Genomic DNA, 72,089 nt, shown 5'->3' with positions numbered 1-72,089 from the left:
TTTTAGGCCTACGGAAAGCCATAGAGGAGTTAAAGCACTCTATCGAGTCAGGATTCATGGAGATGGCTGCACACAAAACTTTGCTGATAGGAAACACTCGTCCTTACCTTGAGGCTAGGGGTCATATTTAGTTCGCACTTTATGTAGGGCGTGCTGAGGGATGAGCTCCTAGCAAGTAATGGAGACAACCTGCCTTCTTATGAAAAAATTCACTTTTCTTCAGAGAGGGCATTCCTATAAGTGAGTAAAATATGGGCAACTTCAGGGTTTTTCAGGCACCCTTGAGGCCGCCACCATCTAGCTTTGAATTGGGGAAAATTCTGCCTTTTCCAGGGTGCCAAATTTCAAACTGGATCACACAGCACATTTACCTATCTTTTCTGATGAATTAAAAGAGACCCTTGGAAAAAAAAAAAAAAAAGAGAGAGACCCTTGGAACACACTTCGCCCTTCCATGATGAAACTTTTGGACACAGCATCTTCTGCCTGTGGTGAATTGCATAATCATCTGAACACCCTCCGTAGGCCTAGGTGACTTTGGATGCTCCAAATGTCTAGCAATGCTCAGGGTAAATCTTTACTGTATTTCGGGCTGGACCTAAAGTCTAGTTTCTGCTTCAATTAGAGAGACTTCAGGCATGAGTCCCCAAAGTAAATTGGAGGCCCTGTGGTTTTTTTCAGTGCAGCTCAGGTTTCCTCACTTTGGCAGACCTGCATTGAAAGAAACCCTTTCTAGAACCATCTTCCTGAGGCTGTTTGAAAGCTGCGGATCACTAGCCATCCAAAGAAGCAAGCAGTTCCTGGCCCTTCAAACTGCATAGAAAGGGTTGTTCCTAGAGCTGTGTTTCCCTTGATGGTGCTCAGAAGGCTTTTGGTACACAGTGTACTTGAACCAAACGAAGTACACACACGAATGTCCTGAGCGCTGTGAGGGATACCAGAGCTAAAGCCGTCCATTGACTAAGGTTTCCTGGAGACTGCTGCACCCTTATCTTTGGTGATGGGTTAACGTGCACCTTACCTCGAGACTAGAGGTCATATTTAGTTAGCATTTTAGCTACACAATGCTGTGGGGTGAGCTCCCAGAAAGGAATTGCATGCATCTTTTTTCTTTTGTGAAAAATCACTGTTCCTCACAGTGGCATTTGTGGAGTGAAGAGTAGATGGGCAGTGTGTTTCTCAGGCAGCTTGGAGGCAGCAACAATGAAGCTTTCAAATGGGGAAAATGCCGGATTTTCCCACCAGTCCTCAATTTCAAACATGATCACACAACATAGTTGGCTGCAGTTTCTGACTAGCTAAATAGATACATGGACTTACTGGGCCTTTCAATGAAGAAACATTTGGATGCAGGGATTTCTGGATGTGGTGAATTGCATTACCCAGATAATACCCTAGTTAGGCCTAAGTGACTTTGAATCTTCTAGTTGAAATGTAATATTAACAGTATTACTGTAGGTTTTTTTAGCCTGGACCTCAAGTCTTGTTTTCACTTGCAGTAGATAGACGTCAGGTATGAGTACACAGATTACATTTTGGCATAGTGATTTTCTTCAATGTAGCTCAGATTCTGCACAGAGGGTGAGCTGCAGTGAAGGTAAGACTGGCTTGAACTGTGTTCCTGAGGCTGTTTTAAATATGAGGAAAGAGAGCTATCCAAAGAAGAGAGCAAATCCTTGTCCTTCAGTCTGCATATAAAGAGTTGACCACAACTTTCTAATGTGCTTGATGTGGCTCAGAGGCCACAAAAAAGACTCACAGTACACAGTCTTCTTCCAGGGAAATTATTGCATATGCAAGTGATTTTTTGAGTCCTAAAAGACATACTAGAGTTAAAGCACTGCACTGACTAAGGTTTCGTGGAAACAGCCACACAGCAAACTTTGCTGATGGGAAAAACTGGACCTTACTTTGAGTTAGAGGTCACATTTAGTTTGCCCATTAGCTAAAGAGTGCAGTGAGAAGGGCTACTAACAAGGAATTGAGACTACCTGGTTTCTTACGAGTATAGTCACTGTCTTCATAAAGGAATTCCTGCAGAGATCAGAGGTTGGATAACATCAGTGTTTTTAGGCAGCTTGGAAGCTACAACTATCTAGATGTCAAATGGGGAAAATACTGGTTTTCCCAGCATACCCCACTTTTAAATAGAATCACAGAGCATAGTTAACTATAGTTTTGGACTAGCTAAAGAGAAACGTGGGACACATTGAGCCCTCACATGAAGAAAAATTTGATGCAGGGATTTCTGCATGTGGTGAATTGCATTACCAATGTAATGCCCTATTTAGGCCGAGGTTACGTTGATCTTCCAAATACCCAGTAATTTTAACAGTAAACTCTACATTTTTGGGGGCTGGGCCTCAAGTCTAGTTTTCACTTGAGGTGATAGATGCCAAGAATGAGTTCCTAGATTGCTTTTTAGGCACACTGAATTTTTTCTGTGCAGCTCAGATTTCCGCTCAGACCATGACCTGCAGTGAATGTAACACTGGTCTGAAGTGTTTTCCTGAGGCTGTTTTATGGCTGTAGAAAGCGAGCTGTCCAATCAAGAAAACAGTTCTTTGTCCTTTGCTCTGCATATAAAGAGTTGACCCTAACTTTCTACTTCACTTGATGTTGCTCAGAAGCCACAGAAGTGACTTCTGGTACACAGTGATGTTCCACGGAAATTAGTGCATAGAAGAGTGTCTTATATGTCCTGAAAGGCATACTAGAGTTAAAGCACTCCATTGACTAAGGCTTCATGGAAACAGCTGCACACCAAACTTTGCTGATGGGAAAAACTGGACCTTACCTTGAGGCTAGATCATGTTTAGTTTGCCCATTAGCTAAAGTGTGCAATGGGAGGGCTTCCCTAGTGGTGCGGTGGTTGAGAGTCTGCCTGCCAATGCAGGGGACACGGGTTTGAGCCCTGGTCTGGGAAGATCTCACATGCCGTGGAACAACTAGGCCCGTGAGCCACAACTACTGAGCCTGCGCGTCTGAAGCCTGTGCTCTGCAACAAGAGAGGCCACGATAGTGAGAGGGCCGCACACCACAATGAAGAGTGTCCCCCACTTGCCGCAACTAGTGAAAGCCCTTGCACAGAAACGAAGACCCAACACAGCCGTAAATGGATAAATAAATAAATAAATAAAATTAAAAAAAAAAAAAGTGCAATGGGAGAATCTACTAGCAAAGAATTGAGGCCACCCAATTTCTTATGAGAGAACTCACTTTTCCTCACAGAGGCTTTCTTTCAGTGTATAGAAGATGGGCAACTTCAGTGTTTTTCAGATTACTTGGAGGCCACAACTATCTAGCTTTCAAATGGGGAAAATTCGATTTCCTGTAGGCGCCAATTTCAAACTGGATCACCCAGAATATTTACCTGTAGCTTTTGACTATTTAAAAGGGACACAAGAGTCACACTGTGCCCTTCCAAGAAGAAACTTTTGGATGCATGGTGTTTTGCATGGGGTGGATTGGATTACTGTCTCCATGCCCTTCATAGGTGTAGGTGACTTGTATCCTCAAAATGACTAGTAGTGCTAAGGGTAAATCTGTACATTAGTTAAGGCTGGACCTGAAGTCTACTTTCCAATTGAGTTAGAGATACATCAGGTATGAGGTCCCTGAATGAATTGTAAGCACAATGTTTTGTTCAGTGCTGCTCAGGTGTCCTCACTGTGGCACACCCGCTTTGTAGGAAAGAATGGCGAGAACTGTGTTCCTGAGGCTGTTGTAAAGCTGTAGAATGCTAGGTATTCAACAAAGAAAACAGTTCATGGCCCTTCAATCTACATAAGTATTGTTCCCAACAATCTATTTTGCTTGATGTTGCTCCGAAGCCACAGAAGAGACTTCGGTTCTCAATGTTCTTCCATGGAAATTAGTGAATACACGAGAGTCTTGAGTCCTGAGAGCCATACTAGAGCTAAAGTACTCCATTGACTCAGGCTTAATGGAAATTTCTGCCCACCTACCTTTGTGGATGTAAAAACTGCACCTTACCTGGAGGCTAGAGATCATGTTCAATTTGCACCTTAGCTAAAGAGTGCAGCGGGATGAGCTCCCAGCACGGAATTGCAAGCAACTTGTTTCTTTCGAGAAAACTCACTTTTCCTCTCAGAGCCATTCTTGCAGTGTATAGAAGATGGGCAACTTCAGTGTTTTTCAGGCAACTTTGAAGCTGCAACAATATAGTTTTCAAATGGGGAAAATGCCAGGTTTTCCCAATTGTCCCCAGTTTCAAACTTGATCACACAGCATAGTTGGCTGCAGTTCCTGGCTAGTTAAATAGACACATGGGACACACTGGACTTTTCCATGAAAAAACTTTTGGAGCCAGGGATTTCTGCATGTGGTGAATTGCATTACCCAGGTAATGCCCTAGTTAGTCCTAGGTGACTTTGGATCTTCTAGTTAACCAGCAACATTGACCATATAACTGTACTTTTTTTCGGGCTGGACCTGAAGTCTAGTTTTCTCTTGCGGTAGGGAGACGTTAGGTATGAGTACACAGATTGCATTTTAGGCATAGTGTTGTTTTCAATGCAGCTCAGATTCTGCACAGAGCGTGACCTGCCGTATAGGTAAGACTGACTTGAACTGAGTTCCTGAGGCTGCTTTAAATCTGTAGAAAGCGAGCTATCCAACCAAGATAGCAAGTACTTTCCCTTTGGTCTGCAAATAAAGAGTTGACCACTACTTTCTACTGGGCTTGAGGTTGCTCAGAAGGCACAGAAAAGACTCATGGTACACAGTCTTCTTCCAGGGAAGTTAGTGCACACGCAAGTGTTTTTTTGAGTACTAAGGGGCAGACTAGAATTAAAGCACTCCATTGCCTAATGCTTCATGGAAACAGCTGCACACCAAACTTTGCTGATGGGAAAAACTTTACCTTATCTTGAGCTAGAGGTCATGTATTTTTTGCCCATTATCTGAAGAATGTGGTGGGAGGAGCTACTAGCAAGGAATTGAGACTACTAGTTTCTTAAGAGAACCACTTTTCATCGCAGAGGCATTCCTGCAGAGATTAGAAGATGGGCAACATCAGTATTTTTCAGACAGCTTGGAGGCTACAACTATCTAGCTGTCAAATGGGGAAAATACTGGTTTTCCCAGCATTCCCCATTTTAAACTGGATCACACAACATAGTTAACTGTAGTTTTGGACTAGCTAAAAGAGACACATGGGACACACTGCACTCTTCCATGAGGAAACATTCGATGCAGGGACTTCTGAATGTGATGAATTGCATTACCCACGTAATGCCCTAGTTAGTCAGAGGTTACTTTGGATCTTCCAAATGCTCAGCAATGTTAACGGTAAACTGTACTTTTTTGGGGCTGGACCTCAAGTCTAGTTTTCACTTGCAGTGATAGATGTCAGGTATGAGTTCCTAGATTGGTTTTTAGGTACACTGAATTTTTTCGGTGCAGCTCAGATTTCCACTCATATGGTGACCTGCAGTGAATAAGATTGGCTTGAAGTGTTTTCCTTAGGCTGTTTTATGGCTGTAGAAATCCAGCTATCCACTGAAGAAAATAGTTTATTGCCATTCTCTCTGCATATAAAGAGTTGACCCCAACTTTCTACTTTGCTTGATGATGCTCAGAAGCCACCGAAGTGACTCTTGGTACACAGTGAACTTCCATGGAAATTAGTGCATAAGAGAGTGTCTTATATGTCCTGAAAGGCATACTAGAGTTAAAGCACTCCATTGACTAAGGCGTCATGGAAACAGCTGCACACTAAACTTTGCTGATGGGAAAAACTGGACCTTACCTTGAGGGTAGATCACGTTTAGTTTGCCCATTAGCTAAAGAGTGCAGAGGGAGGAGCTACTGGCAAGGAATTGAAGCCACCCAGTTTCTTATAAGAAAACTCACTTTTCCTCATAGAGGCATTCTTACACTGAATAGAAGATGGGCAACTTCAGCATTTTTCAGGTAGCTTGGAGGTCGCAACTATCTAGCTTTCAAATGGGGAAAATTCTGGTTTTCCCAGCAGGTGCCAATTTCGAACTGGATCACCCAGCATATTTATCTGTAGTTTTTGACTAGCTAAAAGAGACACATGGGACACACTGTTTCCTTCCAAGAAGAAACTTTTGGACGCAGGGTATTCTGCATGGGGTGAATTTGGTAACTGTCTCTATGTCGTAGGAAGGCATAGGTGACTTGGCTCCTCAAAATGCTTAGCAATGTTAAGGGTAAATCTGTACATTAATTCAGGCTGAACTTCAAGACTAGTTTCCAACTGACTTAGAGATACGCCAGGTATGAGTTTCCAGAATGAACTGTATGCACAGTGTTTTGTTCAGTGCTGCTCAGGTTTCCTCACTGTGGCAGACCCACATTGGAGGAAGGAATGGCGAGAACTGTGTTCTTGAGGCTGTTATAAAGCTGTGGAACACTGGGTTCCAACGAAGAAAGCAGTTCATGGCCCTTCAGTCTGCATATCGGTGTTCCCAACAATCTATTTTACTTGATGTTGCTGCAAAGCCACAGAAGAGACCTCTAGTCCACAATGTTCTTCCATGGTAATTAGTGAATACGTGAGAGTCCTTAGTCCTGAGAGGCATACTAGAACTAAAGCACTCCATTGACTCAGGCTTCATGGAAACAGCTGCACACCAAACTTTGCTGATTGGAAAACCTGGACCTTACCTTGAGGCTAGAGGTCACGTTTAGTTTGCCCATTAGCTAAAGTGTGCTTTGGGAGGAGCTACTAGCAAGGAATTGAGACCACCCTGTTTCTTATGAGAAAACACACTTTTCTTCACAGAGGCATTCCTGCAGTGAATAGAAGACGGGCAACATCAGTGTTTTGTGGGCAGCTTTTTTTTTTAAAACATCTTTATTGGAGTATAATTGTTTTACAATTGTGTGTTAGTTTCTGCTTTATAACAAAGTGAATGAGCTATACATATACATATATCCCCATATCTCCTCCCTCTTGCATCTCTCTCCCATCTTCCCTATCCCACCCCTCTAGGTGGTCACAAAGCACCGACCTTATCTCCCTGTGCTATGCAGCTGCTTCCCACTAGCTATCTATTTTACATTTGGTAGTGCATATATATGTCCATGACATTCTCTCACTTTGTCCCAGATTACCCTTCCCTCTCCCCGTGTCCTCAAGTCCATTCTCTACATCTGTGTCTTTATTCCTGTCTTGCAGGCAGCTTTGAAGCTGCAACAAAGTAGCCTTCAAATGGGGAAAATGTGGGGTTTCCCATCAGTCCCCAATTTCAAACTTGATCCCACAGCTTATTTACCTGTAGTGTTTGACTATCTAAATAGACACACGGGACACACCAGACCCTTCCATGAAGAAACTTTACATTTAGTTGTTTCTCCAACATGTCTCAAACAGCTTATGCCAGCACTCGTTGTTCTAGTCTGTGAAATGGTTATTGAGCCGTTTTGACCGCTCCAGTTGAAGACAGGGAGATGTTCCAGACAGGGAAATAACCCCTTGCCTAAGAGTTCTCCTATCCTAGCTTGCGGGAAACACATCCACTTCCTAAATGGGAGCCCAGCATTTCGTTTTGCTCTGACCAGCGACTGTCCCTCCAATCTTGCCTCCAAGCCTGAGAGAGCTCCATGCAGCAAGCCAGTAACTTTTGCTGTGGTAGGTGTGCCTGTCTCTCCCCCATTTCACTAGCTCTTTTATTAGACAAGTTCCATATGCTGAAAGCCCAGTCTTTAAGAAACTTTGTTCCTCTGGTGTGTAGGACTCATATTCACTTTCTGTATGGGAAAGAAAACTTCACCTGGATTTGAAAGGCCTTCACAACAGATATGCCGTTGGAACACAGAGCTTTGCTTAGCTTTCAAAATACCTCCCCAAAGAGCAGTCTCACAGGTCTCTTACACACACAGTGATACTCCCTGCTTCGCACCTCAAGGACACCTTCCACTGAGTGAAATGACTCAGCGTGGAGTCGTTCTTTCTTAAGTATGGCAAGAAATAATGGGCCACATTCCTCACGTGAGAAACATGCTTAACGATGCAATCCTCATGTCTTTGCCTTCCAATGGATTTGGGCGCACCCGGTTTAGCTCCACAGAACATGGGAAATACAAAGGCTAGATTAACATGTCTTGGGAGCCAATCACTACATATGGCACACAAAAGGGATAAATTCCCTTCCCAGAAGGAACACTGTTAGAGAAAATTTGTGCTGGTGGCATGGCGACCGCTGACTAAGGGGATACTTTTCCTTGTATACGTTTAGAGAGGACTTTGCTACTGTTACAGAGTCCAAGCTCGCTTTGCTCTCCGCACGACAGGCCAATAAATTGGAAATGAGGCATTGAGGCAAGGAATAGACTTTATTCAGAAAGCCGGCAGAGTGAGAAACTTGCAGATTAATGTCTCAAAGTAACCATCTTATCAGGGTTTGGATTCCAGTTTCTTTTATAGCACAGAGAGGGGGAGGAAATGAGGAAGTAAAGTAAAAAGGCCTTAAGTTTTGCAAATATCCCCTGGAATGGCCAGCCTCGGGGAGGGGATGTGTTAATTTCTTTCTTGTAGCCATCCACAGGTGGACAGCGTCCGGATGTTTCCCTGAACATAGGCACTTTGGTTCAACATTCAGGCAGAGGGGCAGGGTTCCCCAAGGCAGGCCATTATGTATAAACAGTGTCTTTTTAGTGAACAACAGCAGTGGGAAGCAAAGCTTAAAGTAAAATAAACAGATCCTACATGTAGTCAGATTTGGCTCTTCCCTGTTACACTACTATTCTCCATGAGGGATGCATTCTTGAAAAAAGACTCAACATCACCTACCCCAACTCTAGTGGTTCTAGTCTGTGAAGAAAACCCTGGCCTGCTTCAGACACTTCGGTTAAGTTCCAGGCATGGAAACCACCCTGTGCTCTCACCTAGCTTGTGAGCAAAACAACCATTTCCTAAACGGGAGCCCAGCCTTTCCATGCAGTTGGACAGGCCATTCCCTCCTACTTGGCTGTGGAACACAGAGCCTCCATCCATCATTCCACTCGATGTGAGAACTCTTATTTGTTCATGGCTCTCTCACACTGCATGAGGTACTCTAAATCCTCTGTCAATATCCCATTCCCTGAGAGCATCAGGGAGGTGACTCGTCCAGCATGGAAGGAACATGTACTTTTTCCTTATGGGAAAGGAGCCTTAGCCTGTACCTGAAATGCTTTCAATCTGCTTCACCTTTACAACTCAGAGCTTAACGTCCCTGGAAAGTACATCTAGAAATAGCAGTATGACAGAGCTCTAAAACAAGATACCACAAGCTTCACCCTTCATGTACCTAAGTCTTCCCCTCAGTGAAAGAACAGATTTCGTTGTTGTCCTGTCTTATGTGAATAAACAACCGGCTAAATTTCGTAGGTGAGAAACATGTTTCAATGGGCCTTCTCAAAGGCTTCGCCACCCAATTCCATGGAGTACCTTCGGCGTAAGGTCACCATCACATAAGAGCGGCCAAAGCTAGGTTTAAAATTTTGCTGTACACATTGCTACTGACTATGGTTCACACACCAGCCCTCCTTTCCCTTCACAGATAGAACCCTGTTAGAAACCTCATGTGCCAGTTACTTCGTGGCAAAGAGATCTGGTGACAAACTCATCATTTTGTACGGGTTACTGAGTACGTTGCTTGGATTCACTCGTGTGTACCTGTTTGGAAGGGCGACGCAGAGGCACCTGTACAAACACTCGTGTTACTAGCCTAAGAAATAAAACCCTAGGGGTTTCAGACAAAGGGTGAAGTCCAGGGCGTTACAACTTTGCTGTAGAGAAAAGTGCTCCCATGTAGCTTGTGAGATACGTGTGTTTCCTAAATGGGAAACAAGCCTTCCCATACACTCTGAGAGGCTTTACTAATCTTGAGCCTTGGCACACAGTGCTATAGGAGTAGCTTTCCATGAACTGTCAGAAAGATTCCTTTTGCAGGTCCCTCCCCAATTACCCTAGATACTCCTAACCCCTCGGGACAAGTTCCCCAGCTGCACGAACAATCAGTCCCTAGAAACCCACATCCCTCTACCTTGCAAGAAGCACATACATTTGCTCTCGGGGAAGGAAGTCTCATCGTTAGCTGAAAGACCAGGAATCCCTTTCACCTTTAGAAGACAGGGGCTAACCTACCATCAGGACCCTCTGGAAAGAGCACTATGTCAGAGCTCCTCAACAATATACCCCATGTTGTCACTTCCAGCACATTTTCCCCTGAGTGAAATCAGGCCATAAGAGTCGTTTCCTGAGGTAAGCAACAACGGTGTCCATTATCTATCTTGAAACACGTTTAACCATGCCATTGCAAAGGCTTTCCCTTCGAGTTGAAGGGAGAGCACCTCGTTTAGCTCAGCACCACATGGGATGGTTCATGCTTGATTTACAAGTTAATGGACAGGTCACACTACCTCTATATAGATAACACTCAAGTGAGAACTTACTGTCACACAAAGAACACTGTTCGAAAGGCTGTGTGCTGGTGACTTGTTAAAAAGATCTTCTGGTGCATGTGGACAATCTTCATGGTATACAGGTGACAGAGGCCTGATTGCTTCCATTCTCATGTGGTTGTTTCTCCAACAGGTTTCAAAGCAGCCTATGCCAGAACTAGTGGTACTAGTCTGTGAAATGGTTATTGGGCCGCTTAGAGTGCTCGGGTTGAAGACAGGGAAACAACCCCATGCCTAAAAGTTGTCTCATCCCAGCTTGTGAGAAACATAACCATTTTCTAAACGCGATACCAGACTTTCCATGTCCTCTGATAAGGCTTTCACTTCTCTCCATCCTCCAACCCAGAGAGAGCTCCACAGAGCTACTGGTAATGTATACAATGGTAAGGGTGTGGTTCTCTCCCCCATTTAATGAGCTCCTTCACCTCTTTGGTATGTGACAAGTTCCATGCCCTGAAAGCCCAATCTCTTTGAAACTTTGTTCCTCTGGCTTGTAGGACACACATATATGTTCTCTATGTGAAAAAAGCCTTAACCTGTATTTGAAAGGCTTTCATATCCAATTCACCTTTTAAACACAGAGCTTCACCTAGCTTTCAAATACCTCTACAAAATGCAGTATGAGAGATCTCTTAAAGATACTGTAATACTTCCTGCTTCACATTTCATGGACACCTTCCACTTAGTGAATGGACATACTGTGGAATAGTTTTTTCTTATGTACCATAAGAAACAAAGGGCCACATTCCTTACAGGAGATGCATGCTTAGCAATACCATCTACAAATCTTTAACTTCCAGTGGTTGTTGGCTCATGTTATTTAGCTCAACAGCACACTGGTATTACAAGTGTTAGATTTACAGCTTTGGGGATCAAGTCACTTCATACATCATAGAAAATGTTTAAATTCCCTTCACAAAAGGAACACTATTAGAGAAACTCTGTGTTGGTGGTATGTTGAAAGATCTTCTGCTGACTAAGGGGAAACTGTTGTATACATTTTTTTTTTTTTTTTTGATGTGGACCATTTTTAAAGTCTTTATTCAATTTGTTACAATATTGCTTCTGTTTTTTATGTTTTGGGTTTTTGGCTGTGAGGCATGTGAGATCTTAGCTCCCCATCCAGGGATTGAATCTGTACCCCCTGCATTGTAAGACAAAGTCTTAACCACTGAACTGCCAGGGAAGTCCCTCGTTGTATACATTTTAATGAGGACTTTGCTACTACTCTCCGTTAGCGACTCATTCTTGAAAAAAGACTCAACGTAGCCTACCCCAACTCTAGTGGTTCTAGTCTGTGAAGTAAACCACGACCTGCTTCAGGTCCTTGTGTTAAGTTCCAGACATGGAAACAACCCTGTGCTCTCATCCATCTTGTGATAGACACTTTCATTTCCTAAAAGGGAAACCAGCCTTTCCATGCACTCTGACAGGCCATTCCCTCCTATTTGGCCATTGAACACAGAGCAACCGTCCATCATTCCACTTGACGTGGGAAAGCTTTTTTTCCCAAAGCCTTCTCAATTGGAAGGTGAGCTCTTCTTGCCTGGAAGTCTGTTTCTTTTGTATTTCTTGATAACATTTTCACATAAGAGACCCTTAAAAGATCATTGGATTTAATTACAAATACTATGATTTACTATATTAGAGGACCATATTAGAAGTCAATATTCTAAAAACTTACTGCCTCCACCTAAACTAATTTTAGGAATGCTTTTTTAGCTCTTCAAAAGTAACAACCCCAACTTCCTATACATAAACAGAGAGACTATACAACTATAATCAAGATGATTCCTAGGCAGGTAATGGCAGAGGAACTTTTATCATATTAACTGTTCCACAGATTGTTTAACTTAAAAAGAAAAAAAATCTATTTAAAGGCACTGAAGAACAAACAAAAGGAGTCAAGAACTGGACAGGATTTGATCACTGAAAGAGCTCACTGGGTGCGATCCACATTTATAATGACTTTTCCCCTGAGGACACACCTTAGTCAAAAAACTGCAATATCATTGATTTGAGGTGTGAGAGAATGGAGTTTAGGGCTGTTAGAGTAGTTATAAATTAAGAAGGGAAATCCCAAGAAGGAGGGAGTCAAAGAGGAGAAACTCCCAAATCTGTGTGTAAGTCCTCGGCTGATCTCTGAGATGCACATAAGCAGCGAAAACTCCAAGAAGCCCAGTGGAAAGCAAGAGCTGGAAGTCTGAAAACAGAGCAGGGATCTCTTCTCCTTAATAGAAGGGATCAAAATTTGGGATTTCAGTCCTGCCAAGTTAAAAGTGTTTGGAAAACACTTTGAGCTTTCTATAGACCTGGACTAGAAGAAACACAAGCCTCCACATGTTCAAGATGATCAGCCAGTAATTTAACTGCCTTCCACTATTATTAGAATAAAATGAAGATAGTCATCCAGGTTAATGATGGGCACTTATTGTAGATACTTAAAAATATTATTCAGTTTTATTATTTCAAGAAGACTTATAAAGTGTGAAAAGAATCTAAAAAAGAATGAATATATGTATAACTGAATCATTTTGCTGTACACCTGAAACTAACACAACATGGTAAATCAAGTATACACCAATACAATTAAAAAAAAGAAAAGAAGACTTATAAAGCTTAGAACTGGTAGGTGGTAGACAGGGTAAAATGGCTACTAGCACAGAGCGAATGAAAGAAAAAAGCCACTGGCACCCAGTCTAGAATAAGAGAATGTGTTAAACAGACATAATAAGTTATAAAATATTATAAAACATGAATTTATTTACAAACAAAATGAAACTATAATATTTGAACAAACTTTTTAAAAAGGTCTTTCATTCTTATAAAGAACAGGCTTACTTAAAAATCAGTTTTAAATGACATGAACCACAACATAATTTTAGAAGTAAAAAACATTTTACAGAATGGTATCTGACAAAAACAAAACTTAAAAGCATCTAGAATATATATTTATAGATTTTTTTAAAAGATCAAACTTTTCCAGTCAAATTATTTTGAAAAATTCCAAAGTATGCCATGTTTAACCAACAGTTTGCTTCCAAATAGGAGTCTCCTTGAAGAAACTAAGTATCAATTTTCAAACAACTATGCTCCCCCATTTGGTTGCTGGAATCATTCCGATTAAAACAAAGATCTTTACTTCAATGTAAATTAATATGGCTAAAGACGCCAATCCTGAGTTGTTTTCTTTTTTCTCCATTAAATTCACTAGTACACATACATATCACTTTGAAGCACCATCAAAAACAGAAATGGAAGACACAATAGCAGATGGAAGATTATCTGCCTCTGGAAGAGCCAAAATTAACGTAGACTTCATTTTCCTGATCTATAAAGGAGTATAACCACATTCTCCATGATTATTTCTTTCCAAAATGCTACATATTTGAAGGCAGACTTTGTGCCCTTCCTTCCGTCCCCTACATTCCCCCACCAATTGATAGTAATTAACATGGATTCTGGAGTCGGCTTGCCTAGGTTTGAATCCCAGCTCAGCCAGTTATTTTGTGATCAAAATACTTAAACTCTACTCAGTTTCCTAATGTGTAGAGTAGGGATATGAACAACAGTACTGATCCACAGAGTTGTTATGAGGCATAAATAAGATAATGTGGGTAAAGCACTTAAAACAGTGACTGATACAACGTATATGAGTTTTCAAATTTGTCATCACCATCATTCACTGCTTATGGGAAGAGATCTCGACTATGCCATATGAAGAAAAGAATGTCATATGGGAAGATATATTAGGTTAAATCAGCAAATATATGAGTACAAAACACAAAAATGTCTTTTTAAACATTTACCTTAGCTCCATACAATTCAGGAAACATTTTAAAAAATATTTTAATAAACAGACATGGATGCTATAAAATACTTTGTGGACCAAAACTTAAAACTATAGAGAAAAGTTAACTCAGACAATAAGTTTAAGTACAAAAACACCTGGAAATGTAGCACAGTATCACCACCTAGTGGATACTGCCTTAAAAAATCTTACAGATGGTGCTTGCCCTACTTATTTGCAAGGCGAAAAGCCTTTTCAAATAAAAGCACATTCTCTTCACGAATGTAACGGGGATTACAAAATAGAAAATAAATTATTTTAATAGCAGTACTGTCCAGCACTATAGCTAAAATACCTCTTACTAAGTCTGTATCTCGAATTTGTTTCTAAAACAAGGGAACAGAGTTAAAAGTAGTTTTTTTCCAGAAATTTAAAACGTCAAAGTCACCGTACAAGCCACCAGATATACTTCACCATGACTTAGCAATTAATGCAGAAAATATTAGCCATAAAAAACTTAGGAATTTCAAATCACAGTGTTGTAAGGTATCTTTAAAAGCCATTTTATTCTACCTACTTGCTATCTGAATCTCTTCTGAAGCATCCTTGATAAATAGAATCTTGGCTCCAGAGAGTATAGGTAAACTTACTTTTTTTCTGGGTCCGTTCCCCTGCAGAGACTAAACAATTAGAAAATGTATGTTTTTCATGAGTTGAAATCTGTTGGCCTTTGATTTACAGGTGTGAATAGTCCAATCCTTCCAAAGAATTATTCCTCAACTATGAGATCTTATGAAGTTATGGGATCTCTGCTCTTCCAAGTTAAACATCCTATATATTCTTTTAGCTATCTCTCTTCAACAGAACTATAAACACTCATCATCTGTTCATGCTCCTTTAAACAGTTCTATCATTTCTAAAAATGACTGCATCCAATATAAAAAATAATATGTCATGAATGGTCTGGCTAATGCAGAGCAAGGATAGATTACCTCCTCTCTCTCCATATTCAACTTCTCTTAAGGAAAAACTTTCATGGTGAGGCAGAGTAGCAGCCAAAAACTCACAGGCTCGGAAGTCAGACCAATCTATGTTCTTAAGTAGTTGACTGATGCAAGTTACCTGATGTACTTGACTTTTAGTTTCTCCAGCAGTCAAACAGAAATCAACATCTGCCTCATATAAATAAGATCAAATAAGACAGTATTTGTAAATCAGCCAGTATAATGCCTAGCACACTATAGGTGCTCAATAAATAATAGCAATTATTACTATTACTTTTCCTCCTTCTTCTTCCTTTTGCATATGCCATACACACACATATATAGTTCAACTGAAATGACTTGTTTCAGTGAAAAATCAATGCAATGTGTAATATTTTTCTCATCAGAAAAATACAGTATCTCTATTGGTCTGATGGTGCAGAGTTCAAATTAAATTAACATTAAATTCATCAAATGCTCATTTTTTTAAAAGCACAATATAAGGATATTTTGGATTACTTCACGGTGACAAAATTTCTTATCCTAGAAATAATTTCCAAATAGTAAAGAATTTAGTGTTGGATTTAGGAATACGTGTTAACAAATATATCCTCCATTTATCCATTTTTAATAATTTTCTCAGCTATACAGGTTTTAGTATATTGGAAATGCTGTCTTGCTATCAACATTTAAATACATTAAAAAGTACCCTAAATAACAGTTATCCTTAAAGTAGCAAAATGCAGCGTAAGTAAAACAACATGAACTATTCATAATTGGTTGAAATCTCTTTGCCCTTAAAAGTTTGATAATGATCAAGAATTCTGCTGCTATTATAATGGTCGATAGTAACTTATTTTTCTTATTTTAAATAAACAGCAATAGTTTTGAAATCACATCCTATTATAAAAACAACACATATTTTCAAGTAAATACGTGTGTAAGTACTAAACACTACAGTAAATTAAAAAATTTAAAACTAGGTCAGGAAACTTAGGCACAAAAGGGTTAGAATGTCTCATTATCAAATATGTGATTTATTTCCTGAAAGTAGTTTATGGTTATATATCATACTTCTTCTAGGATGTTCACTTCATTCCATACTAAAAAAACTTCATTCAGCATACATTTACTCAATATTTATTATATGACATATTTATGAACTTTATGGATATACAGCAGGGGTTGAATTCTTTTTGAAATAAGGCTAGACGGCACTGACTTAAGACAAATACTATTCTCATTTGAAGGGAGGACCAAAGATTAAACCACTTGCCTTATTGATTCCAAAACCACAATCAAATACAGAACTCCTATGCTTTTTCTAGTCCATGGTTCCTAAGTCATATTTAAATTTCTATTAAAAAAACTTATTCATATTATTTGCATGATGCTTCTTTCTTGTTTTACTTTTTAATGAAATTCTAATTATTTTTAAAATAATAAATGCTCTCTAACCTAATGAACTTGAATTGATTTCTTTATAGAAATATTTTACTTGAAAGTGAGCCTAAAATAATAGTCCACTATTTAGAGGGTACAGATAAAATTTGAGTATCTCTTTTCTTCTCCTTTCCTGGTCGTCAGACAATTATAAAGAAAAAAAATGTCAAGCCCAGTGGCGGCTGAATTCAAACTAGAAATACACTACATTATTTATTTATTAGAAATAAACTGAATTAAGCCATTTTTATTAAGGTACGTTGTGACAGGCTAATCACATTCCTGAAATAACTTTAAGAAGAAGGAGGAAGAGACCAGAAAGCTAACATAATTTCTCTTGCCAAAATGACATGCTATGCTTAAACTGAGGAATGACTATATCATTATTTCCAAATAATTTACACACATAGATGCATTAGAAAAGATTTCTACGTATCCACTAAAAGAAAATATAAATAATATGTGAGGAAACACAACACATTGGAACCTTCCTAATGCTATATAAAGATAATACTCTGTATCTACAGAATTTCATATAAGGTAGAAAAAGTTCAAAAAGATGTATTACTGGGCCTAAAAAACTTATGGACCAAATCTTTTTGTGATATTCTTTAAAATAACCCCATTTACAGACTTCAATAACAATAACTGCAAGGCCCCACAGGGTCTCTAGCTTATCAATACCTGTTTTTTTTTTTTTTTTTTTTTTTTAAGAATTACCTTCTAATCAAGAAATTCAGTTAAGTCTAATTTAAAAAAAAAATGTCAAACGTATCTATTTGGTAACTCTTGAAAAATATTCAAAACACTTATAACTTCAGGATGTTTCTAAAAGCAGCTCTGTAGAGCATCTTTTAATTCACAGCATTCCAAAAGATCTCTTAAAAGGGCAGGGACTCAACACTTAAAAATGAATTAGAACAATGGTTCCTTTAATCCATGGAGTAGAATAGTTTCCTCCTTCTTGCCAGACTAGAGAGAAAAAGTTTTTTTTTTTGTCTCAGAAATATGCCTAAAAAACAAAAGCCTTGCACCAATGGTATCAGATAAGAAGTTTGTTTTTCCTAAATTGCACATTTTGGGGAGAATTTTGACTTCATATCTCCATTATAAAATAATTATTTGAGTGTGCTTTCTTGTCTAATTAAAAAAAAGTTTTGGTAAAAACATTTGTCCTATAGTCACTGTTATAACTAAAGAGTCAATCTGCTTCCTAAGCACTAAACAGAGTACAGCTTGGCTCCAAAGAGTGTGTACAACCAAAGACTTTGCATTTATTACTCAAGACTACACTTGTATTTTTACCTGTGCATAATTTTATATTTGCAAATGAACAGTACCTTCCAAATCCACTCATTATTTAAAACCCAGAGAAAGCATAATCCAACACTTAAGACAGTTCATACAGTTACTGAAAAGTTTACAAATGTAAAACTGGATTAAAAAATGAATTCTAGTCACAGTTCTAAGTTTACATGTCAACGTTAGCATATCCAAATAATACTTCTCTGTAAGGTAATGACAACCCAATGAATGTACTCCAAATAGCAGACACAGAATCCAAAATTAATCCCCCCAAATCCTACCCAAGCATTTGTTCCCTAATCTACAAAATAAGACTAGATCAAATAATTTCTAAACTTCCTTTAAATTCTAATGTTTTTTGGATAATGGAATCAAATACCAGTTACTTTTAGTTTTATAATTATGTGACCCTGCAAATCACTTGTTTTTAACCTCTCTGAAAATATGCAATTTTATTTAAACTATCTCAGCAAAAAATTATTTCCTACAAATTTTATGAAATTTATTGTAAAATCTCCTTTGGTAACTTTGGTGGGTTGAAAAGTGCCCCACAAAAGGATAGGTCAACTTGGAACCTGTAAATATGACCTTATATGGAAAAAGAGTCTTTGTAGACATAATTAAGTTAAAGATCTGGATACGCAATTATCCTGGATTAGGATGGGCCCTAAATCCAAAGACCTTGTCCTTGTAAGAGAAAGAGGATGAGAGGAAGGTCATGTGAAGACAAAGGCAGATACTGGAGTGATACATCTATAAACCAAGGAACACCACGGACTGCAGAAGGTAGGAGAGAAGCATGGAATGGATTCTCTTTTACAGCCTCCAAAAGCAACTAACATTGCTGACATCTTAATTTTAGGCTTCTAGCCCCCAGAATTCTGAAATTTTTTTTAAGCCACCAAATTTGTGGTAATTTGTTATGGCAGCCAAAGGAAACTGATAGAGTAGCGTATTTCAGAAAGAAAATCCCTTTTAAAAGGTATTATCATCAACACAATTTATCTTTGCCCATGATCTATTTCATATTAGGAACAGTGAAAGGACTTCATCATTTCTAGATTTTTAACAAAAATCAACAACTTGATTCCTAGATAAACACAGAAGAGCCTCTATTTTATAACATTTGCTATCTATGTGAGTCTATTTTACCCTATGATTGAAATTATATTTACTAAAATGTTAAACAAATTTTCAATCAATAATATTACCTAATCATTTGTAAATATTTTTCAAAGACTTTGCTACTTTTTCTGAAGAGAATTAATAAATAAACTTGTATACAAAAAAGTTTCCAAGCTTTCTGAGTGGCCAACAGTATCAAAGAAATATCATGAGATAGCTATGAATAATTTTACTTTCCCATCATTATTCAGGCTTATGGAGCAAGTCTTAAACTTTTCTCACTTCTTTATCATTTAACTTCCTTGGGTCATAAATATATATATATACATATATATACACATATATATATGTATATATATATATATATATATACATATTTCACATATATATATATTTAAAATACATATTTCTGATATTTAAAGCACAAAAAATCTGATGTGATCTGCGGAACACCATGGTGCCTAAAAGAAATTTCAAAATTTCTACTTAGTTTTCATTATGGAAATAGTCTAAATAATAAGTCTATTTTTAGAGTTCAAGATATTTCTGATATTACCACATAAACCTCTGAATGTCCTGACTATTTGGCCACTGAAAAGTCTTATTCAGAAAGATATAAAAAGTTAGGAAATTCACAACTGCATAGCAACCCAGCTCACAAACAAGTCTGGATGTAGGTGGCAGAGGTATGTTAAGCCTATAAATAACATAGGGTAAAATGAAGTAACGAAATTCTAGCAGTTTCTGAGGTACTATAATGGTGAATAAGCATATGAAAAACATTAAATTCCAGAATATCGACTTTGATTTCAATGAGTCAGCGATACTCCAACCAGCAAATATATAAACTGGAACTAACAAATATTTCACAATTTCATATCTTTGAAAAACTCTTTTCCACACATAGAATGTATAATGCCTATTATCTGCTAGCAAGTATTTATGAGCGTAAGTAAATTTCCAAACTAAAAATATGGAGACTAAAGTAATCACAAAAAACTGAATTCTCCGTTTCCAAACTAAGCAAAGAAAAGACCTGATTTTCTTAAGAGACAGTAGGTGAGGAAAGGAAAAAAAGAGAGTAAAAGAGAAAAAGTAGAATAGCTGAGGAAAGTGTAGGCAGGCTTCATGACTACTCCGGTCACCAATAACAATTCCACCATTAACTACCACAAAAGCACAAAACAGAAACATTAGAAGGATGTAGGGCCAAGTCAAAAGGAAAAGCATACTCAAGTTCTTAAAGGACATGGAATAAGCCAAAAGGAACTGAAGAATTTTCCTGAATTCTGAAAATGGTCCTTTAATAGAGGGAAGCCTCTCTTCTTTCTTCTTTTGTAGTTCAGTTTTCCAAGCTTCAGTCAACTTTTGTGCAATGACGTTTCCTGCACAGAAGATAGCCCAGACGATATTTGTTTGACGAAACATGAAGCCACAAAATCCAAGCAAGGCTGAAGTTTTATGATTTCCATATAGACACATCAAGTAGGCAAAAAGAGTAAAAAACATGGATCCTGCTTCTGTATAATAAAGGAAGTTAAAAAAATAGAGTGTGGGAAATACTGCTAATGTTAATGTTGACAAGATTCTCTGGATACTTGAGGCAGCCTACAAGAAGAGAAAACACAGTTCACAATAAAACAAATAGGCTGTTTCTGCTGAGCTAATGAACTAAAAAACAAAAAACTGCCTGAGTCTTATTTAAAAAAATTATTCAACATTAATGTTATTTTTGGCTTTGCAAAAACACAGTATGTATTTATAAGGGCACTTTCTGATACTTTTTAGTTACACTTAGCAGTTTGGAAACCAGTAAGACAATACATGTGTGTGTCAAAGCCTAAAATACTTTGAATCATTCAACAAATAGTTAAGGAGTTATTGCGTGCAAGACAATGACCTCAGTTCTATGGGGAACATGGAGACAAATGGGACACAGTGCAGGTGGTTCCATTTCAGTGAGCTTATCTTCGTGCCTTCCATAAGCATTCACTTAGCCATCATCACCAATTTCTTTTAAAGATATCCCTTCAAAACTGTGCACTAAAGAGAATATAAATATGTATATAACATTTATACCACCATACACAATGATCTTATTATTTTATGATGAAATTACAGGGATCTTCCTGAAAATAGTGGGCCTAGTCTAAAGTTTTAAACATCTTCTTTTGGGCTGATAGTCTCAGGCAGAATTTGAAAGTATTCTTATCTCCTTGAATTCTATCATCCAGTTAATCTAAATCATCAAGCCAGACCATGCCATTACCTTGATTAAAATTAAGGGCTGTCCATCACCTATTAGATAAAGTTTAAAATGCTTTCCATGACATAAAAAGATATTCGTGACTTCTCCCCTACCTTCTTCTACAGTCTTCTGCAGCCTCACGTCCCTGTACTTTATAACCTTATAATTCCAAATAGCAATTCCCTGCATCTTGTTGTTCAGTGCCTTTCTACTTTTGCTTATGCTGTTAATCCTGTCAGGATTCATTCCCATCCTACAGTCCTATCTGTCATCAAGATTCAGCTCAGGTACCATCTTCTCTGTGAAGCCTTACCCAATGCCACCCACACCTCTCCCTCCCAGTCAGGGTGCAACAAGTGCTCCTCTGCTCCTTCTCTGTATCCTCATAGCGTTTTATAGCTATTGCTCTCTCATAATTTACACTATTGAAATCATCCCTTTAAGTTAAAAGTAACTATTATAATTAATATTTATTGATTCCTTACTATACACCTGGCAATATTCTAAGCACCTTCCATTTATTAAGCTCTTCTACTCTTCAGAACAGTCCTATGAGGTAGAGTCTATATTTTTCTCATTTAACAGATGAAAACAAGGAGTCACTAAGGGGTAACTTGCAAAGTAACACAATTAGTAAGTGGATAGAATTCAAACCCAGGTAATCCACCTCCAAGGTCTGCATTCTTAAATCATAAAAAATTGCTTGGTAATGTCTGTTTCCCCTAATGAAGATATAAGTTTTATAAGAAAAAGATTGTGTCATTTACCTCTGTAATCTCAGTGCTTAGCATACTGAGATATTTACTGAACTGGTTTAATTCATGAAAATTTATAGATTTTATAAATAAATAAGAGTAATTCAAGTATTTAAACACAAATATCTTCTAAAATGGGGGTAGGGGACTTGCTTTATCTTTACAAAAGATACACAAATATTAAATGTTAAATACATTTTTCACCAAATTTCATAAAACAAATTCACCATAATTGTGGAATTGACTGTACATAAACTTAAATATAATAAATTATTTTGAAAACAAACCTTGTGCCTGGGTTGCACCTTGCGGAGAAGCAAATATAGTAAATAGAAGTTGCCAACACTGAAGAGAAGATTAACAAATCTGAGCATTCCAATGGAGCAGACAACGTGTTCCGACCATCCAAAGATCCAACTGGCAGGTTTGACCACTCCAACTGACAGCAGGTATAAGCCAGGTAATGTAGTAATCATGGGGTCCCACTTAAAAAAAAAAGGTCAACAATAAAGCAAAAGCAAGAGGTAATACTGATAGGACTGACACAGAGATGTCATCTTTACCAATAATCAGGCATTTTGGGAAGTTATCCTAAGTCACAGTTAAATGAGCAAATCAGATGCCTCCTCTAAAGAAAAGTTTATCTTATGTTTTGTCCCTGTACCTGCTTTGTGATTGTTAAGGTACAAGCAACCAGTAGACAACAACTTAAACTCAGTTTCTATTTTCCAAGATATACTCTTTGGAGGGCCTGTAATTTGCTGATTGAATTGCAAATGCTCCAGTTTTAAAAAGCCTGGAATCATCCGCTGGAACTCTGATGGATTTGGAGAAAAAAATGTTTAAAGAGATTAAAGCACAGGATCCATAATGACAACTACAATGTAGAGAGCCATGAATTGTGCTAAATCCTCTGTATATAATCCTGCAACAAGCCCTACAGTAGATACTATTTTACTGTCATTTTCAGATGAGTAACCTGAAACTCAGAAAATTTCCAAGCGGCATGACTAGTAAATAACAGTGCCAAGATTTAAAATCAGGTCTTTAACTATAGACTTTATATTTCTAACCACTACTCTACAATGACTTCACCAGAAGAGAAGGATAATGTGTCTGTTTTTGTATCCATATCTACACATCTATGTAGCCAAATATATACTCAAACATGCTGGCACTTCACTGGTTGCCAGTTTATCCAGTTAACAAAGGTTGCTAAAAACACCAAGGATGGGGTTAATGTAACTTGTCACTTCTTAGTAGCTGAAGATTCCCCCCTCCCCCTCCTATCCGACTCCCAAAATACACAGTGAGATGCTTGACAGGTGAGCTAAAGTGAAATTTTCTAACATTTCCTAGGAGCAGTCCAATGCCTCTCATCCCGGGATTGGCAAAGAAAAACTAGGATAGCTTTCATCATTAGCCAAAAAGAGGGGCAGTAACTCAGTTCCCCATTAGTTAATCTCCCAGAGCTTTTCTTGCTAGGAGACAGATCTGCTCTTTATTCATTCATTTAGCAAATATTTTACAGATCTCAGAGACAGGAACGAAAGATTACCCAGTTCCTTTCCTGTTTGGAGTGGAGGGAGCTAAGGATAAAGGTAGGAGAAATTAGAACTGGGGCCAGCTCTTCCCTTTCTAGCCTGTTCGAGGGTGCAGACAGGTTGGGGACCCCACCTGCGAGAGGGAGAAATGGCCCTCACAGTAGCGCTGTGCCTGCGGCAGGTGGAAGATCTCGTCCATGTAGGGCTCTCGCAGCGCCCGGCTGAAAGCAGAGAAAAGGAGGCAGGACACTAAAAAGGTACAGCTCAGGGCTGCCGAGAAATAGTAACCCTCCAGCTGCGCCATTCCTGCCGGCATAGCCAAGAATCTAGTCCTGGAAAATATGTGCGGGATTCTCAAGTCCCCAAAGTCGAGCTTGACATTCGGGCTCGAAATGGGCGCGCAAGAAGGGACTGGCCGGAGGGAACTGAGCATAGCCGGAAGGCAAAGGATGCTGGGAAGAGCGGACCCTGAGCTTCCGGAAGGGTCGGGTCACTGTTTTCCAAGAGAGGAGTTTAGGTAACGCACCGGACCGCTGCCCTGTCAATCACGTTGCGCAGGGCGCACTGAGTGGTCAGAGCAGCCGGAAGGGGCAGACCTCGGGGGATCTGAGGGCGCTAGAGTTCCGCAGCTTGTTGCTTTGAAATGAAAGCAGCTGCTTATCCTGAAGGTCTTTGTTGGCTTTTTTCCTGCTGTTCCCATTTCTTACCAGAAGGTGGCAGCATTTTCCCACGTTTGCAATCCCCAAGCTCTAAAAATTTACACATTCCCCCGCCCAGGTTATTTTTTTCTCTCAAGTGATCTGAATTACTAAACAGTCAGTTCCAAGGCATTTGATTTCATCAACTTTGGAGGGTGGGAGGGGGAGCGTTGGTTGCGGAAGTTTCAGATTAAAACTTGAAGGTCCAGAGAGACCCTTTACTGCTGAATGAACTTCACTAAGTCATTTTTAGATTAAAAGAGAGCTCTTTCAAAATGTTGGTACTCTGAACGAGGATTTATTTACATCATCACTCATAGTGCATTCGAATAGGCAGATCACAGTACTCTACGGGAGTTGGGGAAAGCAGTACTTTAGAAATTGGGGTGTTTTAGTTAAGGAAGGCGTCTCTGTGCCTGTAAGTTTGATTGTTCTTAACGTCTCTATTGCAGCGTTCTGTTTTTCCTACTGAATAATAAGCACGAGCATCTTAATGGGTGGCACTATGTATCATTTATATTTGTAGTCCCCAGAATGGCTTTCACATATTAGACATTTAAATTCGAAGACTTTTATAGTTTGCGTTGACTTCACACAATTCCCGTATTGGGGGTTGGAGGCTGGAGGTGAGAGAAAGTATTTGAAGAATGCTGGAGATAAATTATGTTTTGTAATTTTACCTTGTGCTAGCAGGCAATGTTTTGTAGAAAAATGATCTCTTGGATAACCTCAATCGCTGTTGTCTTTGGTGGGAATAAATAAAAAATGAGTCAGGATATTTTTAGAGTTGCAAACCTCAGGGTTTTCAGTTCAACTCTTTCTCTGGGTCAAAGCTAATTCACACTCTCCAATTTAAGCAACTTTCTCAAATTAAACTGACTGCCTCTCTATCCAGTCTCTGCAATTTCCTTATTAATAAGAGGGGTATGAAGTGAATATGTGGTGGGATAAGAACATGTAAAAACCACTGGAATAAAATCATGTCAAGATCCTACTGTGATACATAGTTTTGTTTTCCCTATTCTCTCCCATTTTATTATTTAGTCCATGCTGTACTTAATCTATTTGAAATCATGTTCAGATGATCTAGGCTTCAAGAGGTTGATATGATCTACAAGTAACTGACTCCAGAACCCATGACTTTCTCAATTATGATATACATACTGTAGGGGTAGAAAAATATCTTTTTCCTGTACTGTTGTTACTGAACTCAGGTCCGGCTGCTTGCAGCCCCCAAATCAATACTTGAGAGAGAGAGAAATGCTGCTAGAAAGGAAAGCTGTTTTTAATCAGAATGGTGGCAGTCTGGGGAGATGGTGGCCTCAGTGTCCCCCCAAAAGAATCTCCAAAGATTCTGCTTGGCCATTAAAGTTTTTAGAGGGAAAAAAGGAAGTAATCTCTTTTATCATTGAGATAGGGGGTCAGAGTCATCGCCATCCCCCACTGTGTGCAGGTTAAGGTGCAGGCTTGTCGACTTCTTGTGATTTTTCTTTAAATGCTATCTTGTTCACACAGTTTGTTCATGAGTTTACTAAAAGGGAAGCTAGGGAAGAGAGCTGGTCATCTGTTAATTACTTATTCTTCATTTCCACTTCTTTGATCTACGGAAAGAACCAACATCTTAGCAAGGTACTGCGTGATCAAAAGATTTGAAAGGTGTGCTAGGGCCAGAGATGAGTAAAACATGGGGGTGCCTGCTTTACAGTTAGTGTCAAGACAAAAAGGGCCTCCTGCAGAGAGCTCCTTGCTGCCAAAAGCTGCTTACACTTTTCTAAGTTCTCAACTGGGACATCTGTAACAAAAGACAGATTGAGAAGAAAAAAGCATACAAATTTATTTAATATAAGTTTTATGTGATATGGGAGCCTTCATAAGGAAGTGAAGATCTCAAAGAATGGTTTAAACCTGAACATTTTTGTGCCAGACTTGATGGAGAGCAGAAAATCATGGAAGGATATGATAGGGCAAAGAATATGAGGTAAGTGTATTAAACTGAAGGAAACAGCAATGCCAGCTCATTCAGATTCCTCTGTGTCCCTTTGATAGGGACAGAGTAAAGGGACAAAGTGGGTGATTAAATAGTTAATCCCACTAGGGGATCACAAGTAGAGAAAAAAGTATTGGATACCCCTGTAAGTTAATGATCACTTGAGAAAGCAGGTTTGCTTAGCAACAAAACCATGCAACAGAAATATGAGACATGCCCCCCAAATAATAAAACAACGGTGGCATTAGACTTATATTCTGCCCAGTGAGTTCAATAAGTTAATGATTCCTAGTACATGCTCCTCCGGGCAAACTAAAAACAAAAATATAAGGAAAGGGTGACGTTATACTGAAACCTGAGATGATTTACCGTTTTTAGTGTATGTTACTGCCTTTTTGTTCATTTCCATTGTGCCAGGACAGTCCTGGCTTGACCATGTAGGGACAAGAAAACTCCCCCATCTGACGTGGAGAAGGAACTGATGATGGAAGCGTGATGCCTACTCAAGAATGAGAAAGGAGGTGGTCTTTTCCCCCACCTCACTTTTCCTTTGATTACAAAACTAGTTCACTAAGTTCTTGGGTCGTGGCACCCTCTCCCCTGCCCACTTGTAAGCCTCACAAGTGTCCTATTCTAATAAATCACTTCTTATTTATCACTTTACCTCTTGCTGAATTCTTTCTCTGCTGAGACATAAAGAACTGGAGTTCCTCAGAGTCCCCCGAGGTGCATTTCTGCAGTTTCACCTTCGTCTTCAGAAATAACGATGCTTCTTTCTTCTGGGTATAGGAAGGTCACCTCTCATGTGAGGGTTTTATGACCTACTTCAGGGGAAGGTAAGAATGTCCTTCCTAGGTTTTATCATCTGCTTCATTGGAAGGTCAGATAGTCCTTCCTGCGCATCTATTTCTCAAATTCCTTACACTTGAAATATTCAATATGCCAAAGTGCCACATTTTGGACTAGTGTGTCCTGGTCCCCTGTCAATACCTGAAAGACTACTGACCTTCCCTCGAAATAGTGGACATTTTTTGAAGGTAGTAGAACAAGGCCAGCCATTCATGCCATGCGTTTCTCTCTGTAATGATTGCCACCAAGATCTTACATTAAATATCTGATCCCTATACATATCTCACACATCCCTTTAAGATAACTGGAAAGTTTTAAGGAAATAAGGGGTTTAGAAGTGTTAGTTTCATTAATAATTTACTTGCCTTCATTTTACAGAAGCTGAAGTTAAAATAAGTGGTTTACCTGAAATCATGTAGGAAGTTAGTGGCAGAGCCATGAAATTAGAACATCAGACCAAAAGTAATAGAATAATATCATAGACTTATGGCTTAAAATAATCTTCAATTTAAACTGAACTGAATGTTTCATTATTACCAATAACTTTTTATTTACATTCTATTCCTTTGTGTTTCCATTCACCAAGTCAAAAATAGAGGTTTCATTTTTTAAAAAATTTCCATGGTGAAGACTAATTGCATCAAAATCTGCTAAGGAACTTTGTGAAAAACTAGATTCCAGGGTACTATCTCACACCACTAAATAGTAATTTTCACATAATAATCATCAGTGAAAAACATATTACTTAAGAATGCTAAGAAACACTAAAGGACCAATAGAAGTCTTCATAGAATACACCACTAGTTTGTTGGTGAATTACTTTTACTGTCTGCAAATTGATGATGTTGTGGTCACTTGTCTACTTTGGGATTATGACATCTCTCATAACCTATTTTTTTTTTAAATAAATTTATTTATTTATTTTTGGCTGTGTTGGGTCTTCATTTCTGTGTGAGGGCTTTCTCTAGTTGCGGCAAGTGGGGGCCACTCTTCATCGCGGTGCACGGGCCTTTCACTGTCCTGGCCTCTCTTGTTGCGGGGCACAGGCTCCTGATGCACAGGCTCAGTAGTTGTGGCTCACGGACTTAGTTGCTCCACGGCATGTGGGATCTTCCCAGACCAGGGCTCGAACCCGTGTCCCCTGCATTGGCAGGCAGATTCTCAACCACTGCGTCACCAGGGAAGCCCTCTCATAACCTATTAATGCTTTTCCAAGGTCTGCCACTAAATCAAGACCTCACATTAACATAGCCATTTCTAGGGATTTTAATGAAGTAAGTTATGTTTTAGTAGATCTACATTTTAAAACTAATCACCATTAATATTCACCTTATGTTCTCCATTTTCCATAAGTCTTTATTTTGTGAAAAAGAGTCATCATTAGAATGTGTGGTCCTATCATCATAGATCCTCAATTAAACTTTTTATTTTGTCTTTGTCTTGAATTATGATATAACAAGTTATGGCAAAATGGGCAATTTCTTTTGGAGTTCTAAGGATAGGTAGTGTGTACAAGAAATAAATCTTTATTGGTTTAAGCTATTAAGATTTTGCATTTATTACTGCCATAAAAATTCCCTAACAGTGAGTTTCCCAAAATGTTGTAATTCTGATAACTGAGAAATTTGTGTAAGTACTATCACTTTGAAGTGATATTCCAAGTACTATCCTTCTTCTTATCGAGAAGGATAGTACTTTTCCACTTTCTACTGAACTAAAATACTGACCACTTGATAGTCACAGTGATGGTTTACTCACTTTTTGGTGCCAATTTGTTCTAGCTATAGCTGTACCTTGGGCCAAAATCATAGACGATAACTTCCAAAATGCAAGTATCCTTGAGGTTAATCTCAACATTCCAATTTAAAAAAATGTTTAAAATTCATCAATTAATTCATCAATTAATTAAAAAGAAAACACACACAAAATTTTGATACTAAAGCTTTAGCCAATATTTTAGCTCTTTACTGAAAATATCTTGGAGATAAGTTGTAAGGTGACCAATCTTCCTGGCTTGCTGGAGACTTCCTAGTTTTAGCTTTGCAAGTTATGGGAAATCCTCTAGTCTCAGACAAACAGGGTTGAGTCATCTTCTGGAAAGTTATACCACACAACCCAAAGCAAAACTTCCTAAATATTCCTTATAATACTGGTTCTTAAAGTGTGGTCTCTGGGCCAGCAGCATAGCATCACCTGGGAACCTGTTAGAAGTGCAAATTATTAAGCCCTGTCTTAGAATTACTTAAACAGAAGCTCTGGGGAGTGGAGCCAGGCAATCTGTGTTTTAATATTAATTTAATAATCAATTTATGATTCTCTTAAATTCCCAGGTGAACTTGATGTACATTAAAGTTTGAGAACACTGCAGTCCTCTCCTCTACATTGTCCTTGCTTTTCTGTCCACCCATACTGCATCATCCCCTCTCTAGGATTTTTTCTTTGTATTTTTTCATCTTTTTTTTCTCATGGAGAAAATTTTGGCCTCTCCAATTCTTCACGTCCAGGATTCCCCCTACGAAAAACACAATGCTCATTGCCAAGCAACATAGAGACTCCTTACTCCTCAGCAGTTGGAGTGAAGAAATTTAAATATTTACAATTTAATATTTTTCTATCATATATATTCATACTCAGAAACATCTAGTTTTTATTTTTTAAAAATCTCTATGTGAAGGGGAACTGTCTCTTGTGAAAAAGTGAGTAGCTGGAACAATTGTCCTACAGATTTTGATGCCAGTTAAATGAGAAACATTCCAAGGAAAAGAAATTTCACAAAGGCCTTTGCCCATAAACTATATATAATTTAAGGTCATCATAAATTAATTATTAAATGAATTGGGCTATTATATCAATAAAATTGCAGTACCATTAAATCAATCAAAGTGAAAAGTTAGAAAGTAAGACATTCACTTAATTTATAGTATTAAACTTTTAATAAACACAATAATATGATCTTACTAATTTTAAAATTTCAGAGTTTGGACTGAGATTTATGATACAATTGTTGTTACTGAAGAGATGCTCATCCAACTTAATGTGAAATGTTGAAGAGGGTTTCAGTTTGCTTATTGGTTTTAGATTAGAGCGAGAGAAAGGCATGAGGTCACCCTTATGCTGACCATTTGATGCCCTGCACCAATTGGTAGTTTGGCATATGTTCAATATATTATTCCTCAATTATTTGAATAATATTAATTTAGTGAGAACAGAAAAATCTGAAATTTCATTAAGAAAATTTAAATACAGAAATGCTCATTTAATTCATTTTTACTAGGAAAAGCAGAGATATTGTAGGTAGGGGTAGTTCCTGTTCTGTGGTCCCAGTTCTGCTTTCAGGGTTTTTTTGTGTTTTTTTTTTTTTTTTTGGTTCTTGTTTTGTTTTGTATTGCTTTTCTGAATGAGACAACAAACTATATTAAAGGATTTATAATTATTTAATACATTAAAATGAAATACTACATTGTTTATTACTGTCTCAAAATTTTAGTTTCTGTAACTGCCAAGTTTTGATGACTGATAATGCATCTGTGCAAACATATTTGAGGTAAGCCTATTTCAATAAGGAAGTGGTTTTTCAAAGTCTTCTTTCCACTAGAGGGTGCTGACAACTTCAGCAAAATCAGGACCAATTTGTTACCTTTCCTAAATTGATTCCAGTAATATTTTAACCCTGTTTATTGATTAGCACTCAAATATATGCCTAACAAGACTGTCACTCAGGATGGCTGTGTTTGTAGTTTTTAAAGTTCATTATTTTCGATACTAATTCATTACTATTATTTTTGTTTTGAAGATATCTTACAATAATCATATCATCATGCAAGAAATATTGGGGACAGGTGAGAGACTGGAGAGAGCTTGACAGAAATGCATGTGTGCAGAGGTTGATTGGCTGCCACTTGGGGACAAACAAAAAATATCACACACTTTCCTGGACGCTTCAATAGAGTGAAGTGAAAGCCTTAGTCCTCAGGGGGAAGGTGAGGAGATGTTTGCATTCCAGAACCCAGGCAAAGTTCCATTGCTTCTGGGAAAGGGAGAAAAGAAAAAAACTGTTACTGATGGAGGGGGAAGAAGGACTTTGGGACCAATATCCTGCACTAATTCAAAGAAGAGGTCTGTTGCCACTAGGGGAGAGGCAGGAAACTCTCCTCCCCTCGAGGGCTGCCACAGATACAAGGCTACCATAACATGGAGGAACAGGAACAATGTGAAAGCTCACCCGTAAGGCCTGGATATACAGGGCCTGCTTAACACTGAAGATGGATCGGGAACACTAAACCTACCTCCTCACATCCCCATGAGACTAGCACTGAGTGACAAAGCAGTCTGCTGCTGCAATGGGGCAAAGGCATGGAGAGAGAAGCCTCTGAAGTGCAGGCTTGCAAAGACTGCTGAAAGTTGAGGGTTAGAGCAGGAATATTGAAAGAAAACCTTTGACACCCATGGTCCAATACTTCGCACAAGGTAAAAGCAGACCTCTACTAGGATTGTAATTGCAGGTTCATAAATCTGCATATTTTATAGTTTAAATATTGAAAAAGTGTTCTCTAAAGTAGTCGTACCAATTTATACTTCTTTAAGCAGTATTTAAGAGCTTTTCTTATTTCATAGTCTTGTCAAAACTTGGTATTTTTAAAATTTTACCAAGTCATGCATATGTAATGGTATCTCATTGTAGTTTAAATTTACATTTCCCTAATGACTAATGAAAGTGAGTATGTTTGCATATGTTTATTGGTCATTTGAATATTCTTATTTATGAAGATTTACTCAAGTCAATTGTCCATTTTTCTAAGTTGTGTGTCTTTTAATTTTTTATTTATAGTGAACCCTTTGTTGTTTGTATGTTTTGAAAATGTCTTTTCTCACTCTCTGTGACTTTTTTCACTGCTTATAAAAATAGTGAAAACTACTAAATTTTTTAAAAAAATACTGTATTTGTTTATATATTTGGTTGCACCAAGTCTTAGTTGTGGCATGAGAACTCTTAGTTGCAGCATGTGGGATCTAGTTCCCTGACCAGGGATCAAACTTGGGCTCGCTGCATTGGGAGCATGGAGTCTTAACCACTGCACCACCAGGGAAGTCCCAAAACTACTAAATTTATGTATTCAGATTTAGCAGTCTTTTCCTTTGTAGTAATTTGCATTTATGCAGTTTCCATATACTCTGAGGTCAGGTCTTCTATAATATTTTATGGAATCTCAATTATTTACCTTTCAAACTTAGATCTACAATCCACCTATAATGGATTCTAGTGCATTATGCAAGATATGAACCTAGTTGGTTTCCATAAAAATAAACAATTGTCCTAGCACCATTTTAAAAGGCCATTTTATGTAAAATAGATAGGTAGTGGGAAGCAGCCGCATAGCACAGGGAGATCAGTTCCGTGTTTTGTGACCACCTAGAGGGATGGGATAGGGAGGGTGGGAGGGAGACACAAGAGGGAGGAGATATGGTGATATATGTATACATATAGCTGATTCACTTTGTTATACAGCAGAAACTAACACAACATTGTAAAGCAATTATACTCCAATAAAGATGTTAATAAATAAATAAAAATAAAAGGCCATTTTATTGCCACTTCTCTACAGTGACACTTATGTCAAATGAAGAAAAGAAAGGTCCATACTTGCATGTGTCTGTTTCTAAACTCTCTATTCCATTGCTGTATTTGTCTGTCATTGTAATATTACACTATTTTACTACATTTTTAAAATATATCTTAGTAACTGGTGGAGCATTTTTTTCCCCACTATGTTCTTTTTTGAGAATATTTTGAATACTCTTGAATATTACATATCCATTTATATTTTATTAATTCCCACAAAAAGCCAGTTGCTGGGGACTTCCCTGGTGATGCAGTTGTTAAGAATCCACCTGCCAATGCAGGGGACACGGGTTAGAGCCCTGACCCCGAAAGATCCCACATGCTGCAGAACAGCTAAGCCTGTGCACCACAACTACTGAGCCTGTGCTCTAGAGTCATGAGCCACAGCTACTGAGCCCACGTGCCACAACAACTGAAACCCACGTGCCTAGAACCCGTGCTCTGCAACAAGAGAAGCCACTGCAATGAGAAACCCGTGCACTACAAGGAAGAATAACAAATAACAAATTTTGTGCAAGGACCCATGCGCAGCAATGAAGACCCAACGCAGCGAAAAATAAACAAACAAACAAACAAATAAATAAATATTTTAAAAAGCCAGCTGCTTTTTTAATTAGTATTGTATTGAATCTATTCAGCTATTTTGGGGAAAGAATTGACATTTTTACTGTACAAAGTAGTTCATTATGCTTTTAGTTTTTGATATTTGTTGTCATCCTCTTTTCAGTACATCGGTCAGAGTCTTACTTTTAAACAGATCCATAAATTTAAGCAAAGATTCTGATAGATCTCTACTTGGAGGATGTGGGAAGAATATATAAGTGAAGGATGCAAGTAAACTATATCCTCATATTTCATAGTATGAAGTCAACTGAGAATGTCTAATATTGAAAAATCAAGAAGTAGTAATATAAGCATGTTATTTCAGTTTATAGAGCTAAATGTCAAAAGGAGCAGCTTGAAGAATGGAAGATGGTTAAATTAGAGGAACAGGAATCAGGTTGGTAAGGATAGTGCCCATTTTTAAGGAAAATTTATAAGCCTTTGAATTTATTTTATTTTGAAAAACTCTTTGTACTTAAAAATGTGGTCTATCAACTGATGCCTATCTGGATCCCCATACAACTGGATTATGACCAGATAAGTACAGAAATAAAAATAAATTTTTAGAAATTTTATAGCAGTGTCATAGAGTAATTGTATGTCTGTGGAATTTAGTACTGAAAAAGAAGACATGTGTCTTTTTTTCTTTCATTTCACTTTTCTAGTTTTTCATTTTTATTGTATTTTATAAAATTATCAATTCATGATGGATTGGGATTCTTTTAAAAACGGATTTTCATCATATGTAGCTTGAGAAACACTCTATTACATTGTGACAAATGATTAACTCAAAAATTAAAAAAAAACAAAAATTTTGTGCTATGTCCAGAAGATACATAAGGTGACTTGTTTTCAACCTGGTAAATCAAGAAATTTAATGTAATAGATTTCTAAATACAGTGTTTCCATCTGTCCAACATCATTTAATATAATGTTCAACACTCAGTCTAAAATTTTCCCTTTCTTTTATTTCTGATAATTTAGTGCTCTGTGAGTAAAAGTTTATTTATAAACCTAGCCTAAATTAATTTGGCTTTTCGGTGAGTAGCAGAATTTTTTTCTGTCATGTATATAGGTACTCTGCAATTGTAGGGAGAGGCTGGTGAGAGTTCTAGTTCTGCACCTCTGCAAACTCATCATCAGATGGTTCATTGCAGTGAAAGCAACCTCTGACCAAATTTCTCAGAAAAGGGACATCTACTAGCTCTAATGAGGCAGAAGCAGCCATAAAATCTGTTTGCAGATTGATGGAGTTCCTTCTCTCTGCCATTTGGTATCCTGGCCAGCACTTTCATGTATGTCTGATTCGCAAGCAGATACGGTGCTATTCTTACAATACAATGGGCAAACATTGTAACCAGCTTTTTAGGCAGGATTTTTTTTTTTAATGGATCATTATTCTGGACTTCTAATGCCATGGGGCCAGTTATGTCAGTCCCAACTATTCACTTAATTTAACAGCAAAAATACTGGCAATCAATGAACTGTTTTATAAGACTTACGTTAATTACTACAATATAAAAATCTATGCAAATATAGAATCTTTTTTTGAAAATAAATCAGGTTTATTGAGATATAATTTATGCACAATGAAATTCACTCCTTTTAAGTGTATAGGTCTATGCATAATTCTTTATGAGCATACGTGCCTGTCTCCCAGATAGCCACTTCATAGCCAGATATTCACTTTGGCTAATTGGTCAAACTCAAATAGTTGAATTAAAGATAATTAACATGCTAAATGGTTGATCAAAATATTTTGCTTCAACTTAACATATTCATAAACATATTATTTCTCAATCTTATATAAAATATAACATTGTTATTAAAATATTACACTTTTTCCATAATGTAAAATGTTCTATCACAAAAGTGTTTGTGCCAATTGCTTGTGCAACTTTGTAATCAGTTTACATTCAGTGCCACTGAGCTAAACAAGAAGCTCTGGAAATATGAGAATTTTTGTGGAAAGATATTAGTTTTCCAACCTGGTTGTTCTCAGTTTCACTATTAGTTGTTGTCTCTTTTTTTTTTTTTTTTTTTTTTTTGACATGCCTTCCATGAGTATACGGCAGAGGTTGACAGACAGACATTTTTTGAAGATCCAGATAGTAACTATTTTCAATGTTGTGGGACATATGGTCTCTTTTGTAACTACTCAACTCTGCCGTTGTAGTGTGAGAGCAGCCACAGACAATACTTAAAGAAAAAAGCATGGCTGTATTCAGTAAAAATTTATCTATAAAACAAGTGTCAGGCAGCATTTGTTTCACAGATTAAAATGCCAACTAAAGAATGTCACTGACCATCTGGTTCTACAAGAATTAAGTCAATGGCCACTGCAGTTGTTGACCTTGAACACACCCTGAAAGAAATTCAGAGTGGAGATCAGGAATGAGGCACTCTGTGCTCTGGGAAAACTGGCAGAACAGGCCTTCAGATAGTTAGATGTTTTCAGAAGAAAATGTTATGAACCAATTTCTTGCATCTTCCCATACTTAGAAAAGCATTAAAAGCATGAACTAAGATATCTGTGCCTTGTGACAGCCGTAGCCTTCTATGGAGATGTGTGCTTGATTGCATATACCTCTTCTCCAAAATCACATATATCCGGACCTTCCCCCTTACCTCTTCAGAGCAATTCCTCAGAGCTATCTGAGAGTCTGTCTCTTAGGCTATTAGTTTTCAGTAAGTCCCCAAATAAAACTGAAACTCACAGCTATCACTTTGTGTGTTTTTATTTCAGTTGACTGACATTTCTGGCAACCATGAATGGACCCAGTGCAGACTATTCTCTTTCCCCTGAACTCTACGAGGATCTGGAGCCTTGGTAACAGCAGGGCCCCTTATACCCATCTGCCTACTCATGAGTCCAGAAGAATTTTATTAAGCATCTCCTGGTTCTTGTATTTCCTGATTATTGGTGATGATTCTGAGTTTTATTTGGCAGTGTATAACAGGTACCTGACCCCCACAGTTGAAAGATCCTGGGGGAAGCCTAGCTGAAAGACACTGGGATTTGCTCAGTTGAAAGGCACTGAGAGGTCTGGACTGGGTGATTAGGTGGGAGGCTGGCTTAATGTCTTTTCTAAATGAGGGACATGGGAAAGCCACCTTCCAACTAACACCCAAGCCCATTTATGTATGTACAAAAATTATACTTACAAGTACTTACTTGGGAATTAAAGGAAATATCCTCCTAAAATTAGCTGAGATGGGGGTCTTTTATTGCATACACACTTAAGTTAGAGAAAGCTGGCTTGATAAAAAATGTTTTCATAATTCTGACCCAAAGGGTCCTTCTAGGAGGAGCTTGCTTTTATCTCCATGTGTCTTTGAGATGTAAGTGTTCTATCAGGACTCTCAGGAGCTTATCTTACTCTTATATAGACCATATCCAATTCCTGAGACTGAGAGAAAAAAAGGGAAAAGAGACCTTTTTACCCTTAGCTTATTCTAACTGCTATTTATAAAACTAGTGAGTTCTGTATTGTAATACCTGATTCATGACTAAGTTTTAAAAATGAAGCTATGAGATCTCTAGTTGTGTCTGTCTATATATCTGTGTGTACTTTATAGATATGGTATATCTCAACCTCTGGATGGTATTACTAAAATTAACTTGTAAATGAGTTCTATTTAATTGACTTAAAAGAAATCAAGTTCTTATATAAATTCCCAGAAACATAAAAGAAACTAGCCTAAATGAATTTCAGGTTCAAATGATCTGGGAAATATATAGTATTAAATTATCATTTGGTATGAAAGTTAGTTTAAGTTTGTTGGTTTAATTAATACAGACATGTCTTTAAAGTCGTCAGCATTAAGTATAATACTTTAATTGTACCTAGGTTTACTAGAAGTCAAATAAGAAGTCGTAAATTTTGTCAGCAAGAAAAATAACTTGGAATGATAAAAATTTTATAAGCAAATTAAATGTAGATGAGATATGGCTTTTAGGTAAACTCTTTAGGAATAATTATGTTTTAGGAATGTCTACTTAAAAAATAGTCTCTCCAGATATTTGGTAATGTGAAACTTTAGAGTTTTGATAAATTAAGTTAAATGATGGCAGTTTATTAAATATCTAGTTCATTCCCAAATAAAATAAGATAGGGAACATTAATTACTGAACATAGGCTTCCTTTTACAGGGAAACTAAATATATTTAGGACTATTAATAAATATGTTTGGTGCCACATCAAGACATTTTCTTTAAGAAAGCACATGCTTTTTAGAAATTATAAGTAGTATTTGTAAGTTTGCCAATCTACAGAATGCTAATGTAAAAGACAGGTCTTAATTGCTTACTTCTTAGTTGTCACTAGAAGTTATGTTTTTTTAAAGAGCTGAGAGTTCTAACTAATATATGTAATTAAAACTACTAAGCTAATAAGCAAAATATTTTTGTATTCAAGAAAAAATGAAGGTATAAGAAATAGAAATGCATTTTGTTAAGGATAAAGAAAGTAATTTTGTCCTAAAGCAAGTTATTTCTAAATGGGAAAGAAAATAAGGGACAAATTAATATGGATATAGAATGTTGTCAAAGATTTGTGAGAAAAAAAAATCTTTAGAGAGGAATTCTATGTGTGGTCAGGACTAAGATTAAAATGAATTTGAGCAAATTAATTTCAACATTAAAAGTAAAGTGGTGCAAAACCTGAATTGGGTTTTCTCTCTGTTAAGAGGACAAAGTTTTCCTAGAATATTGATTTGCTTTTTTTTACAGGTTGTAAACTTTCTTTACCTTTTAAGTCATTTTAAGTCTTTTGTCATTCATAGACAGTTATTGTTTTACTCCGATGCCTTTGAAAAAATGCTTTATCTTCAAGAAGATATATCGACAGAACTTTTTGACAAGTACAGGTTTCTGATAAATTTCAGGTCATACCACTAAACTGGGTAAGAAATTAAAGAATTCTAATGGAAATCTTGGTGACTTCATACAACTGTTAACAAAAGTTCAAGTATTAGTTACATAGGACTGAGTGAACTGATGAATTTGTTTATAAATTTTATGTTTTCTTTTTTTTGGTTTGAAATATTACTGGCTTTTAATCTGTGTTTTCCAGATGTAAGGAAACCTTCTTCCTGAAGCTAATTATGACATACAGCAATTTGGTAAGCAGAATTGAAATATTTAACTTTTCTCTCTACCTAATTGGAAGAGAAATTGGAAACTTTCAGGTTACCAGAAAGCAGACTCCTAACAGGTGCAGGAATCTAAAGATACTTTTGGACCTAGAGAAGAGAGGAACTCATCCAGATCTTTAGATATCACAGGTGGGATCTGATGGCAAGTCCTTGCTGTGCCCTTCTGGCCTTGAGAGGCCTTTTAAAAATTCAATCTCAGATTCCTTATAAAATTTCCAGCAAAGCCAATTTTAAAAATTCTTATATGTTCAATTATACTTATGTAAATAATCAGGCCAACTTTATTGAAGCCACATTTATTTCTGCAAACAAATTAGTCTCAATTTGGCTGTATTTGATAGAAATGAAGGTAATTTTAGAGAGAAAAATTATGTTTCAGTGGATATTAAATTCTAGTTGTTAACTGACGTCTGTATTTACTGCCTAAAACTCACTTCCTAGATAGCTCCTTGTTATTATGTTACATTATTGTAAATTTTAATTGAATTATTAAAAGGACACTCTGAGTTTGTTTCTGAAGCTTATCACAGTAATCTACCTTGAATGAAGATCAGATGCCCCATGACCTACAATTAGGATATTATGCATACTGGAAAAAGCATCATTTAAAGGACTATCTTCAATGTAGATGGAAGGAAACTTATCAGGTACTCTTAACCAGCTCATGCACAGAAGAACTGAAGGAAATTGACTTTTAGATTCATATTTACCACTTAGAAAGGGTGCTGCACTGGACTGGTCTATAGAGAGGACTGCTGACCTCAAACTCACCTTAAAACAATGCTCAGAGGAGAAACTACACTCACACCAGGACAAGAAGAAGAAAACATCAGAAGTAAACAGACCTGCCATGATGCCGGAACTGAACTGTATGATTATTAATTTTTTTTAATATCTTGGACTTTTGCAAGAAAATCAGTGTTTTTCTATCATGGGCAAAAATTCTATGCAGAGTTTAAAAATTAATTCAGTAGTTGGGTTTATGGTCATTACCTCTTTACCTTTGTGGATTTCTCCTCTTTAAGACTCTAACTGGATGGTCTTAGGAAATTTATCCTAGACTAAAGAAGTTACAGTTCTGTTTAGGCCACTACTGATATTACTAGATGAGACCCCCTCACTTAGCCAATGAATCATACTTGCTCTGACCATGCCATAAATATGAATTTTCTTTTAAAGTTACTCAAGCTCAATCAGAACAATGAGCTAAATTTTGGTTAAAGAATATAACCTCCCTCAACTTGGGGTTGGATTCATATAGCTAATACCAGGTCATTTAAGTTTAAAGGCCCTTATGTTGGGAACAATTAAATCATACTAAGGATAATCAACCTAGTAACATTAAGAAATTAAATGTAATAACACTAAGAAATTGGGCTGGGTGCCTTATGAACAATATCAATATATAATTGCTTTTAAGATAGCGATAAGAGACAGGGCCAGATGAGTTTGAGGTATACTCGGCCGTACCTAATGGAAATTCTTGGCTTAAATATTTACTTATAATCCTATTATTAATGCTAGCTATAGTACTTATATTCTGCCTATTTTACAAGATTGTTGTTTCTTGAAGTGCCAAACATGTGACTAGGCTGCCAATAAAAATAATGGTGACTAGGTGGCTTGAAATTATTGACCAAATATATAGTTCCAAATGAGATCAATGATTGTAACAATGTAAGTCTAGATATGGGAAGAAGCAACCAGAGGGAATCTTCTCCTCGACCATAACAGACTAATAAGACAGGTGGTCCAGGAAATTTTGGCTATCAATCAATAGGGCCTACTCTGGTAATAGCACATTGAGTAGCCTATCAACAAAATCCTGGCCTAAGAATGAGCATTCCTAGTACAATGGGACAAATGGTCATGTAATATCTTTCAAACCATTGTTGAGTTTTTGACCATGAGGGGGCACTGCTAACAAAGAATGTCACTTGCCATCCGGTTCTGCAAGAATTAAGTCACTAGCCACCACAGTTGCTGACTTTCAGTACACCCTGAAAGAGTTCAGAGTGCAGATCAGGAATGAGGCACTCTGTGCTCTGGGAAAACTTGTAGAACAGGCCTTCAGATAGTTACATATTTTCAGGAGAAAATTTTATGAACCAATTTCTTGCATCTTAAAAATCATTAACTAAGATATCTGTGCCTCGTGACAGTAGTAACTTTCTACAAAAATGTGTGCTTTATTGCACATACCTCTTCTCCAAAATCACATATATGCTTACCTCCCCTTTCACCCTTTCAGAGAGATTCCTCAGAGCTATCTGAGAGGCTGTCTCCTGGGCTATAGTCCTAAGGAAGTCCTCACATAAAATTGAAACTCACAGCTCTCATGCTGTGTGCTTTTATTTCAGTTGACAATAATTTGACAATCCCTGGTATAAGCAATCAGTAAAAAACCTAATGGCTTTCAACTTACTATTGGCTTGTATTAAGATATCAAAAAAAGTTTATAACAGTGATATCAACAATAAATAGATTACCAGGGCAGCACTGAAAACCTAAATATCCCATGAATACCAATGGTATCGTTTCAACTAAAATTAGCTAATTTTTTAAAAGTTTTTTGGCCACAGCGCATGGCATGTGGGATCTTAGTTCTCCGACCAGGGATCGAACCTTCACCCCCTGCAGTGGAAATGTGGAGTCTTAACCACTGGACTGCCAGGGAAGTCCCAGCTACTATTTATAGCCTGAGATAACATAAGCTCACCTATTCTTCCCTCCGTCCCAGGAAGACCTCTATAATTATGCTACCTTAGGACAGTGAATCTACTGAGAGATAGTTTAAGGGCACCAATAATTCATCAATTCATTAAACCTCTCAATTGCAGTTCTGTTTTAGAGAACAAGTTTCTCTAGGTCACTGAATCTCTGGGTATTTTTTATTCAGAAGGAAAGGGCTGTTGCCTCTAAAAATAGATATTATAGCTCATACTTTTCAAAAGGACATACAGCATGAAAAATAATCTTGCAGATGACGAAGGTTCTGCAGGTCAGGAGGATGTGCAAAAACTTAAAAAAAAATACCTGCTAACTCTTATATAGGAGAAGGCTATGTGGAAGAGCAGATTTCCAATGATGGTGACACTGACTTATTTTACAAGGATTTTGGCAAACATACATAACTCAAATGGCATTTTGGTTGTCAAAAATGCCGTGACCAGAGACCTGCAGGTCCCCTTGAAATAATAGTTCAGTAAGTGCTAACTCGGCATTCATGGTGACTTTGTAGAATGTAACTACTGGGAATAATGAGAATAATGAGAGTCACAGTAGCCAAACCACAACTACCTACGGGTAATATGAATGAAAAATAAATGTTGTTTGAGGTTGTTATTGCTGTAAAGCTATGTAATATAGTGCACTTACCGTGTTGCTAAAATTATTTATCAGTTAAAAATTATCATGTAAATACTAGATAGCAGGTAACATGTTCTGTGAATGGATGAATGAATAAATAAAAGATAACGGATTTATCATAGGATATAATATCACTTAAGTTTGTTTGAGAAGGAGAAAAGTAGTTAAAGTGATTGAGGCTCTATGTGCTGCTCTTTTCAACAGGCAGCCACATCTTTCTGCATGTCAAGCCATAACCCTGAGACACAATGATGAATGTTGGAGTAAATGGATTTGACCAATAGGGCACCTGGTCACCAGGGCACTTTTAACTCTGGCAAAGTTAATATTGTTTGCCATCCGTGGCCCCTTCATTACCTCAACTACATATTCTACATGTTCCAGTATGCTTCCACCCATGGCAATTTCAGTGGTAGAGTCAAGGCTGAGAACTGGAAGCATGTCTTCAATGGAAAGATAACCTCCATCTTCCAAGAGCAAGATTCTGCCAACATCAAATGAAGTGATTCTGGTGCTGATTATGTTGTAGAGTCCACTGGTGTCTTCACTAGCTTGGAGAAGACTAGGGCTCACATTAAACCTAAAGGTCATCACCTCTGATTCTTCTGCTAATGCCCCCATGTTTGTGATGAAATTGGGCTGGGAAATTGTCATGGGAAGTATGACAGCTCTCTCAAGATTGTCAACAATGCCTCTTGCACCACAAACTCCTTGGCCCTCTTGGTCAAGGTCATTTATGACAACTTTGGCATTGTGGAGGGATGCATGATCACAGTCCTTGCCATCACTGCTTCCCAGAAGAATGTAGATGGTACCTCTGAGAAACTGTGGCATCATGACCATGGGGAAGCCCAGAACATCATCCTTGCTTCTATTGGTGTTTCTAAGGCTGTGGGTAAGGTCTTCCTGAGCTGACTGGGAAGCTCACTGGCATGGCCTTCTGTGTCCCTTCCCCTAATGTTTCAGTGCTGGATCTGCTCTGCAGTGTGCAGAAAGCTGCTAAATATGATGACATCAAGAAGGTGGTGAAGCAGGCATTAGAGGAACCCCTAAAGGATATCCTGGGCTACACTGAGGACTAGGTTGTTTTTTGCGACTTTAAAGGTGACACCCACTCTCCCACCTTTGTTTTTGGGACTGGTATTGTCTTCAATGACCACTTTGTCAAGCTCATTTTATGACAATGTATTTGGCTACAGCAATAAAGTGGTGGACCTTACGGTCCACATGACCTCCAAGGAGTGAGTCCCCTGGAACACCAGCCCCAGTGAGAACAGGAGAGGAATAAAGAGGTGCTTACTGCTGGGGAGTCTTTGCCCCAACTCAATTCCCCAACACACTGAGGATCTCCAGTTCTTGACACAGTTTCCATCCCAGACCCCTGAAGAAGAAGAAGGACTTAGGAAATCCTACCTTACCACTTGCCATCAATAAAGTGCACAGTACCCAGTCAAAAATAAATAAATAAAGTCATCAGGGACTACTTGAAGAGATGGGAATAGATTGTGTTCTAGGAAACATTGTGAAGTCATTTGCCCAACTCTGTGCAAGGACATTTGCCCAAGAATCTATAACTAATTCAGTCTAGAAAACAGGTAGTTTAGCAAAGTTTGAGTAATAGTTCTTGTGCTTGACATGCTCCCAGTAAATATTTAATAACTATTTGTTGATTGCACAGCCATCTTAAACAATATTTTATTAAAATATATCCTGTCGTTAAAATAATGAACGCAAGGATACTCTGTCAAAGATTATAATACATCTTTGATTAGCAAATGAGTGATTAAAAAACTCCTTGCTACTAAATCAAGGGCACAGCCACACAAATTTACATTATTCATTTATTTTGAAGAATGAAAATTAGCTTTAGTGATTTATGACAGTTTTAAGTATGACCACAAATTTATTGCCTTATTTAGAAAGTATAATTACATCTCTGCTTTGAGAGATTTATTAATGTATAAGAACAAATCTGAAAACACATTGTGAAAATGGGAACACTAATAGCTTAGTGTGTAGAATCATTTATTCCTAGTGTTAGAGAGAGCTTCCCAAAAGATGCTCCGACTTAAAATAAAGAACAATATAGTTTAGTTAGATGTCAAAAACAAAGGGTGTGGGAGGAGGGAGAATATTCCATTTAGATACAGCAGCTTGTGTGAAAGTATGTACAAAAGTATGTATGAGAGCATGAATTTTGAAGCAGTGCATTTAAATTCTATTTTCAGAAGAAAACTATAGAGAAATATAAATTTATTTATTTATTTGTTTGTTTATTAATTATAGGCCATTTAAATTCCCATGGTAGCCAGAAATCTGCTTTAATATATCACTTTCTGCAAGGACATCAACATTAGTCCAGGCCCAAGACGAGTGGGAGGCATACCAGCTCTTTAAGAGTCATTGGTTCTCAAAAGTGTTTATATATTCCATGTTTTGTTGTCCACAGTCATGCCCACTTTACTGATCTTTCAAGGTAATTTACATCAAACTGTATCTGGTGAAAATTGATATAGTTAACAGAAATATACCCATTTCTTATATACATTTTGGAAGAACTTGCCCCCTAAATAAGAAAAATTGAAACTTCTAAAAGAAGAGGACTGATTACTTCCAAGTCAACACTTTATTTTGTTTTTGAAAGTAAATATGTGCTAATGGAAAACATCATTTTCCAGCATGAATTAAATTATTGTGTTCTATATTTCCTGCTGGGGAGAGTAGGTTCCTGGCAATATAGTGTTACATTTGCATTTTGATAGCACACAGCTTTGGGCTGTTACCCTCAAATTCAGAGGAACACAAATGTATTATATAAGATTATTCTCAAGAGAAATAAAAGTATTTCATTATGTTTCACAAGGCACATTCATGAGACTTCCAATAAAATCTGTAATTTTTGTAAATCAGTCAAATAATAAAATATTTTCCATAAATTTTCCTACTTTAGTAGGATACGTGCATTTATTTCATCGTTGATAAACTAATTTCACTTTTCCAGCAAGGACATCAATAATCTATCAGTTGTTTCTATCACAGGAGGATTTCTAAACACCAACATGTGAAGCTTATACAATAAAATAAAGGTGAAATGTTTAAACTGTTGTTGATATAGTCTTAAGAATAAACATTCAAAAAAACAAATTTACAACACAAACAACATGGGGATAACTTTTCAAATTATGTAATGATTTCACTCTGTGAAAAGAAAACAACTACAACAATAAAACAGAGTTAGAGTTTCTTTATATAACAAATACCCTAGCTTAATTAAAGAAGACTTCAATTTTTCAAATTTCAATTTGTATATAACTTTTCAGAAATACATTGATTTAATGAGGATAGTAGTTATGCAAAGACATCCACATTAGTAACAAACAAGTTTCGAACCCTTGATACTATCCTAGGTTTCAAGAAGTTTGTTATTATGACAGTGCCCATTCATTGAGAATAATAAATCAAAATAATCCTAAACTAATAATTGATGGTCATAATCCGTAGCATACCAATAATTAAAATTTTATTTTCTTTCAAATTTACATAGTGATTTCTTGTATAGTCTATAGTCCCTTTTAACAATAATGTGAGATACGATGTAACAAATAAGAGTGGAGTTTGGAGATGTTAACTCAGTTACACAAAAGGGCAGACTTTCTAACTTTAGCATTATTTATAATAAACATAGTGGAATGAGCTAATGTGAAAAGTACTAATCTTTAATACATTAATGTAAAGTTTGATAAACAAAAGATATATATATATTATATAGATGGATAGATTGATAGATCTGATCTCTTATCAGTATATTTACTCCAGCACACAACTTACTAGTTTTTTCTTCCAGCTTTATTGATATAATTTATGTACAGCACTGTGTAAGTTTAAGGTCTATAGCATAATGATTTGACTTACATACATCATGAAATGATTATCACAGTAGGTTTAGTGAATATCCATCATCTCATATAAATACAAAATTAAAGAAATAGAAATTTTTTTTCTTGTGATGAGAATTCAGGATTTATTCTCTTAACAATTTTCATAAATAACATACAGCAGTGTTAATTATATTTATCATGTTGTACATTACATCCCTAGTACTCATTTCTCTTATAACTGGAAGTTTGTACTTTTGACTGTCTTCATCCAATTTTCCATTTCCCCACACTCCACCTCTGTTAACCAAAAATCTGTTCTCTTTTTCTGAGTCTGTTTGTTTTTGAAGTATAATTGATTGTGTTAGTTCCTGATATACAACACAGCGCTTCCATATTTCTATACATTTCAGATGGCCAACACAGTAAGTGTAGTTATGATACATCAGCATACAGAAATTACATAAATATTGGCTATGTTCCCTACACTGTATATTTCATACCCATGACATTTATTTTGTAACTGGAAGTTTATATTAATACCTCTTAATCTCCCTCACCTATTTACTTTCTTCTGCCACCTCCCCTCCCCTATGGCAACCACGTGTTTGTTCTCTGTATCTATAACTCTGTTTCTGTCTGTTTTATTATGTTTGTTCACTTGTTTTGTTTTTTAGATTCCAAATATAAGTGAAACCATGTGGTTTTTGTCTCTGACTTATTTCACTTAGTATAATATCCTCTAGGTCCATCTATGTTGTTGCAAATGGAAAGATTTTATTCTTTCTATGGCTGAGTAATATTCCATTATATATATATATATATATATATATATATATATATATATATATATGTCACATCTTTTTTATTCATTTATCTATCAATGGGCACTTGAATTGCTTCCATATCTTGACTCTTGTAAATAATGCTGCAATGAACACAGGGGTGCATATATTTGCTAATCTCTAAAGTCCAAATGCATTTTGACAATGCTGAATTTTTACTCCCCTACCAAACATTTACTGATTTACTGACATCTTTTTGTTTTGCGTATGCCTTACCTACATATAGATGATTTTACTACTTTTGTCTTTTAACCTTCTTACTAGCTTTATATGCAATTGATTTATGCCTTTATTGTATATTTTTCTTTACTGATGAGATTTTTCCTTCCATAATATTCACGTTTCTAGTTGTGACCTTTTCTTTTTCACTTAGAGAAGTCCCTGTAACATTTCTTGTAAAGCAGGTTTGGTGTTTTTGAACTCTTTTACCTTTTACTTGTCTGTAAAACATTTGATCTCTCCATCAAATCTGAAAGAAAGCTTTGCCAGGTAGAGTATCTTGGTTGTAGGTTTTTCCCTTTCATTGCTTTAAATATGTTGTGCCTGCAGATTTTCTGCTGAAAAGTTAGCTGATAGCCTTATGGGAGTTCCCTTCTACGTAACTTGTTGCTTTTCCCATTCTGCTTTCAATACTCTCTCTTTATCCTTAATTTTTGCCTTTTTAATTATAACGTTCCTTGGTGTGACCCTCTTTGGGTTAATCCAGTTCAGGACTCTGTGATTTCTGGACCTGGATGTCTGTTTCTTTTCCCATGTTAGTGAAGTTTTCAGCTATTCTTTCTTCAAATATGTTTCCTGCCCCTTTCTCTCTCTCTTCTCCTTTTGAGATTCCTATAATGTGAATGTTAGTAGGCTTGATATTTTCCTAGGGTCTCTTAAATGGTCCTCATTTCTTTTTTTTCTTTTTTCTTTTTTCTGTTCAGGTTCAGTGATTTCCACTACTCTGTCTTCCAGCTTGCTGATCTGTTCCTCTGTATCATCTAATCTATTGTTGATTCCTTCTAGGTACTTTCGTTTGCTATTATTATTATTATTTAAATGGAAGTATAGTTGATTTACAATGTTGTGTTAGTTTCTGGTGTACAGCAATGTGAATCAGTGAAACTGATTCAGATTCTTTTCCAAAATAGGTTATTACAAGATAGTAAATATAGTTTCCTGTATTTTTTTTATTTCAGTTATTGTATTCTTCATCTCTGTTTGATTTTTCTTTGTACTTTCTAGCACTTTGTTGAAAACTTCCAACTTCTTACTCTGTTCATTTAATCTTCTCTCAAGTGTGTTTTTGTTTTTTAAAGTAGACAAATCTGCACCACTCAAAAGAGGATTCTGAGAATCCCCAACTTGAGATGGATCTTTTGTTGCTTTATCATTGCTGAAAGTTCTCCACTCAGATCCCACAGATAACCTGGTCAACTACAACCAGGCCACATTTAGGACAGATCATATCACCAGCTCTGTAGTCCTCCACTAGGATTGCATCTGAATGGTTTGGACCTGTGACTATTGGAAGAGCATCCAAATGGCTGATAGATGCCATCCTCATGGCCACTGCAGTTCCAGCAACAAGCAATGGCAGAAGAACCATGAACAGGAAGAGATTGTGGCCCCAAGTTCTTTGAACATCTTTAAGTCATTTCATTGGACTCTTTATGGGGTAGATTGCCTATCACCACTTAGTTCTTCTGGGGATTTATCTTGTTCCTTTATTTGGAACATATTCCTCAGTCTACTCATTTTGCCTAATTTGTCATTTTTATGTCTATGTATTTGGTAAATTGGTTATGTTTCTCAGCCTGGGACAAGTGGCTTTTTGCAGGTTATATCCTATGTGTCCCACCAGTGCATAACACACTGGCCACCAAAGCTTTACACTCTTTATACCCTCAGTTTGGGCTGCTTGTGTCCTTTTGTTGTGGCGGGCTGACTACTGTGGGTGGTCAGATAGGCATGGTTAGCCTCTGATCTGGTTGGTCACTAGGCCCTACCTTGTGTGGGGCTGGTGATTGCTGGTTGGCAGGGCCAAGTCACAAGGCTGATGGCTACAGGGGCCCAGGGGGGTCCTGGGGTTAGTGCTGGCTCACTGGTGGGTGGAGCCAGGTTCTGGAGTGGGTGGTTGTGGGGCTGGGGATCCCAGATCTAGTGTCAGTGTCCTGGTGGGTCAAACTGGTTCCTGACATGACTGGCTGTGGGGTCCACAGTGTCTCAGAATTGGTGTTGGCCCACTGGTGCATGGGGCTGGATCCTGGGACAGCTGGCTGGGGGTCCAATGTGTCTTGGAACTGGTATTGGCCTACTGAAGGGTGGGGCTGGGGCCCAGAGCTTCCCAGGGCTAGTGCTGCCTCACTGGGAAATGGAGGTTTGTTCCTGGGTCTCTGGCTGCAACATTCTTGGGGTCCTAGAGCTGGTGTTGGCCTGCTCGTGGGTAGGCTGTGTACTGATATGGCAGGTTGGTTGGGCTGCAGTGGTCCTGGGTCTGGTGTCTGCTACTGGTGGTTAAGACTGGGGTCCACAGATCTCAGGTCTGGTTCCTGTCCACTGGTGGGTGAGATAGAGTCCGTGGACTAGTGCCAGCCCAATATGGTGGGTAGATCTAGGTCCTGGGATCTCTGGCTTCAGGACCCAGGAGTCCCAAGACTGATATCAGCCCATTGGTGGGTGAGGCTGCGTCCTGGAACTAATAAGCTACAAGGAGGATTCCAAAATGTTGCTTGCCAGCACTAAGTCCTCGCGGTAGAATGAGTCCCCAAAATGGCTGTTGCCAATGTCTATGTCCCTAAAGTTATCTCCAGTTACCTCCTGCCTCTCTGCAAAATCAGCAGGTGGGGCTGACCCAGGGTCCTTTCAAATTACTGCTTCTGCTCTGGGTCCCAAAGAATGTGAAATTGTGTATGCATCCTTTAGAAGTGGACTCTATTTCTCTCAGCCCTTTGGCTGTCCTGAAAGTAAGGCCTGCTGGCATTCAAAGCTAAACATTCTGAGGACTCGTCTTTCCAGCACAGGATACCCAGACTGGGGATCCCAATGTGTGCTCAACTACCTTCTCCCCCACCTCCCACTGCTCCTTGGGAGAACTTCTGCAATTGTCATTATCCTCCCATTTGTGGGACACCCACCTAGGAATGTGAGTCTTGACTATGCTGCATCTCTGCCCCTCCTAACCATCTTGTTGTGGTTCTTTTTTATATCTTTCTTTCTCTCTCTTTCTTTCTGTCTCTCTTTCTCTCTTCCTTTCTTTCTTTCTTTCTTTCTTTCTTTCTTTTCTTTCTTTCCTTTTTTCTTTCCTTCCTTCCTTCCTTCTTTCTCTTCCTTCCTTCCTTCCTTCCTTCCTTCCTTCCTTCCTTCCTTCCTTCCTTCCTTCCTTCCTTTCTTTCTTTCTTTCCTTCTTTCTTTCTTTCTTTCTTTCCTTCCTTCCTTCTTTCCCTTCCTTCCTTCCTTCCTTCCCTCTGTATTGAGCTATAGTTGATTGAAAATATTATATAACTTTCTGGTGTACAACATTCATAATTTTTAAAGATTTTACTCCATTTATGGTTGTTGTAAAATACTGGATATATTTCCTGTGCTGTACAATATATCCTTGTGGCTTATTTATTTTATACATAGTAATTTATACCTCTTAATCCCTTACCCCATCTTGTCCCTCCCCACTTCTCTCTGCCCACTGGTAACCACTAGTTTGTTCTCTGTATCTGTGAATACATTTCTTTTTATGTTAAGTCACTAGTTTGTTTATTTTTTTAGGCTTCACATATAAGCAATAACATACAGTATTTGTCTTTCTCTGTCTGACTTATTTCACTGAACATAATACCCTCCAAAGTCATCTGTGTTTTTGCAAATGGCAAAATTTTATTTATTTTTATGGCTGAGTAGTATTCCGTTGTGTGTGTGTGTGTGTATACATATATATATGTATATATATAAAATCACATTTTTCTTTATCCACTCATCTGTTGATGGACACTTCGGGGGCATGTATCTTTTTGAATTGTGCTTTCATTTTCTTTGGATATATGCACAGGACTGGTATTGCTGGATTACATGGTAGTTCTATTTTAAGTTTTTCGAGGAACTGCTGTACTGTTTCCCACAGTGGCTGCACCAATTTACATTCCCAGCAACAGTGTACAACAGTTCCTTTTCTCCACATCCTCAGCCTTCTTTATATCTTTAGTTGTAGAAGATCTTTTCTGCTAGTGTTCTGGTTTCTCTCATCAGTAGTTGCTCTGTAAATTGTTGTAATTTTGGTGTGCCCATGAAAGGAGATGAACCTAGAGTCTTCCTACTCCACAATCTTGGCCACTCCCCAGAAATTCTTAGTTTCTTTTTTCTACAACATCTTGATTAAAATGTGAGTGACGTATCATAAGTTCACCCATATAGAGTGTATAATTAGTGTCTTTTGGTATGTTCACTGATATGTGCAACCATCACAGTCAACTTTAGAACATTTTCATCACTTGAAAAAGAAACTCCATGCTCTTTACCTTATCCCCTCCCTGTACCCCCACTCCGTTCCACCCCCAACCCTAAGCAAATATTAATGTACTTTGTATCTGAAGATTAACATGTTTTTAAGGTTCATCCACAGTATATCATGTATCAGTATTTCATCCCTTTTTATGGTCAAATAATATTCCATTGTTTATAATGTTTATAATTCCATTGTGGATATACCACATTTTATTTATCTATTCATCAGTTGATGGGTATTTTGCTTGTTTTTACTTTTTGGCTATTCTGATTAATGCTGCTATAAACGTTCAGGTACAATGTTTTCATTTTTCTTGGGTATATAATTAGGAGTGCAATTGCTGAGTCATAGAGTAACTCTGTTTAATCACTTGAGGAATTGCCTATTTCCCAAAGTGGCTTCACCATTTTACATTCCCACCAGCAGTGTATGAGGGTTACAATTGCTCCATATCCTTACCAATATTTACTATTATTATTAGACTTTTTGATTATAGCTATCTTACTGAGTGTGAGGGAATAAATGTTTGAAGAGTGAAGAAATTCATACTTTTAAAACATAATTTATATTCATAGCTTTCTTTTAAAAATGGTGATTCAATCTTTCAACAAGTATTTATTAAGCACTAAGACTGGGAAAAAGCAGTCAACATGATAGTAATAATCCTTCTACTCACGTCCTACAATCTACTATGGTCTCTTATCATTTACCATAGTGTGTATCAACTCATTAGAGTTCATGAATGTCTTTTAAGAGTAAAGGTTTTTCTATAAAAATTTTAAAATTGTTGTTTTTTTAATTTTAACAATATTCTAAAAAATATATAATTATATTCTAAACCAGTGCTTTCCACAGAACTTTCTATGATAATGAAAATGTTCAATATTATGATATCCAATATGGCAGCCACTAGCCACGTGTGGCTATTAAGTAATTTTTTCTTATTGGAGTATAATTGCTTTACAATGTTGTGTTCATTTCTGCTGTAAAATGAAGTGAATCAGCTATATGTATACATAAAGCCTCTCTCTATGGACCTCCCTTCCATACACCCCCATCCCACCCATCTAGGTCATCACAGAGCACTGAGCTGAGCTCCCTGTTCTATACAGCAGGTTCCCACTAGCTATCTATTTTACAGATGGTAGTGTATATATGTCAATCCTAATCTCCCAATTCATCCCAATCTCCTCTTCCCACCCTGTGACTACCTGTCCATTCTCTACATCTGTGTCTCTATTCCTGCTCTGTAAATAGGTTCATCTGTACCATTTTTCTAGATTCCCCATATATGCATTAATATGCAATATTTTTTTTCTCTGTCTGACTTACTTCACTCTGTATGACAGTCTCTAGGTTCATCTATGTCTCTACAAATGACCCAAATTTGTTCCTTTTTATTGCTGAGTAATAATCCATTGTATATATGTACCACAGCTTCTTCATCCATTTATCTGTCAATGGACTTAGCTTGCTTCCATCTCCTGGCTATTGTAAATAGTGCTGCAATGAACATTGGGGTACATGTGACTTTTGAATTATGGTTTTCTCAAGGTATATGCCCAGTAGTGGGATTGTGGGGTCATATGGTAGTTATATTTTTAGTTTTTTAAGGAATCTTCATACTGTTCTCCATAGTGGCTGTATCAATTTACATTCCCACCAACAGTGCATGAGGGTTCCCTTTTCTCCACACCCTCTCCAGCATTTATTGTTTGTAGAGTTTTTGATGACAGCCATTCTGACTGGTGTGAGGTGATACCTCATTGCAGTTTCTATTTGCATTTCTCTGATAATTAGTGATGTTGAGCATCTTTTCATGTGCATCTTGGCCATCTGTATGTCTTCTTTGGGAAAATGTTTATTTAGGTCTTCTACCCATTTTTTGATTGGTTTAGTTGTTTTTTTTTTATTTTTTTGATATTGAGCTGTCTGAGATATTTATATATTCTGGTGATTAATCCTTTATCTGTTGCTTCGTTTGAAAATAGTTTCTCCCATTCTGAGGGTTGTCTTTTCATCCTGTTTATGGTTTCCTTTGTTGTGTGAAAGTTTTTGCTTCATTAGGTCCTATTTGTTTATTTTTGTTTTTATTTTCATTACTCTAGGAAGTGGGTCAAAAAAGATTTTGCTGTGATTTATGTCAAAGAGTATCTATGTTTTCCTCTAAGAGTTTTATAGTGTCCGGTCTTACCCTTAAGTCTTTAATCCATTTTGAGTTTATTTTTGTGTGTGGTGTTAAGGAGTGTTCTAATTTCATTCTTTTACATGTAGCTGTCCAGTTTTTCCAGCACCACTTATTGAAGAGCCTGTCTTTTCTCCATTGTATATTCTTTCCCCCTTTGTCATAGACTAGTTGACCATAGGTGTGTGGATTTATCTCTGGGCTTTCTATCCTGTACCATTGATCATATTTCTGATTTGTGCCAGTGTCCTACTGTCTTGATTACTGTAGTTTTGTAGTATAGTTGAAGTAGGGAAGCCTGATCCCTCTAGCTTCATCTTTTTTTCTCAAGATTTCTTTGGCTATTCAGGGTCTTTTGTGGTTCCATAGAAATTGTAAATTTTTTTTCTAAATCTGTGAAAAATGCCATTGGTAATTTGATAGGGATTACACTGAATCTGTAAATTACTTTGGGGAGTATAGTCATTTTCACATTGTTGATTCTTCCAATCCAAGAACATGGTATTTCTCTCCATCTGTCTGTGTCATCTTTGATTTCTTTCATCAGTGTTTTATAGCTTTCTGAGTACAAATCTTTTTCCTCCTTAGGTAGGTTTATTCCTAGGTATTTTATTCTTTTTGTTGCAATGGTAAATGGGATTGTTTCCTTGATTTCTCTTTCTGATCTTTTGTTGTTAGTGTACAGGAATGCTAGAGATCTCTGTACATTAATTTTGTATTCTACAACTTCACCAAATTCATTGATTAGCTCTAGTAGTTTTCTGGTGGCATCTTTAGGATTTACTATGTATAGTATCATGTCATCTGCAAACAGTGACAGTTTTACTTCTTTTCCAGTTTGTATTCCTTTAATTTTTCTTCTCTGATTGCCATGGCTAGGACTTCCAAGACTATGTTGAATAAGAGTGGCGAGAGAGGACATCCATCCTTGTCTTGTTTGTGATCTTAGAGGAAATATTTTTAGTTTTTCATCATTGTTAATGATGTTTGCTATGAGTTTGTCATATATGGCCTTTATAATGATGAGGTAGGTTCCCTTTATGCCCATTTTCTGGAGAGCTTTTATCGTAAATGGGTGTTGAATTTTGTCAAAACTTTTTCTGCATCTATTGAGATGATCATATGGTTTTTATTCTTCAGTTTGTTAATACGGTGTATCACATTGATTGATTTGCATATATTGAAGAATCCTTGCATCCCTGGGATAAATTCCACTTGATCATGGCATATTCTCCTTTTAATGTATTGCTGGATTCAGTTTGCTAATATTTTGAGAGGATTTTTGTGTCTATATTCATCAGTGATATTGGTGTGTAATTTTCTTTTTCTGTAATATCTTTGTCTAGTTTTGGTATCAGGCTGATGGTGGCCTCGTAGAATGAGCTTAGGAGTGTTCCTTCCTCTGAAATTTTTTGGAAGAGTTTGAGAAGGATGGGTGTTAGCTCTTCTCTAAATGTTTGATAGAATTCGCCTGTGAAGCCATCAGGTCTTGGACTTTTCTTTGTTGGAAGATTTTTAATTGAAGTTTTAATTTCATTACTTGTGACTGGTCTATTCATATTTTCTATTTCCTCCTGGTTCAGTCTTGGAAGGTTGCACCTTTCTAAGAATTTGTCCATTTCTTCTAGGTTATCCATTTATTGGCATATAGTTGCTTGTAGTAGTCTCTTAAGATCCTTTGTATTTCTGCAGTATCAGTTGTAGCTTCTCCTTTTTCATTTTTTATTTTATTGATTCAAGCCCACTCTCTTTTTCTTGATGAGTCTGGTTAAAGATTTATCAATTTTATTTATCTTCTTAAAGAACCAACTTTTAGCTTTATTGATCTTTTCTATTGTTTTCTTCATTTTTATTTCATTTATTTCTGGTCTCATCTTTTTTATTTCTTTCCTTCTATTAACTGAGTTTTGTTTGTTCTTCTTTCTCTAGTTCCTTTAAGTGTAAGGTTAGATTGTTTATTTGAGATTTTTCTTGTTTCTTGAGGTGAGATTGAATTGCTCTGAACTTTCCTCTTAGAACTGCTTTTGCTGTGTCCCATAGGTTTTGGGTCATCTTGTTTTTGTTGTCTTATGTTTCTATGCATTTTTTTATTTCCTCTTTGATTTCTTCAGTGATCTCTTGGTTATTTTGTAGTGAATTGTTTAGCCTCCATATGTTGTGTTTCTTAAAGTTTTTTTTTCTCCTGTAACTGATTTCTAATCTCATAGTGTTGTGGTCAGAAAAGATGTTTGATATGATTTCAATTTTCTTAAATTTACCAAGGCTTGATTTTGTGACCCAGGATCTGATCTATCCTGGAGAATATTTCGTGTGCAATTGAGAAGAAAGTGTAATCTGCTGCTTTGGGGTGGAATGTGCTGTAAATATCAGTTAAGTGTATCTGATCTATTTTGTCATTCAAAGCTTGTGTTTCCTTATTAATTTTCTGTCTGGATGATCTACCCATTGGTGTAAGTGGAGTGTTAAATTCCCCCATAATTACTGTGTTACTGTTGATTTCCCCTTTTATGGCTGTTAGTATTTACCTTATGTATTGAGATGGTGTTATGTTGGGTGCATAAATATTTATATTTGTTATATATTCTTTTTGGATTGATCCCTTAATCATTAAGTAGTGTCCTTCCTGTCTCTTGCAACAGTCTTTATTTTAAAATCTAGATTATCTGATATGAGTATTGCTACTCCAGCTTTCTTTTCACCATTTTGATGGAATATCTTTTTCCATCCCCTCATTTGCAGTCTGTGTGTGTCCCTAGGTCTGAAGTGGGTCTCTTGTAGACAGTATATATATGGATCTTGTTTTTGTATCCATTCAGCCAGTCTGTGGCTTTTGGTTGAAGCATTTAATCCATTTATGTTCAATGTAATTAACAATATGTTTATTCCTGTTACCATTCTCTTAATTGTTTTGGGTTTGTTTTTGTGGGTCTTTTTCTTCTCTTGTGTTTCCTGCCTAGAGAATTTCCTTTAGCATTTGTTGTACAACTGCTTTGGTGGTGCTGAATTCTCTTAGCTTTTTCTTCTCTGAAAAGCTTTTGATTTCTCTGTTGAATCTGAATGAGATCCTTGCTGTGTAGAGTAATCTTGGTTGTAGGTTTTTCCCTTTCATCACTTTAAATATATCCTGTCACTCACTCCCTTCTGGTCTGCAGAGTTTCTGCTGAAAAATCAGCTGATTACCTTATGGGGATTCCCTTGTATGCTATTTGTTGCTTTTCCCTGCTGCCTTTAATATTTCTTCTTTGAATTTGATTTTTGTTAGTGTGATTAATATGTCTTGTGTTTCTCCTTGGGTTTATCCTGTATGGGACTCTCTGCACTTCCTGGACTTGGGTGGTTATTTCCTTTCCCATGTTAGGGAAGTTTTTGACTATAATCTCTTCAAATATCTTCTGAGACCCTTTCTTTTTCTCTTCTTCCTTTGGGGCCCCTATAATTCGAATGTTGGTGCATTTAATGTTTCCCAGATGTCTCTGAGACTGTCCTCATTTCTTTTCATTCTTTTTTCTTTATTCTGCTCCTTGGCAGTTATTTCCACCATTTTATCTTCCAGGTCAATTATTCCTTCTTCTGCCTCAAGTTATTCTGCTGTTGATTTCCTTTAGTGTATTTTTCATTTCGGTTATTGTGTTGTTCATCACTGTTTGTTTGTTCTTTAGTTCTTCTAGGTCCTCATTAAACATTTCTTGTATTTTTTTGATTTCTACCTCTATTCTTTTTCCGAGATTTTGAATCATGTTTACTATCATTACTCTGAATTGTTTTTCAGGTAAGTTGCTTATTTCTCTTCATTTATTTGATCTTGTAGGTTTTTACCTTGCTTCATTGTCTGTAAAATTTTTTGATGGGTGTGGCTTTGTTCCTGTCTTACTGTTGTTAAGCCTGATGTATCCAGTACTGGAGTTTGCAGGCCGTTGGGTGCATCTGGGTCTTGGTGCAGAGATGAGGAACTCTGAGAGAGCTCACACTGATTAATATCCCCTGGGGTATGAGGTTTTCTGTTAGTCCAGCAGTTTAGACTCTGTGTTACCACCACTGTAGCTCAGACTCAGCTACTGGCCTAGGAACCAAGACCCTGCAGGCCACACAGCCCAGCAAAAAAAAAGCAACAAATGAGAAGGAACAGAACAATAACAAAAAATTAAAAATAAAATAAAATTAGAAAAATAAAATATATTAGAAAAAATAAAAATAAAAATGAAACAACAACAACAAACCAAAACAGAGTCACAACAGCAAAAAAAAAAAAAAGAAAGAAAGAAAACAAAGCTGGAAAAGGCCTTGGCAGTGGGGGTAGGTGGAGAGGGGAGCATGGCTTAGGCTTAGGACCTGTGTGGCTGGAAAAGAACTTTGTGTGGGGGGCGGGGTTTAGGCTCAGGTACCGCATGACTGGAGGGGGCGCTAGTGGGTGGGGGAGATGCTGGCCATGTTCCCCTCAGATCCCTCAATCCCCCAAAGGTCTCTCCCTGTCCCCATTGATTCCCTCACAGTGAGTGGGCCCTTCTGAGTGTGGGAACCCCTCCCCCTGCTGCCCCTCGGGGCACCAGTCCCATCCCACCTCCAATTTCCATCCCCCCCTTGCCCCCCATGTCCTACCCGGTCATGCAGAGATTCTTCCCATCCCTTAGATGTCTGAGGTCCCCCACCAGAACTTGGTAGGTGCCCCACTTGTGAGAAGATGTGAACTCTGCATCCTTCTACTCTACCATCTTGACTCTGCCCCCACTATTAAGTATTAAAATGGAACTAGTGTGCCTGATGAGCTGAGACTTTTAATTTTATTTAAAATAATTTGTTACAATTTAAATATTAAAAGTAAAATATGAAAATATGAAATATAAATAAATTAAACGTGAATAAATGTGGTGAATAGCTACTATACTGGAACGTGTATTTCTAGATGCTCTCAGAGTTGAACACTGCCATTTGGACTTTAGTGCTTTTGTTTGTTTACATGTTTATAATCAGGCTTGACCATGTGAAACCTAAATGTTAAAATGGTCTCCCATTCTATTAATTAAAACTTCCAAATAATTTAAATTTTGAAAAACAGTAAGTTTTCAGGCATCATGAAGCTATCATAAATAAGAATGCCTTACCAAAAAGTGCCAATGCATAGTAGCAAGTATGTGATTCAGGTTACAATACTTTTTAAATTTCTATTAAAATAGCATTAGTTCCCAAATTAAATTGGTATCAATAAGTTGAATTATATGAACTTTTAATATTGATTATTTAATTTGTATATTTGTTTTGTACATGTGTATTAGAGTTATAAGTAAGAAGAGTTTATCTAGCTTTACGATGCCCCTATTTTAATAAATGTAATTTTTTTTATTACTTTAAAAGAATTTTTTAAAAACCTATTTATTAATTTATTTATTTTTGGTGGTGTTGGGTCTTTGTTGCTGCACATGGGCTTTCTCTAGTTACGGTGAGCAGGGGCTACTCTTCATTGAGGTGTGTGCAGTCTTCTCATTGTGGTGGCTTCTCTTGTTGTGGAGCATGGGCCTTAGAGCCCAGGCTTAGTAGTTGTGGTGCATGGGCTTAGTTGTTATGTGGCATGTGAGATCTTCCCAGACCAGGGTTCAAACCTGTCTCCACTGCATTGGCAGGTGGATTCTTAACCACTGTGCCACCAGGGAAGCCCAATAAATATAACTTAAATATTCTATCAATACTGAAGACACCATTTTTTTCCCTGAAAAGGTATCATTAATTGCTTAAATTTTAGAAACACCAGTATAGCAAATTATCTATGGTCAGTATGTCAACCATTGTCCAAATAGCTTTATGTATGTTCCTACTTTATTCCCACAAACACCTTATAAGGTAAATACAACTATGATCACAATTTTATAGCTTGGGAAGCAAAAGCTTACAACTTTAGCAACCTATTTGAAATCTTATAATTAATAAATGGTGGATTCAACATATAAATCCATACAACTTTTCCTCCAGAATAGCATATCTGACGTGTTAGGCAGAATACTGGCTTCCCCAAAAGGTATCCTCTTCTTATTCTCTGAAACCTGTGACTATGTTGCCTTACATGGTACTTTGCAGATCTGATTAAGTTGGGGATTTTAAAATGGATCCTGGATTATATAGTAGGCCCAATGTAAACACAAAGGTTTTTATAAAAAGGAGGGAGGAAAGTCACAGTGAGACAAGGAAATGTGATAAATGGAAGTAGAGTTCAGAGGGATGTAAGAAAGGAACAACAAACCAAGTAACTCAGGTGGACTCTAGAAACTGGAAAAGTCAAGGGAACGGATTCTTTCCTAAAGTCCCCAGAAAGAATGAAATCCTGCTGACACCTTGATTTTAGCCCTGTGAAACCCATTTTAAACTTCTGAACTTCAAAATTGTAGGATAATTCGTTTATGTTGTCTTAAACCATTGTTTGTGGTAATGTATTGCAGCAGCATTAGGAAATCAATACAACAAGCTTATTTAAACAATGCCTATAGAGAACAGCATCCTTAATAGCTTAGGGTATTTTTATGCCTCTCAGCCCAACCACTTCCTTCCAGTGGCAATAAAGGAGAATTCCATTCAACCACATTTACACTGAAAGAATTTCTGATAAATGTATTCTTCTCCCTCTCATTACATTTTCAGTGATGGTTGATGGCCAATTAATTAATAGGTTATTAATGAATATTAAATTATTATACTGTATGTACCCTTGAAAGCATTTAGTTTAACCACCCCATAATCTGGCTCAACATCGACTTAAGTTTCTATTAGAAACTGGAACAAAATTAAATAAACACATTTGGTCTGGACAATCTAATATTTCTTAAAAAGAAGTGTTTTCAGAATTAACCACTGGTGATATTTGTTTCTCTCCTTTACTAACACTGGAAATTCTTGTCATTTTCCACAAATTAATCAGTTTTACTTTGCAAAGCAGAGATTACAAAGTTCTGGGGTGGAAAGTGGAAGAAGCTAAAGAGAAGGGGTAGATTACTGTATTTAAAAAAAATAATGCTTGTGAAAGTGCTAAAAAAGACAAAAACTGCTGATAGAAGGTACTATATTGGGCAAAGCTGTCATTCAGAATGAAGGAGAGATAGCCTTTTTCAGACAGTCAAAAGCAGAGGGAGTTCATCAACACTAGACCAGTCTTACAAGAAATGCTAAAGGGAGTTCTTCAGGTTGAAATGAAAGGACACTAATTAATAACAAGAAAACATATGAAAGTATAAACTCATGGGTAATGGTAAGTATATAGTCAAATTCAGGATACTCTAATATAATGCTGTCACAAATTACAAATAACTCTAGTATAAAAATTAAAAGACAAAACTGTTAAAATTACTATAGATGCAATACTTTTTTAAAAAATTTTTATTTTATTTATTTATTTATTTATGGCTGTGTTGGGTCTTCGTTTCTGTGCGAGGGCTTTCTCTAGTTGCGGCGAGCAGGGGCCACTCTTCATCGCGGTGCGCAGGCCTCTCACTATCACGGTCTCTCTTGTTGCGGAGCACAGGCTCCAGACGCGCAGGCTCAGCAATTGTGGTTCACGGGCTCAATTGCTCCGCAGCATGTGGGATCCTCCCAGACCAGGGCTCGAACCCGTGTACCCTGCATTGGCAGGCAGATTCTCAACCACTGCGCCACCAGGGAAGCCCCTGCAATACTTTTTAAACTTAATGTTTTTTATGTTATTGAAGTTATTATCAGTTTAACACAAAATGTTATAGCTATCAGATATTTTATGTAAGTCTCAAGGTAGCCATGAGAAAAACCCTCTAGTAGTTACATAAAGAGCAAGAGAACGAAATCAAAGCATACTCCTACAAAACATCATCAAATCACAAAGGAAAAAAGGGAAAAAGGAACTACTATAAAACAGGCAGAAAACAATTAATAAAATGGCAACAGTAAGTCCTTACCTATCAAAAATTACTTTAAATATAAATGAATTAAATTTTCCAGCCATAAAACATAGAGTGGCTGAATGGATCAAAAAACAACCAAACAAGAAACAAGACCCAACAATATGCTGCCTACAGGGGCATACAGTATTGTGCTGGCATTAAAAACAAGCATATAGACCAATGGAACAGAATCAAGAGCCCAGTAATAAATCCACACATCTATGGTCACCTGATTTTTGACAAGGCTATCAAGAGCACACAGTGGTGAAAGGATAGTCCCTTTAATAAGTGGTGTTGAGAAAAATGGATATCCACATGCAGAAGAATTAAATTTGACCCTTATGTTACACCATACACAAAAAAACTCAAAATGGATTAAAGTCTTAAATCTAATACCAGAAACTGGAAGACAACATAAGGAAAGACTTGCTGATATTGGTCTGGACAAAGATGTTTTGGATATGACTCCAAAAGCACAGGCAACAAAAGCAAAAATAAATGGGATTGCATCAAAGTAAAAATCTTCTTCAAGGTGAATGAAGAGTATTGTTGAAGTATTGAAGGCAACTTACAGAATGGGAAGAAATATTTAAAAACCATTTATCTAATAAAGAATGGGTTAATATCAAAAAGGTATAAGGAACTCAAACAACCTAATAGCAAAAAACAAAATCAAACAAACAAAAACTTGATTAAAAATGGGCTAAGGACCAAATAGGTATTTCTCAAAAGAAGACATACAAATGGTCAGCAGGTATATTAAAAAGGTTCTCAACATAACTTATCATGAGGGAGAAGCAAATCAAGACCACAATGAGATATCACCTCATACTTGTTAGAATGGTTATTATCGGAAAGAGAAAAGAAAACAAGTGTTGGTGAGAATGTGGAGAAAAGGAAACAAATGTAAAATTTGTTCGCTTGTTGGCACAAATGTAAAATTGTGCAGCTGTTACGGAAAACAGTATGGAGGTTTCTCAAAAAGTTAGAGGTAGAAAAATCATATGATCCAGCAATCCCTTTTCTGGGTATATATCCAAAAGAAATAAAATAGGTATTTTGATGAGATATCTGTGCCCCCATGTTCATTGTAGAATTATTCACAATACCAAGATATGGAAACAACCTATATGTTTGTTGACAGATGAATGGATAAAGAAGATGTGAGATACACACACACACAGTGGGATATAATGCAGCCTTTAAAAAGAAGGAAATCTTACTATTCGTGATACCACAGATAAAATTAGAAGATATTATACTACGTGAAATAAGCCAAACACAGAAAGTCAAATCTTGCATGATAACACTTATATGTGGAATCTTAAAAAGTTGAATTCATAAAAGTAGAGAGTAGAATGTTAGTGCCGGGTTTGGGAGGGTGGAGAAAATGGAGAGATGTTGGTCAAAGAGTTCAAAGTTTCATTTATGCAAGATGAATAATTTCTAGGGATCTAATGTTCTAGGCTAATAGTAGAGTGGTCCCTCAATATCTGCAGGGAGATTGATTCCAGGATCCCCAGATAACAAAATCCATGGATGCTCAAGTTCTTTATATAAGATAGCAAAGTACCATGGGCTCTCTGTATTCATGCGTTATGCATATGGGGATATGGAGGGCCAACTCTACTGTATTTTATACTTGAAATTTGCCGAGAAAGTTGATCTTAAATGTTCTCGCCACACACAAACACAAGAAATCATAACTTTGATAGGTGATGGAGGTGATGCTAATTAGCTTGACTGTGGTAATCATTTCACAATGTTGTATGTTTATATCAAAAGCTCATCTTGCACACCTTAAATATATCCAATAACAATTATTCATACCACTCATAGGTTGCTGTAGAATTTTAATGTTGATATAAGCATCATGGATAATGACTCAATTATATATATGAAATGGTTGAAAAAAATTAAAAAACCCAAACATTTAATACCCCCAAAGTAATGCTCTGTGCATCAAATGTGCTAATTCATGTTTTATTGGGGGTGGGGAAGTGACATCTTCTGTCACATATATTTATCGATAGTTCAGCAAATGGTGTAATCACGCTATTTGTCTCATGATGGTTCTATTTTCTGTTTTTTAAGGATCAGGAGAGAAAAAGATAGGTGACTGCCTTTTCACAGACTCCAAATTTTAATTTGTCTCTAAGGTATAAGTTTTAAGAAAAGAAAAGAAATCTGGATTTATAAATTGTAAATATAAATACATATATAATCAAAAACTACCTTTATTTGAATGTATTCAAATAGTCAGGGAAATAATAGAACTTATACATATGAAAGTACCAAATTTACAAAGCTGAAGAGTATGGGTTTGATATTTACATAAAACCTGCACAGATTGGTACAGCAGCTATAGATGACCATCTTACAACTGGAAAAATTCGGTCTAGAAAGTTCAACATATAAAGTGATGCAGATGGTAAAGTGGAAAATCTATGAGTTGAACCTAGTTCTTGGCATTTCCTTCACCAAGATTGCTTTTTTGATTCATTAGTGAGTGAGTCTGTAAATGAAGTAAGTGCTCCTAACACCAAGGTCATTAGAATCATCCACCTGGAGAAATAGCTGACTTCATTATAGAACTTTGGGTAGAATATTAGGGAAGGTTAGGGAAGGAAACTAACATTTATTGTGCTAGAACTTAGAGGTCATAAGTATAAATATTAAGTTAGCATATAGATTAGTTTATTCATTAAATTTTTATTTCCATCGTTAAATATTTTTCGTATTTGAACTTTCTGTATAACTTGTAACTGGCCATTCATTTTTATGTTTTGGAGTCCTTTCTGGCTACTGGTGACAGATGAATTGTCTAATATAATGCTTTGTGATGGGTGCTAGGCATTTGCATACTCTCTGATTTAATCTTTATAACAATACTCTGAGTTGCACATTATTTTTCCACAAGAATCCAAGACTCAGAGATCAAATATTTTGCCTAAGTTTATATTAAGTGGCCAAAAAGTTCGTTCGGGTTTTCCATAACCTGGAAAAGCCTGAACGAACTTTTTGGCCCACAAACAACGAAGAGGTGGTCCAATCACAGCTATTGTTTCTGCGATCATATTGCCTACCACTAAATTTGAATTGCATTGCAGACCTTCCTTTTTTTTTAAATTAGTAATAAGTACATTTAGAAAATTAAACAAAAAATAAAGTGAAAACAAATGGGCAATAATTAAATCATGTACTTCCCACATGTAAAATACATTCTATCCCAACATCCCCAAAGTCTTATTAACCCATTCCAGCATCAACCACTTTGAAAATCTTATCTAAGAATAATTAACTCAAAAGCAAAATATCCCAAATATCATATAATAAGTCACATAATTCAAGTATGGGTGAGACTCTAAGTATACTTAATCCTGAGGCAAAATTTCTATCCATTTGTGTACCTATGAAACGAATAAACCTATTGCCATCTCCCTGCGTTCAAATTTCCCTCTTTTTTTTCTTAACATCTTTATTGGAGTATTATTGCTTTACAATGGTGTGTTAGTTTCTGCTTTATAACAAAGTGAATCAGTTATACATATACATATGTTCCCATATCTCTTCCCTCTTGCATCTCCCTCCCTCCCTCCCTCCCTCTCCCACCCCTCTAGGTGGTCACAAAGCACAGAGCTGATCTCCATGTGCTATGCAGCTGCTTCCCACTAGCTATCTATTTTACATTTGGTAGTGTATTTATGTCCATGCCACTCTCTCACTTTGTCACATCTTCTCCTTCCCCCTCCCCCTATCCTCAAGTCCATTCTCTAGTAGGGCTGTGTCTTTATTCCCGCCTTGCCACTAGGTTCTTCATGACCTTTTTTTTTTCCCCTTAGATTCCGTATATATGTGTTAGCATACTGTATTTGTTTTTCTCTTTCTGACTTACTTCACTCTCTCTGACAGATTCTAACTCCATCTACCTCACTACAAATAACTCCATTTCGTTTCTTTTTATGGCTGAGTAATATTCCATTGTATATATGTGCAACATCTTCTTTATCCATTCATCCAATGATGGACACTTTGATTGCTTCCATGTCCTGGCTATTGTAAATAGAGCTGCAATGAACATTTTGGTACATGATTCTTTTTGAATTATGGTTTTCTCAGGGTATATGCCCAGTAGGGGGATTGCTGGGTCGTATGGTAATTCTATTTTTAGTATTTTAAGGAACCTCTATACTCTTCTCCATAGTGGCTGTATCAATTTACATTCCCAGCAACAGTGCAAGAGGGTTCCCTTTTCTCCACACCCTCTCCAGCATTTATTGTTTCTAGATTTTTTGATGATGGCCATTCTGACTGGTGTGAGGTGATATCTCATTGTAGTTTTGATTTGCATTTCTCTAATGATTAATGATGTTGAGCATTCTTTCATGTTTTAGTTGGCAATCTGTATATCTTCTTTGGAGAAATGTCTATTTAGGTCTTCTGTCCATTTTTGGATTGGGTTTTTTGTTTTTTTCTTATTGAGCTGCATGAGCTGCTTGTAAATCTTGGAGATTAATCCTTTGTCAGTTGCTTCTTTTGCAAATATTTTCTCCCATTTTGAGGGTTGTCTCTTGGTCATGTTTATGGTTTCCTTTGCTGTGCAAAAGCTTTTAAGTTTCAGTAGGTCCCATTTGTTTATTTTTGTTTTTATTTCCATTTCTCTAGGAGGTGCGTCAAAAAGGATCTTGCTGTGATTTATGTCATAGAGTGTTCTGCCTATGTTTTCCTCTAAGAGTTTGATAGTGCCTGGCCTTACATTTAGGCCTTTAATCCAATTTGAGTTTATTTTTGTGCATGGTTTTCGGGAGTGTTCTAATTTCATGCTTTTACATGTACCTGTCCAGTTTTCCCAGTACCACTTATTGAAGAGGCTGTCTTTTCTCCACTGTATATGCTTGCCTCCTTTATCAAAGATAAGGTGACCATATGTGTGTGGGTTTATCTCTGGGCTTTCTATCCTGTTCCATTGATCTATATTTCTGTTTTTGTGCCAGTACCATACTGTCTTGATTACTGTAGCTTTGTAGTATGGTCTGAAGTCAGGGAACCTGATTCTCCCAGATCCATTTTTTGTACTCAAGATTGCTTTGGCTATTCGGGGTCTTTTGTGTTTCCATACAAATTGTGAAATTTTTTGTTCTAGTTCTGTGAAAAATGCCAGTGGTAGTTTGATAGGGATTGCATTGAATCTGTAGATTGCTTTGGGTAGTAGAGTCATTTTCACAATGTTGATTCTTCCAATCCAAGAACATCGTATATCTCTCCATCTATTAGTATCATCTTTATTTTCTTTCATCAGTGTCTTATAATTTTCTGCATACAGGTCTTTTGTCTCCTTAAGTAGGTTTATTCCTAGATATTTTATTCTTTTTGTTGCAGTGGTAAATGGGAGTGTTTTCTTAATTTCACTTTCAGATTTTTCATCATTAGTGTATAGGAATGCAAGAGATTTCTGTGCATTAATTTTGGATCCTGCTACTTTTCCAAATTCATTGATTAGCTCTGGTAGTTTTCTGGTAGCATCTTTAGGATTCTCTATGTATAGTATCATGTCATCCGCAAACAGTGACAGCTTTACTTCTTCTTTTCCGATTTGGATTCCTTTTATTTATTTTTTCTTCTCTGATTGCTGTGGCTAACACTTCCAAAACTATGTTGAATAATAGTGGTTAGAGTGGGCAACCTTTTCTTGTTCCTGATCTTAGTGGAAACGGTTTCAGTTTTTCACCATTGATGACAAGGTTGGCTGTGGGTTTGTCATATATGGCCTTTATTATGTTGAGGAAAGTTCCCTCTATGCCTACTTTCTGCAGGGCTTTTATCATAAATGGGTGTTGAATTTTGTCGAAAGCTTTCTCTGCATCTATTGAGATGATCATATGGTTTTTCTCCTTCAATTTGTTAATATGGTGTATCACGTTGATTGATTTGCGTATATTGAAGAATCCTTGCATTCCTGGGATAAACCCCACTTGATCCTGGTGTATGATCCTTTTAATGTGCTGTTGGACTCCGTTTGCTAGTATTTTGTTGAGGAGTTTTGCATCTATGTTCATCAGTGATATTGACCTGTAGTTTTCTTTCTTTCTGACATCTTTGTCTGGTTTTGGTATCAGGGTGATGGTGGCCTCATAGAATGAGTTGGTGAGTGTTCCTCCCTCTGCAATATTTTGGAAGAGTTTGAGAAGGATAGGTGTTAGCTCTTCTCTAAATGTTTGATAGAATTCTCCTGTGAAGCCATCTGGTCCTGGGTTTTTGTTGGTTGGATGATTTTTAATCACAGTTTCAATTTCAGTGCTTGTGATTGGTCTGTTCATATTTTCTATTTCTTCCTGGTTCAGTCTCGGCAGGTTGTGCATTTCTAAGAATCTGTCCATTTCTTCCAGGTTGTCCATTTTATTGGCATAGAGTTGCTTGTAGCAAACTCTCAAGATCCTTTGTATTTCTGCAGTGTGAGTTGTTACTTCTCCTTTTTCATTTCTAATTCTGTTGATTTGAGTCTTCTCTCTTTTTTTTTCTTGATGAGACTGGCTAATATGGTTTATCAATTTTGTTTATCTTCTCAAAGTACCAACTTTTAGTTTTATTGATCTTTGCTATCCTTTCCTTCATTTCTTTTTCATTTATTTCTGATCTGATCTTTATGATTTCTTTCCTTCTGCTAACTTTGGTGGTTTTTTGTTCTTCTTTCTCTAATTGCTTTAGGTTCAAGGTTAGGTTCTTTATGTGAGATGTTTCCTGTTTCTTAAGGCAGGATTGTATTGCTATAAACTTCCTTCTTAGAACTGCTTTTGCTGCATCCCATAGGTTTTGGGTCGTCGTGTCTCCATTGTCATTTGTTTCTAGGTATTTTTTGATTTCCTCTTTGACTTCTTCAGTGATCTCTTGGTTATTTAGTAGTGTATTGTTTAGCCTCCATGTGTTTGTATTTTTTACAGATCTTTTCCTGTAATTGATATCAAGTCTCATAGTGCTGTGGTCGGAAAAGATAATTGATATGATTTCAATTTTCTTAAATTTACCAAGGCTTGATTTGTGACCCAAGATATGATCTATCCTGGAGAATGTTCCATGAGCACTTGAGAAAAATGTGTATTCTGTTGTTTTAGGGTGCAATGTCCTATAAATATCAATTAAGTCCATCTTGTTTAATGTATCATTTAAAGCTTGTGTTTCCTTATTTATTTTCATTTTGGATGATCTGTCCATTGGTGAAAGTGGGGTGTTAAAGTCCCCTACTATGTTTGTGTTACTGTCGATTTCCCCTTTTATGGTTGTTAGTTTTTGCCTTATGTATTGAGGTGCTCCTATGTTGGGTGCATAAATATTTACAATTGTTATATCTTCTTCTTGGATCAATCCCTTGATCACTATGTAGTGTCCATCTCTGTCTCTTGTAATAGTCTTTATTTTAAAGTCTATTTTGTCTGATATGAGAATTGCTACTCCAGCTTTCTTTTGATTTCCATTTGCATGGAATATCTTTTTCCATCCCCTCACTTTCAGTCTGTATGTGTTCCTAGGTCTGAAGTGGGTCTCTTGTAGACAGCATATATACGGGTCTTGTTTTTGTATCCATTCAGCCAGTCTGTGTCTTTTGGTGGGAACATTTAATCCATTTATATTTAAGGTAATTATCGATATGTATGTTCCTATTCCCATTTTCTTAAATGTTTTGGGTTTGTTATTGTAGGTGTTTTCCTTCTCTTGTGTTTCTTACCTAGAGAAGTTCCTTTAGCATTTGTTGTAAAGTTGGTTTGGTGGTGCTGATCTCTCTCAGCTTTTGCTTGTCTGTAAAGGTTTTAATTTCTCCATCAAATCTGAATGAGATCCTTTCTGGGTAGAGTAATCTTGGTTGTAGATGTTTCTCCTTCATGACTTTAAGTATATCCTGCCACTCCCTTCTGGCTTGCAGAGTTTCTGCTGAAAGATCAGCTGTTAACCTTATGGGGATTCCCTTGTGTGTTATTTGTTGTTTTTCCCTTGCTGCTTTTAATACGTTTTCTTTATATTTAATTTTTGATAGTTTGATTAATATGTGTCTTGGCATGTTTCTCCTTGGGTTTATCCTGTATGGGACTCTCTGTGCTTCCTGGACTTATTAACTATTTCCTTTCCCATATTAGGGAAATTTTCAACTATAATCTCTTCAAATATTTTCTCAGTCCCTTTCTTTTTCTCTTCTTCTGGGACCCCTATAATTCGAATGTTGGTGCATTTAATGTTGTCTCAGAGGTCTCTGAGACTGTCCTCAGTTCTTTTCATTCTTTTTTCTTTATTCTGCTCTGCAGTAGTTATTTCCACTATTTTATCTTCCAGGTCACTTACCCGTTCTTCTGCCCCAGTTATTCTGCTATTGATCCCTTCTAGAGTATTTTTAATTTCATTTATTGTGTTGTTCATTGTTGCTTGTTTACTCTTTAGTTCTTCTAGGTCCTTGTTAAATGTTTCTTGCATTTTGTCTATTCTATTTCCAAGATTTTGGATCATCTTTATTATCATTATTCTGAATTCTTTTTAAGGTAAACTGCCTATTTCCTCTTCATTTGTTAGGTCTGGTGTGTTTTTACTTTGCTCCTTCATCTGCTGTGTGTTTTTCTGTCTTCTCATTATGCTTATCTTACTGTGTTTGGGGTCTCCTTTTCACAGGCTGCAGGTTCGTAGCTCCCATTGTTGTTAGTGTCTGTCCCCAGTGGCTAAGGTTGGTTCCATGGATTGTGTAGGCTTCCTGCTGGAGGGGACTAGTGCCTGTGTTCTGGTGAATGAGCCTGGATTTTGTCTTTCTGGAGGGTAGATCCACGTCTGGTGGTGTGTTTTGTTGTGTTTGTGACCTTATTATGATTTTAGGCAGTCTCTGTGCTAATGGATGGGGCTGTGTTCCTATCTTGCTAATTGTTTGGCATAGGTTGTCAAGCACTGTAGTTTGCTGGTCGTTGAGTGAAGCTGGGTCTTGGTTTTGAGATGGAGATCTCTGGGAGATTTTCGCAGTTTGGTATTATGTGGAGCTTGGAGGTGTCTTGTGGATCAGTGTCCTGAAGTTGGTTCTCCCACCTCAGAGGCACAGCCCTGATGCCTGGCTTGAGCACCAAGAGCCTTTCATCCACACAGCTCAGAATAAAAGGGAGAAAAAATAGAAGGAAAGAAAGAAAGAGGATAAAATTTTAAAAAGTAAGATATAATAAAATAAAGTTATTATATATAATTATTAAGAAAAAAATTTTTAACAGAAAAAAAAAAAAAAGAAAAATGAACGGACGGACAGAGTCCTAGGAAAAATGGTGAAAGCAAAGCTGTATAGACAAAATCTCACACAGAAGCATACACATACACACTTACAAAAAAATGAAAAGGGGAAAAAATAATATATCTTGCTCCCAAAGTCCATCTCCTCAGTTTGGGATGATTCGTTGTCTATTCAGGTAGTACAAAGATGCAGGGTACATCAAGTTGATTGTGGAGATTTAATCCACTGCTCCTGAGGCTGCTGGGAGAGACTTCCCTTTCTCTTCTGTGTTCGCACAACTCCCAGGGTTCAGCTTTGGATTTGGACCTGCCTCTGTGTGTAGGTCGCCCGAGGGCATCTGTTCTTCTCTCAGAGATGCCGGGGATAAAGGAGCATCTGATTCAGGGGCTCTGGCTCACTCAGGCCGGGGGGAGAGAGGGGTACGGTCTGCGGGGCGAGCTTGGGGCGTCAGAGGCTGGCGTGAAGTTGCACCAGCCTGATGCACGCAGTGCGTTTTCCAGGGGAAGTTGTCCCTGGATCACGGGACCCTGGCAGTGGTGGGCTGCACAGGCTCCCAGGAGGGGAGGTGTGGATAGTGACCTGTGCTCGCACAGAGGCATTTTGGTGGCTGCAGTAGCAGCCTTAGCATCTCATGCCTGTTTCTGGGGTCCGCGCTGATAGCTGCGGCTCGCGCCCGTCTTTGGAGCTCCTTTAAGTGGTGCTCTGAATCCCCTCTCCTCGCGCACCAGGAAGCAAAGAGGCAAGAAAAAGTCTCTTGCCCCTTCGGCAGCTGCAGACTTTTTCCCGGACTCCCTCCTGGCTAGCCGTGGTGCACTAACCCCTTCAGGCTGTGTTCACGCAGCCAACCCCAGTCCTCTCCCTGCGATCCGACCGAAGCCCGAGTCTCAGCTCCCAGCTCTGGTCCACCCCGGCGTGTGAGCAGACAAGCCTCTTGGGCTGGTGAGTGCTGGTCGGCACTGCTCCTCTGTGCAGGAACCTGCTTTGCCCTCTGCACTCCTGTTGCTCTGTTCTCCACTGTGGCTTCGAAGTTTCCCCTCTCCACCACCCGCAGTCTCTGTCCACGAAGGGACTTCCTAGTGTATGGAAACCTTTCCTTCTTCACAGCTCCCTCCCAGTGGTGCAGGTCCCTTCCCTATTCTTTTGTCTCTGTTTTTTTCTTTTTTCTTTTGCCCTACCCAGGTACGTGGGGAGTTTCTTGCCCTTTGGGAGGTCTGAGGTCTTCTGCCAGCGTTCAGTGGGTGCTCTATAGGAGCAGTTCCACGTGTAGATGTATTTCTGATGTATCTGTGGAAAGGAAGGTGATCTCCGCATCTTACTCTTCCGCCATCTTCTCCTGACCCCCCCCAATTCTTTTTAAAATGACCATGTTTGTTTCTGAGAAATAGGTAACAGGAGACTAATTAGCAGAAAGCCAGGCTGACTAACAATGAAGTGGCTTGCCAGATCAAGAAGTATCAGTTTTACCATGTGAGGTGGAAGTCTTTTTTTCATTCTCTAAACACTATTTCCTTATTTCTTCTTTCACTATTTAAAATTATATTTTATTACTTATAAATTTATACTTAAGGTATAATTAATATTCAGTAAACTCTCTTTTTAAAAAGTGTATAGTTGTATGAAATTTTTAACATTTTAATTAGGTATAATTGATATAT

At 37.3% G+C, this 72,089-nt stretch overlaps 1 protein-coding gene and 1 pseudogene across 2 annotated transcripts; one reads left to right on the top strand and one right to left on the bottom strand.

Moving 5' to 3' along the window:
- Positions 1-16,337: 16,337 nt before the first annotated feature.
- Positions 16,338-64,777, bottom strand: LOC309609952 (dol-P-Glc:Glc(2)Man(9)GlcNAc(2)-PP-Dol alpha-1,2-glucosyltransferase). Its single transcript, XM_082352214.1, has 4 exons — positions 60,770-64,777; positions 23,767-28,187; positions 22,377-22,574; positions 16,338-20,694 (listed from the first exon to the last, which is right to left on the bottom strand). The coding sequence occupies exons 2-4, from the start codon at positions 24,064-24,066 to the stop codon at positions 19,639-19,641; spliced, it is 1,554 nt and encodes a 517-aa protein (XP_082208340.1). The 5' UTR covers positions 24,067-28,187; positions 60,770-64,777; the 3' UTR covers positions 16,338-19,638.
- Positions 33,313-48,888, top strand: LOC309609967 (glyceraldehyde-3-phosphate dehydrogenase pseudogene; annotated as a pseudogene). Its single transcript has one exon. The product of its transcript is annotated as a glyceraldehyde-3-phosphate dehydrogenase pseudogene (transcript).
- Positions 64,778-72,089: the final 7,312 nt, after the last annotated feature.

Source organism: Balaenoptera borealis (assembly GCF_965194805.1).
Source record: "Balaenoptera borealis genome assembly, chromosome: 13".
Classification (NCBI taxonomy): domain Eukaryota; kingdom Metazoa; phylum Chordata; class Mammalia; order Artiodactyla; family Balaenopteridae; genus Balaenoptera; species Balaenoptera borealis.
Note: the sequence above shows the minus strand (reverse complement) of the source record. Positions and strands in the feature narration are given on the sequence as shown.

Excerpts from the sequence above, each read along its gene's own strand:
- LOC309609952 (XM_082352214.1), bottom strand. The coding sequence starts at position 24,066 with ATGCTCAGTTCCCTCCGGCCAGTCCCTTCTTGCGCGCCCATTTCGAGC. Across the intron at positions 22,575-23,766 it reads GCCATTTCTCCCTCTCGCAG|TGGGACCCCATGATTACTAC; the intron begins GTGGGGTCCCCA and ends TTTTTTTTTAAG. Across the intron at positions 20,695-22,376 it reads AGGTGCAACCCAGGCACAAG|GCTGCCTCAAGTATCCAGAG; the intron begins GTTTGTTTTCAA and ends CTCTTCTTGTAG.